The sequence below is a fragment of the Stegostoma tigrinum genome, chromosome 43, assembly GCF_030684315.1.
Source record: "Stegostoma tigrinum isolate sSteTig4 chromosome 43, sSteTig4.hap1, whole genome shotgun sequence".
In the NCBI taxonomy this organism is placed as follows: Eukaryota; Metazoa; Chordata; class Chondrichthyes; order Orectolobiformes; family Stegostomatidae; genus Stegostoma; species Stegostoma tigrinum.
This window is the reverse complement of record NC_081396.1, coordinates 1847822-1919910: the sequence shown is the minus strand read 5'-3', so window position 1 is coordinate 1919910 and position 72089 is coordinate 1847822. Positions and strand designations below refer to the sequence as shown.

Genomic DNA, 72089 nt, shown 5'->3' with positions numbered 1-72089 from the left:
GCTTCAATTTCTCAAAATAATCAGCTTGCCCTGGCAGAACCTGAAATATAACTAATAATTGCTGTGTTAAAACAGACGAAATATTCTGAATATAAAACACAATTTACCATAATCCAACAATTTGTTTTTGTATTCGCAAACTCGGCAATTTGACAATGTTTACGACTTTAACTCATTTCGATCAGCAGCTGACGCACGTTATGGTTTATTCCTACGACTGAAATGGAAAATTGCAATTAAATATACCCTCCAACACGTGCACCAACTGCTTTATGAATCAGGGTTTCTTTCTCTAAAGTTAGTCAAAACAGGGTCCAGAAGGATTGCCACAAAATAATTCTGTCGAAATTCTGTGATTTATTTTATGTTAAATTATGAGAAACGAAATGTCTGTTTTCAGACGTAGAGTAGTCCTCTGAGCCACCCACACCATCCGATTTCAGTTGGAAAAGCTTTGGCAGTTTCTGATAGTCGAACACAGTTGCGATCACGTGGAGATGTCAATGGTGGACTGTGCGGACAATGTCAGGAGCCACAGGACAATAGGTTACAGTATGTTGAAGATATTAATTCAGTTACAAACTGCTGCTTTAGACTTTGAGCTAAAGAGAATTTATTACTGATATCACAGGGAGCCAAAGCTGACAAAAGGTCAGATCCGTAGTCTCTGGAGATTACATAGATAGAGTAGTTTATATACATGAAGACACAACTTATGAACATTCAAGCGAGCACGTGCACATTATCATAACTCCTTACGATGGGCTATCTGTCATGATCTTATAACTTGCATTTGCTGAGCTGTCATTGTTAAGAGGAACTAACTTAAGCACAAGGCAACATTGACCTACATGATCTAATGTTTTCTGCGGTCTTGCAACAATTAATCATTTGTATCTTACTCGACCTTCTTTCCCATCATTTCATCCTCTAATTCTAAATTTTAGTTCTATTCACTCTTTATGCTTTAACTATTCTTCCACAATTCATTACAACAGTTTAATTTGGAACAACACAAGAGTTGTCAGCATAGCCTCTTCGTCAGTTGTAGTAGCCACAATGCCTTGTCGGGGAGTAGCCTAAATTCAGCCTTGCAGCACTTAGAGGCAATTTGTTTTAATCCAAGTAACATCAATAATAGACTCGCAGTCATTTATGAGCTTGCCGCTACCACACTAAATGTGGTGGCTGAGTACATGCTTTCCCACACTGGAGCAGTTGAACCGTCATCCTCCAGTGTAGGCACATCACAGCAGCAAACTTGTGTTTAAAGCTCTGCAGTCAAAGCAGTTGTAATGTGTTTTAACGGTTGATGCTCACTCAGGCATATTAACTGATAGTACCCTTCCTCTCACTTGGAGCCGGTGACTCCTTGCTCCACAATATGGATTAGTTCATTTGTCAACAAGTGGCTTGCATATGTGAATGCTTTTCTATATTCAGATCATGTCAACAACCTCAACACTTTGTAATATATTCTTAGGTTTCAATAGTTTCAATGAACTACCAAACCCTTTCCACAATCAGATCAAGTGAGTGGTCTCTCTCAATGGCATGTACGTTGGTGCATCAGAAGTGTGGTTGATCAAGAGAAATTCTTGCACAAACAGAGGAGATAAATGCTCGGTCCCCAGCGTGACTGTATCAGTGGTTTGCCAGCAGGGAATGGGCATTTGAATGCCTTCTCAGATTCATTCGATTTCTACACTTAGCGCTTTAGTTTCATCGCACTTTGAAATTGGTGCAAAATTGTTTCTGCTGTCAGAGCCCTACACATCTTCGCTTAGGTGTGTGTATCTCCGTGTATCTTCCATTCACATGGATCAGCAGAACATAGTTAGTTGACCTGCACAGAGAAATTTCGGACTTTTTTTTTAAGAAGTAAGACTTTAGTTACGATAAATATGTTAACTAGTCAAAGAACAATGCACAACTCTTGATAATTGAGGAGACTTCACTGATGAGACAGGAAGAACGGGAAAACATTTTATTAAAGTGGAAAAGGCTGTCCAGCGGAAGTGTTATGAATTGCTAGCCATTAACCTTCCTCAATCATTTCATGTTTGTCTTTAATTTGAAGATTACAGCTCCTTTGCATGAATTGCTACCTGCAATAACTGCCTGACAACAACTCCCTTATAATATGGCATAGTCATAATGTTTGGCAATCACCCATTTAAATGCTTATAGTCAAATCTAAAGAGAATTCAAACCGTCAGTGCACACTTCACCAAAGCCATTTAAAGCTTAACTTTCATTCCTCTTGCAAGAAAAACTCATATATTACTAAACATATTCCTGTTAAGATAGGGCATGTTGTGCCATATAGTCCATTTGACATCAACTCTGTTGAAATATAAGATCTTGGCCATCATTTTAGAAATATTTATGAACTTCCTTTTGCCTGTATTTATTTTGAATGTGTGAGCAGTGGTGAACCCTATGTACTTATGTCCAATGCATTCATCATGGAATTTGCTACCAGCAAATTTGCAGGAAAACAACAGCTCCATATTTGTTTGAACACGATTCCAATTGCAACAATGAAATTCAGAAGCTGTCAATCTCAGGCAGCAAACTCAAAGTGAAAGTTCGTTATGGAAACAATAGCAAGCGAGATATTGGAGAAATCCTTCATTCTTGAAAACCAGGGACATTCCACACTGAAATCTAGGTTTGATATGGATGCATTTCTAGAATATGACACAAGTATTTTATGATTAGATTGTAGATGCACAGTCTCGGGGAGGGAGCAGACGGGGGTATAAGTCTGATGAGAATAAGTGGACAGATGAAAATGCTTATGGATCGTTCAATGTTATGTAACAAACAAGGAAGGGCGCAGAAATTTTGCATCAATGTATTCTTCAGCTAATCTCGAAACTTGGTCTGCGTTCTCTGTAGAAGAAGATGTTACTGCAGCATCAGAACAGTTGGATTACTTTGGTCATCTCCTGAAGAATGTACTGTGGGTCATCAAATTCCAGACTGGGGAAGACGGCCTCACTTGTCATCTTCACATAAAGGAAATATCCAACATAGGTCACCCACTGTAGGAGGAAGCTGAGAGAAATGACAAACAGCAGGACAATTGACACCTTGTGATTGGCCATCTCTGGATCTCATCTGGATTCTCAGTGGCCCGGATATTTTTGCAGGCTCCACTAGCCACTAAAAAAAACTTACAGTCAGGGCACTGAACAACAGAACAAGCAGGAAAGGAACAAAGTGGTTTAAGATGAGGCCTAGAGATAGTAGGGACTGCAGATGCTGGAGAATCTGAGATAACAACGTGTAGAGCTGGATGAACACAACATGCCAAGCAGCATCAGAGGAGCAGGAAAGCTGGCGTTTCCGGACCAGACCCTTCTTCAGAATACTTTTTCATGAAGAAGGTCTGAGCGCGAAACGTCAGCCTCCCTGCTTCTCTGATGCTGCTTGGCCTGTTGCATTCATCCAGCTCTCCACCATGTTATCTAAGATGTGGTCTAGCCAGACATTGTCCTGCCAAACTGGCCAATTATAATTGCTGGAATTAATGTCAGAGAAGCAGGCCAGCCCATCCACAATGCACAATAGCTGGTAAATGAAATAGAAAGGGACGTTCTTGATACAGGTTTGGGCCCATACATATCCTATGACTGGGAGCGTTGTTTTCTTGCTTGAGTACCTGATATTGACATTTTGATGGCTGATGGCCTCACAACCGTTAATCGTGAAGTCCACTGTCAGCTAGACCAAGACATGCTGAGCAGCTTGCACCAGCACAGTACTGCGTATAAACAAGGCATTGTGAACAAGATACTGTCATGTAAGTAGGTGCCAGCAAACTGGTTGAAGATGACACCCTTGATGATGAGTAGGAAATCAGCCACCGCCACCTGATAGTAGATGATGCACTGGGAAAGTTCACACCATTCATCAGTTAAGAATATGACTTCCACAAGTCAGCTGTGACAGAAAAGAAAGCCGTCCGACCAAAGGAATATAAACGTCAGATGTTGCCCAGTCGAATGTGGTACTGGAATCATCCTTGTGCACTCATTCTCCAAATTCGGATTCGAATTGTTCTAAAGCCGTGGCTACTCATTTAATATTCAGTCCCAAAGTGGCATGCATATGCTGCAGTTAAATGTTTATGCAGCACAAAATCTTGCTTACTTTTTCATTCAAAATTCCAGCCTCCAGAAACTGACTTTGTTATCGGAACCAGAGATCACTTAAAATGTTGGCCATTGTTTTGAACTTGACATGTTTTATAAAGCATTTTCTTCATCATTAAAATATCGTACAGGCGTTACATATTCCATAAAGTCAGAGAACCATACATCATAGAAACAAGCACTTCAGTCAACCATGTCTATACTGACCAACAAACACTAAACTACACTAAACTAATTTGCATGCAGTTGGTCAAATACCTCCTTTGACCTTACTGCCATGGGAAATCAATTCTCAATATCTGTCTGTGTCTCTTTGAATTTTGTGTATCTCACTAATACCCTCCCTCAGCATACTCTTCTCCAAAGAAAACAAATGAAACCTGTGCAGTCTCTCCTCATAACAGGAACGTTGCATTCAAAGCCACAGCCTGATGAATTCCTGGCACCCTGTCCCGTGCAATTACGTCTTTACGATAGTGTAATGAACGTAACTGCATGCATTGTACCATCTATGGCCAAACCATTGTTTTATAAATTCATAGCATTGACGTCATTGTGTCTATATTCTATACCCGTGTTCATCAAGTTAATTTTCTGTCTGCCTTGTTCCCCAGTCTGTCGACCTATACTGTCGTTGCCACTGATCTAATAACAGTTCACCAAGACCCCTATATTACTGAATAGTACCCAAAGGATCTAGCCCAAATTTTTCACATCCTTCTCTTATTATATTTCACAATGCATTCCCTCGCACTTACGAGGGTAAAATTCCATTTAATATTGCTCTGCACAGGTGATCAATGTCAAACTCTAGCCTGAAACTATAACATCTCGACCAACAACACAAAGTTTCGTGCCATCTGCAAAGTGACTGATTGTACATTCTGCATTCACATTCAGTTTATTAGTGTGAATTAGACAGAGCAAAGGTCTGAGCACTGATCCTGTTTGCACACGCATGGTTTAAGGATTCCAATCACCAAAACATCCCTCCACCATCATTCTTTGCATTCTCATTGCAAGCCAATTTTTGATACAGTTTTCTAAATGTCCTTGGATAAATTGGGCTTGTAAAGTTTCGAGCAGTCTCCCATGTAGGACCATGTGAAAGTACTTACTGAAGTCCATGTGAACAGCATCAATGGTGCTGCACCATGAAATATATTAAATCACATTTTTCAATAAACTCGGATAAATTAAATTCGTCAGGCAAGATACCCCTCCATATCCTGAATGCCTGACGTTTACAACCATCCATTTATAACAAATGTGACATTTGTAATGTTGTCCTGAACTTCTGCCCACTTTTATGTTCGATCTTCAGCTCACCTAAAACATTTGTTACCTGTGTTCCTACTCGAGCCTGTGAAATGTTGTTTTCTTTTCATTACAGACAAAACGAGTACTATTCCAAGTCAGTGTTACATTCGAGTGTTTAAGACGCTCCCTTTAGGACTCTGTCAAGTCTCTGTCAGCAAATCAAATCTTATCACCTGTGTGAGTTTCTATCATTGACTTTAACGATGGTCTGGCAGGATCACCCAGAATTTGTGGGCATAGAGGGAGCAAAAACTTCGCCAGATACGGGCACCCGTCACCTCCACTTTTCCAATATATATCAGACGTTTCACACTCTCGGAATATTTCGATATGTTTTCATTTTCCTCTGTCAAGAGCATTCCAGAACGCATTCTGACAAACCTATACTTTAACGTGGAGTTTCAAGTTAAAAACCTGAAGAGAAAATAAAGAAGAAGACCGATGAAACCCATCTGATTTTTTTTTTGTTTTGGACAGTTAAAAGGATTTCCCTTGACTCCATTCTCTTGGCTTCCTAAGCGTTCAGTGCAATGCCTTCATCTGTGATATGAAACCTGTACTGATATTTGCAGAGCTCCTCTGTCTTTGTTTTCTGTTAAGTGAGGAATTCACTTTAAGAGGTGGAAGAAGAAAAAATCCCAGTTTCCTGAAAATGAATCAAAGCGAAGTCATGATTGTAAAAGAGCAACCTCATCACTACGACCACAGGCGAGTTATTGGTAAAGACTGTAACATTTCTCGATGACAACGACTCTGTCATGGCGGAAACCCCCAGATGGGACTCATTGATTTGAGTCCCGGTATGAAGACAGGAGCTGGACACAGAAAACAGGGAGATTTGAGGGAAGGAGGGAAAAATATTAACAATGGCGAATATGAATGTGATTCTAGATTTAAAATTCATCTCAGAGATCAGGGAGTGCGTCAGACACAACGATTTACTGATTTGGGGAGACATGCGATGACAAGACGTGAATCATGTGAGGTTAAATGAAAGACAAATTATTCTCCTCATACCATATTAATAATAGCAAAAAATTTTCTGAGCTGCTGGGCCTACAAAGCTAGGCTGATGCAATCAGCCTTGGTAAGTTATTTTCCGGTGTATGGAGTTTCCTAAATTAAAGAACAAAATTAGGAGAATTGACAGGAGAAAATGAAACATATGAATCAACATACAATCTTTTACACATTTAATGTTGTTATAATGTAGAATTTCTAGTGTCAGTGGAAGTAGATTCAAGAGATAACTTACAGATAATTATTGTTTCAACACTTAGAAATGAATACAATTTGCTTACCTACAGACTGTGGAAAGAGATTGGGCACTGAAACTAATTACATGAATGTTTGAAAGAAGAGACGTTAACACAACTGAAGAGACTCCATCTGCTTTGTTTCACTGTTGATCTTTTGACCCATCTCACTTTAATTGTTGTTCAGTGGCTCTGCTGATCAGGAGGCAGGTTTGTCGGAGATTTCTCAACATCTATCCGATCCAGATGCAGCTACATTTCGTCGTGCAATTTCTGTTCTCCCATGGACAGTGAATTCACTCAAAGCCGAGTCTGCATCAGTTCCACCCTTAGTTTGCGTTTCCTCCTCTGGCTCTGACGGCCTTCACTTGCCTGTGACACTTGGCACATAGCTTCACCAGTAACTGTTATTCAGCATGTGGAAAAACTTTGAACAGGGGTCTCAGACAGACACTTTTCTAGAATTCAGAATTACAAGCATGGAATTCACCAAGATTAATCTTCTCGCAGCGCACCTCATCGTTATTACAATCTTCAGTAAGTGACTTTTTTCCCAGCAACATTCCATTTTCCCCTGACACAGATGATTGTAACCAAGATGTCATTATTAATAAAGAGATAATGGTAATAGAAAGAATAGAGTCAGCAAGACACGGTAGATCAACCAACTCCTCAGATGACGGCTAAGGAGGGAGGCAATGTCACAAGAATCTGCAGCTTGAAAGTAAGCAATTCCAGCCCTTATTTTAAATGGTTCAATCATCTCCCAGGGCAGACTCCAAAGTACATGGTCTATCTGTTTTCAGCAAAAAATCATAAACAGGAATCCTGATTTTCCTGACAGATTACTTTTCACATTTACTAAAGCCATGATGATTAATGATTTGGCAATCACCAAGGCTATTGTCTCTTACTCCACCATGTACTTCTGTGCTATGGAGCCCACACTGATGCAGAGTTATGGCATAGCTCCTCCATAAATTCAGTCTCACAGTGTCTGTTAGAGCCGACCAGAAGGCTTTTTCACACGAGAAAAAAAAAATCAGCTCTCGAGGAACAGCTGTATACTGAAAGAGAGAAAGACAGTTCATTGTTTTAAGAAGTTTTCTTTTACCCCATAAAGTATTCCAATATTGTCGCTTCTCATCTCTCCACTGAGTAACCCTTATCCGTTTTGACAGAAATTTTATTCCACCGGTGAAGTTTTAAAAATGTAATTATGTCACATTTGCAGGCCAGTCTATTAATTCTGAAATACTGGCTTCCCATGAAAAGAAATGGAAGACTGAATATCAAAAATAAGTAAAATGCCTCACTCCTCCATCCATAGATTTCAGAGAAATCAGAACAAGAACGAGTGACAATTAGCTCACACACTTCTGCCTTCACATCTGTTCCGAGGCAATGAATTGAATGCTTCACCAACACTTGTTGAAACGTTGAATGAATGGAAATTTCACATTTGAAATCTACTATAGCCTCTGTTGGAAATCCAAACATGGACATTAAACTGAATCAGATAGGTAAGAGAAAAGTGGACTGGGTTTCCAAAACATTGAACAGGCTGCGTTGAGAGAAATTTTATTATCTCTGTATCATTCACGTCGAAATTGGCCACCATGCACATTTACAAATATCATGATTAAGCACATGTTTTAGGAAAAAAATGCAACCGGCATGACATTATGCCCTGTGCAGGAGGACAATACATCATCTGATTGATTCAAATTGTTTAATTAACTTCCCGCGCTTTCCAATGGAATTTGGTCTTCACCAGCACTTTTTGCAGTCAGGTCGAGGAACAGCTGTCATTAGTAAGTTAATGAGAGTGGTGTCTTTTAAATTAAGAATTGAAACCAGAGTGCTAGGCTCATGCTGGAATGTTATGCCTAAATGTTCGCCAGACATATGTTTTCATTTACCGAAAAGGATCTGGTCCAACTTTAAAACAAAACTCATCAACATTAGCTCAGAGTGCATCCAAACACTTTCGCTCCCTTCAAATCAATATTATGACATTTCAGACTTGTGATAAAACAATATATTCGACAACTTAATTTTGGTATTTACCAAATGACATAGCCGAGGTGCTGACGATGAAAATAAAATGAATCACAACATTATATGGTGGAAAACACAGCAGATCCGACAACATTCGTGAAGAGAGGGCAAGCAAGCGTTTCATGTCGAAGCGATTCTTCATCAAAGCTGACAAGAACTAAAAGGTGTGTCCCGACATGTTTACTCAGACAGGTTTGAAGAAAAACACGTTCTACCTGAAATAGTTATTCGGCAAGAGAAAGGAAGATGAAACTAAGACCCATGTTTCTGCAGGCAGTATGTTCTGGACAGTGACACAAAGCAATATCCAACCAGGTGACTGTTTCCTTGTTGTACAGTTAAACACATCAGCAAAGGACATTGAGAAATAGAGTGAAATTGAAATCCTGAATCTCCTGTTGTTGAAATTGACAGTGAACTTGAAATTGAGCCTGATTGTGTCTTTTCGTTCATGTCAGATGGAAAAGATCGACACTGTCTTTTCAGAGCAGAGCCTACATTATTGTTTCACTACGAGAACCTGATGCCATTGAAACGGATTTCGTTCGAGAATGTGGAGCTGCCAATGCATGAGATTCGCATTTATATTGATACTTTCACTGCAGCGAGTTGCAGCAAGACATATAAAATGCCTTCACTGCAGGTTCAATAAAGAATATATCTTGAAATTATAAATTAAAAAAAATGAATTGAAGATTCTGACGGTATATCTGCCACATGGAAGAATGCATTTTATTACTCTCTTGCTCGATATATTCTTGGCAGATGCTTCTGGTACTGCAGAAGGCTCCCTTCGTCATTGATTGCTACCAAAATGAAAACAAAAACACTTTTGAGCTTGTCCACCAGAACAGTTAAGTATACTCTGATTCATTAACATTTGGCTCAGTGTAAGGGATCTCATCTTACAAAGGTAACATCTCTGACCCGGATGCATGGAGCTTGCATTCTAGTCTCATCTACTTGAAACGTGTGTGAAAAGGCCTCTGAGACGATTGTTGAGAAAATGACTGCAATGAATATAGCGCCCAATGAGCAGTACAAGTGATCAACGACGAATGGTAGGTCTGTTCAGTTCAGCTGAAAAGTTGCCCTATTGTCGACTTTCTGACTGTCGGCGACAGCAGAGGATAGGGTATTGTCAAATTGCACCTGTGCCCTTGAGACAGTGTGTCCTAGATTCGTAGCCACTTCGCAAATTAAAGAAAGGTGTTGTTTGGGCCGTTTGCAGCATGCACAAACATCTGAACATTAGGAATCATTTCAAATTGAGCAGTGAACTAGTATTACCATCTCCCAGTCAGAGATGCATGTCCCTGTTCTGGATTACAATTTAATATCAGTCCACTGTGAATGTACCTGCGAAATATTTTTGAGGACTTGTGATTCAGACATGTTGCCGTCCTGGGTTATCGTGTTTTATTTTAATCCACACAACACAGTAATAGACCACCATAACTTCCACACTCAGGCAGATTATACTTACATAACCTTGCTTATTGTAGATATTAGTAGGTGCTATATACATTGTCCGGAAACTTTTTCGTCCTCTGATAGTACTACTTTGATTAAATTCGCTGTTGGATGGTGTATTGGTTCCTGCAAATATCACTGCATGTAACTTGCATTTAAGTTTCTCTTGTTGTAATCCAAATTCACAGATAAACTTCAACCACGACTGTGATCTCCAAAGTCTGCTTTACGCGATCTGCACATAGTACAATCATGGGTCCAGAGGAGTAAAGTATCAAATAGTTTGCATTATCCACTCAAGCATTTTTGTACTACAGCAATTATGTGGAGTCTTTCGTCTTCTGAGCTATTCTGCATTTGGGAAAAAAATCCTCTGTAATTGTATAAAATACAATATCAAACGTTGAAGAATTAATGTAAAACGTATTGAATACAACCCAATGCAGACTCTCAGAAATAAGGACACAAATGTTCAAAAAGAAAACATTTCGGAGTTCATCTCTGTCAGCAAATTAAAATTGGATGGGAACGAATTTCTAAGAACAGTATGAACCCGGACTCTGTTTAACGGATTCATTATGGTTATGAGCTCATCAAGACAGTGCAGGGGCCATACTCAATGTCATCGAACATCCTGCAGGATAAACGTCCATTGTGACCTCAATAGCTTAAGGATGCCTGGCCTATTGTGATCTCAAACACAGCATAGGGGGAGATCAGTTATGGCCTCACTTTCTGCAGCTGTACAGGTCCATTAGTCAGTGACTCAGTGAAGATAGACAGTGAGGAATGACCTCACTCATTTATGAACACTGGGCTTTGTGAACTTCACTCAACTCGACACGCCTGTGATTGTGGTGCTCCGGTCACATCAGACACTGGTGAGGCTATCTTCATGGATGCATCTAATTGAATAAAGTTTACTTACATCAATGAATGTGTTCAGCATTTATTGATGATCACAACAAGGTGGAAACATGACAAAAAGGCTTTCCCTTAAATTTCGAGCGTTTACTGAAAGTTTATTACTGTTGATGTTTGTGTCTGATTGTGATTACATTACAAATTAAAACATTGATTTTCAGCTAACGGGAATTTCACAACCCCAAGCAATGTGGAATGTGATCTCAGAGTAGTATTATTGCTGGGTGGTTAATCCAGAGACATACAAAAATGATTCAAAACCCAACCATTTGAATCCAATGTAAATCTGGATTTTAGAATCCAATTCATACCATGAATCCACTGCTGATGATCAGAAAATACATCTGGTTCAAGCACATTTTTTAGGGAAGGAAACTGTCCTTCTTGCCTTGTCTGGTCAGCATGTGACCACAGGCCTACAGCAATATGGTTGACTTTCAACTCTCCTTTTGGAAAATAGAGAAGGGCAATAAATGTTGTTCTCGCTAGTGATGCTCACTTACCATGCATATAAAGAACTAACAGCAGAGGAGAATAAGTGCTTGGTGTTCGGGGAAAGCATGATGAGGACAGAAGGCCGGCGTTCAAGTTCGGTTGTGAGGAATAACTTTGGGAATGTTGTTTGAAACATAATGGTTACGGCTATAACAGTAAACTGGTCGCGTCTGGATCCGTGAGGCAGGAAATCTCACCTGGTCAACAGAGGTTAAATCGCATAGCTCAAGCTTGTTGAGAAAATATGGAGACACAAATTGCAGCTGGCACAACCACATTGACTCAGAGAAGAAAATGAGGTTACCATCGTTTTTATTTTAGCAAAAATAATGTCAGAGTAAGTCTGTGTGTTCAAAGCTGTGCCCTTTTGATTGGCAGATTTCACGTGATGGGGTTGATCAAAATCAATCATATTTTCGACAAGTATCATTGTATTGAAAGTCAAATTTTATTTATGACAATATATAATTTAAATAATCTGAAACAGAGAGTCTAAAATAAAAGGGAAATAGTTTTCATGCTAAACTGCGAAAGGAAACTGCCATCAGTATAACAATAAACGGGCTACAGAAAATGTGGAAGTCAAAAACGTTGGAAATATGTCTTTCAAGAAGGTGCAGGGAAGACAATTGAAATGCTTATAGAACTCGCTGATTTTGTATTACTCGAGTCACTTTATACCTGCTGTTCACCTGTGCTCCTGTTTCAGTTGGTCTTCGGCAGTTAACAGCACATAAGTGCAAATTGTAGACAGGATTCTCAAGATCCAAGTGTCACTATTTGGGCTCCTTAAACGTTGCTGCAATCGACAGCCATCGCAACACCTTCTTCTTTCTTTCAATATTGCAGTTGACAGCACATTGTTCTCTTTTGTTGTGTGCAATCTGTTCTGAATCCTTCAACTGAGAGATTACTTCTGCCAGTCCATTCCTATCATTGTTAGATCAGAAACAAAATTGAATCAGGGACCTCTAATTCTTCTACAGCCGAATGTTGCCTGCTCTAAAGATGTAAACCTGGAACCCGGGCGGAATCTCTTGATTCTGCAATTGGCCAATGAACACACGCAGTCGGTCTTGCTCTTCAAAGCCTGGCTCTTTAGTTTCTTCTCAAGGCGGGGTACAGATTATCCGGATTCACAGAAGTTGAGCATGCCCGTACCTCTTGGAGGAACTGCACACCACAGGTTAATACAAAGACATTTTATATTTTTTCTTAAAGCAGGGTACATGGCGTGATCGCATAGTGTGTTCAATCAATACATGATGTTACGTCATTGACAGTTATTAATCCAATAGTATTAACTGGTTAAAAAACTAATGTCACAATGCTCAGGTTACTTTTTTTTGTCTCACCATACAGTGCCATAACATTTGCTACTGAAGGTCAGCTAGAATGGCTGGTACTGCATTAGCTTATCATTACAACGTTATTTATGATGCAGCCCTAGCATAATTCAAAGTTCCTAGGCGAAAAGAGCCGATTATGCAGAATTTACAGTTCCCGGGCTGGAAGCCATTGAGTTGCTAACTTGCACCAGCGGCCATCTTCTGCCTGTTGCTAAATTACAGATTCACAAAGACAGATAGGCTCAAGAAGTATCAAACAAGATCGTCTCTAAACCAATCCACATCATTAACTCACGACAGAGAGGATACTTTTTCACTGTAAAACTCTACTCTCCCCACACCTCGTGCAAAATCTGTAAGAATGGTAAAGATGATTATATGGATCGAAATGAACCTCGTCCTAATTGTTGATATCACTAATATATTTGGTTACTGGTGCTGGAGGAAATAACGTAATATCCAATTTTTGGTATGATTGTTGAAGAGGAAGTCGATGAAACAATGCAATAAACCTTGAAAACACAAATATTCATATTCGTTCTGATATAATCTGCATCCATGTAGGTTGGATGGAGTGAACGGGAACATGAATTTCTGAATTTCTAAGTGGCTTTCCCTCCATGTTTAATAGTACTGTAAATAAAACACAATAACAATCGGCATGCCCCTGAGCTCTGATACTGATATTAAGAGAAGTAAGGCATGCCACAAAGATCTTGGCCAAAATTCCACAATGCGACGTCCATGTATTTCTTTACAAACAGCGCGAATTTGCCGTAAAACAAGTGAAATTGCTCAAAAGCCATGCGTTAAGATAAAGGAGCGTCTCCATAAACTTTAATGTGATGTTCGACATCATCTGATCACTGGTTCCCATTGATGCCTTCAAGATGAGGCCATTGTTTACTCCGATTGCCTTACACATTGCCAAGCCTCTCCTGTTCGACTTCACAACAAGCTTTTAAAATAGATGATATTGGGAAAAAAATCTATGAGCTCATCTTGTACTATCCTTGACTGACTGACACCATATAAATGTGGAATAAGATATCTCGTGATCGTGTCGCACTTCTGAAAAGTGAACATTATTTCTAACTTTATGCTGCACCTACTTCCTGTCGAGAGGTGGGGGATGGGTTTGACATAACGCCCACATTTTTTTTTCTTTTATAATTCCAAATATCCACCCAATCGTGTTGTACATTTTAGGTTGATTTAATTAGGTCATTCCGTCTATTGCTCTAAAAGGTACATTTAAATAATTAGCTATCCTCCATTATGTTCCTGTCCTCAGAAATCTGCTCTAACCTTTCACGTTCTGGTATCGTTCCATATATCTCTTTATTAGAGGTTTCTCTGTAAAAGCTAAGAGATTGTGCATATTAATTATTTTTATTGGCCCATTTAGTTTACCAGCTCCACTGTGAATATAATGGGCATTCAGATTCAGGGACACTGAACACCTTATAGATTTTGTTCATCCTTTTGTCTTGCCCCTTTTTTCTTAAAATTGTGCTCTCGACACCCTTATGCCAAGATCAAATCGACATTTTGTAATATTAAAATGGTTTTCCGACTCTTTGATTTGCCATGTTTTCTATAAAAAAAATACTTACCCTACTTCATTAATTTGAAATTTCTGTACACGCTAGTTATGTCATTTGCATTTGCAAAAGTCTTGACGTCATTTAGATTGATGTTGTCTCATCGTGAAAATTAGACATTCCCCTGTGCTGGTGCTGTTGCTTGACTTCTCCCACATCACCCATTCAGCAAAGCACGCATTTCTACAAACTGTCTTTTTTTTTAACGTTTTTCCATTCCATGCAGCCCAGGACTAAGCAAAAGATTCAGTATGATCATTGACATTCTGCGTCATAATCTTCTGCCTGGCACTCCGATAGATTCTGTAAAACATCTTTCTTTAATCCAAGCGTGCTGCTTGTACATTTGTGGCCAATCAAGATGGGATCCTCTCTCTCTCTATTCTCTTGATTACACTTCAAATACCTCTGCCTCAGACGATATATGAAAATTTGGTTCGAGACTGACAGCATGTAAGATTCTGGGAGGGATTGATCATGCAAATACTGAGCAGGCAATCGATCCTTGCTGAATAATCTAGAATGAGTTGGGGGAGTATTTCAAAAGACGTAGTCTCAATTAGTATGTATTTGTGCAAGAATTTACTTTTTTTTCAGATCATAATTAATTGGGAATCTCTTTCACTAATGACTAATACTTCCAATTCACAATGTCTAGTTAAAGAGAAAATGAGACTGAATATCCGAAAATATGAGATAGAACAAGATGTTATCTTTATTATTCATTTGTGGGATGTAGGTGTAGCTGGCTGACCAGCATTTCTTGCCCATCACTCGTTGTCCTTCATAAGCTGGTTGCGAGCTGTCATTTTGAGCCACTGCAGACCTCCTGCTGTGGGTTGCCCCACAATGCTGTTAGGGAGGGAAATCCAGATTCTTGACTCAGCGACAGTGAAGGAACTGTGATATATTTCCAAGAGAGAATGGTGAGTGACTTGGAGAGGAACTTGGAGTTGATGGCCTTCCCAAACATCTGCTGGCCTTGTCCTTCCAGATGGAAGTGGTCATGGGTTTGGAAGATGCTATCTGAGGATTTTTGGTGAATTTCTGCAGTGCATCTAATAGACAGTATACACCGCTGCTACTGAGCATCGAATCTGGAGAGAGTGAATATTTGTGGATGTAGTACCAATCGAGCAGGGCGCTTTGTCCTGGATGGTTCCATCTTCTTAAGTGTTTCTGGGGCTGCACTCATCCAGGCAAGTAGGGAGTATTGTTGAGGAAGACTCAGAAACAAGCAGATTGCAGAGAACCACTTGTGTTAATTATTTCACCAACGGTGGTTGGTCCATAGTTAACATCACATCGGCAGAACCAGACTGTTGTGGCTTGGAGCAATGCCGCTGATTTTCTCAGTGTGTAAAGCCTGCCGCTAATCTGGTCTCAGTCAATGATATAAGACTGTAAGATCCAACTTTTTAAATCATGCTTTGTTTACAGTCGATCAGTGCATTCACTGCGTGATTTCCCGATAACAGTGCTCATGCTACCCAGTGAGTGGGAGCTGAATTTGCCATTATGTGTTTTGTTGGTCTTTTTTGTTTATTTTTACACATGTATTGATTATACGTTATAATGTTTGTTACAGAAACGGGTGGCCAAAGATAAGCTTCCCAAGGCCTTCTTCGATTGAAAACTCATGATGGACAGTCCCCAAGATTGAATAGCATCAAGACAACAAAGTGTGGTGGGCTCTCTGGTAAATCCTCAATCCTAGAGCAACTTTAACACATTTGCTGAAAAGATTCAGGAAGGGAAACATACGCTCGTTTCTAGGGTTTTCTGGCCAGTCTTCCGTTAATCTGGACCACGATAAGAACGCAGTTCCATAAAAAACAGCCAGCACACTTGTTATTCACTCTACCGCGCATTGATACCCACATCGTCAGAGAGGCAAATTCAGTCCGTTAAAAAAAAAACATGAAAATCTTAACACACGACCTCCCTGGCTCGGACCAGTGATCTAACTTTGTCAAAAGTTAGAACAGACAGCTTTTACACAGATCTTTTTCCATGAGTAACATTCCCGATAGAATCCTTCTCTGTCGTCTCGTTTGTTTATGATACAACGCTTTTAACGCAGTCTGTGGCAATCAAACGACAACAACTTTCATTGATTCCTATCACTGGCCAAACTCAAGTGTTGACACTTTTGAGAACCTGCGTGGGCGTTGATTCCCATTTCGTCGTTCTGTTATATCAGAGGAAAGCAGTATTTTTCGTTTATATCAGAGCGTGATAACAGTGTTGTGATCTTAAGGGAAAGGGGTTCCGAGGTTATGCGGGAGGGTGGATGCTTTACAAGTTGCAAATTATCCTATGAAATGTCAGAGCAGGCTGAAAGGACCAAATGCTTTACTGAACTAAGGATTACGTGTTTCTGTGACCAATTCTCTGACGCTATTGACTTCCGAACAGAAGCATTGTGAGTTGATTGGGTGTTGCGTGGTGCACCCCCCCCCCCCAGAAACGAACCAATCAGCAGTGATTTCGAATGTGACTCAACTTCTTCCAAAATCTCAGCTGAAACAATTTAGCTTAACGCCGTCATCAGCGCTCAGGGGAGAATATTCAACCTTACCTCCCATTTTCAAGCCCACCATTCGCTTTCTAAACAAGTCGGATTTTACCATCTACTCATTCCTAACTGTTACAGTTTTCCTAACTGGTGATTTTCTGAGCAGCAAAATATTCTCGTGCATGGAATATGGGTGGAGCAAACTTTTTTTTTGCCAGTGGCGCCGAGCACTGCAATATATGAACTGAATCAGACAACATTGATTTTTATTATGCTTTTATTCGTTGTCATTTTTAATTTTCTCAGGTGTTAGTGTTGCAGTCTCGATCTCACTAGAGCCGGTTACAGTGATACCGAAGGAAAAAAAAATGCAGCGAACATTCATTTCCACTGTTCAAACAGAACGGATTCATTTACATTTCAACTGCATTCTCGGTACCCAGGTCAATCTACAACAATCTCAATCTACATCACGAAATATGAAAAGATCACCAGAGCAAAAGGCATTGGATTTTGCTGTTCGGCATGTTTGGAGGCTTGGGCAACTGAGGGGAATTTCACCATTGATGAGCTGCTGCTGCCGACAATGCAATGTATTACTGCGGGCTGAGAGACACATTGATTGGAAACAGAAGTGACCCCGTGTTAAAACATTGTTCCTGTCAGAGTCAGTAGGAACATTCTCTTCCGAAATTTATACCAGAATGCGCTGAATCCAATTAAGCCAAAGTAGTTGCCAAAGAGAGAAACACAGGTGCAGCACTGGGCAAAGTTTTCTCTCCTCACATACGTTGAATAGATTATGATATCAAGTATGTTGCTAGTAAATGTATACCATATAAATTAAAGCCATTGTTATCCAGTTACTTTCGAGTCTACAATTTCTAACGTTGTGCTTTATCCGGTAAAAAAAGTTTTACAAAGCAACATCTACAGATACCTGCAGGTTGCATTCTAAAATAACAACAGCGCTAACAGCTTTATCTGATTCCTGTAGATTTCCAAAAAAAAAAATTCAATCTTTCTGGTATGATTTCAGTTCGGCTTTTGACCTCAGTCTATTTCTTGTTCACCCAACAACAGTTCGAGAACATGAAGCTCACCAGACCTGTATCACAAGTCACATCTGTTTTCATCCCTGTGATTCGCTTCTCACTCTATCATGATTAAATGCCCGTTACACCAGCTAATACCATCTGTACTTGGAATTAACATGTGTAAGTTATTTTAACATTGGGAGATCTGTAATCAGTGTATGTGAATTATTAGAACATTCACTGGGCAGGCTTCAGTGCCGACACTAAACTGAACTTTCAAATAAAACTGTTTGTTCCTTTGCAGAGAGTTGTATTTTTCTTTCTCTCTCTGAAAGTGCTAGGCCAGTACAGGCATTGATCCACCTGTAGCATTTGCTTTCTACCTGGCAGATGCGAATTCTTGGAGTTCCCTGAATAGACAACAGTCGTTTGTTCCTTTATCCAGTCGTTGCCAACGTCAGATACAATCGTTCATGTAAATGATTTGAAATTATGTGTGTGAGTTATGCTCGTAGTTTTGCCTCACTGGAAATGCACAACAGCGTTGCTGTGGGAAATCCCACTGTAAGCAGATTACAGCAGGCAGCAGGTGTAGCCCAGAAACCAGCAGCAGTTATTGTACGAGTCTTTCACTCTTTCCCATCATCGTGTCTCTCGCTGCACAGAAGTAGAGGGCGGAGTCAGACAGCAACAGCTCTGAGATCGTCAATCGGTATAACTTTTCTGACCGCTGGACTCTGCTGGAAAACCGATTTTGAGCAAAATCTGACTTATATGCAGAACCACTGCTCTCCACCATCCAGACTGCGAACTCGGGCTTTCTGCCAGGGTACTGGCGGTACCAGTACAATTCATAAACATTACCCGTATAGGCGCAGGTTAAATAGGCATCCTCTCCTTGTATTTCCGTGAGTGATGAATCCCATTGCGTGACAGAAATTCCATTGGTCAAATCTGGAAGGCATGGTTGGAGAAAGCAAGAATAATTGAATAAATGTTCCACACAAAGTTCGAACTGACAGTTAAAAAAAGCTCACATTTGCTGCAAAATGAAATTAGGCATGAATTTGAACGCAAAATGAGAAAACAGAACACAAACAACTCCGTTTGCCAGCAAACTCAATTCTGAAGATAACTTAAAGGATCAGAATTTGATTTAATTCTGTTCTGTCCTTGATGCTGCCAGCCATGTGGAGTTTTCCCAGTATTTTGTTTTATTTTGTTGTTCTTGTTTTCTATTTAACGCCACACCTTATTCAGGAAAGAAACTGGCCAATGTCTGTGTAGGCAATCCACACGATAATCCATGTTCACCCATATTCTAATTTTCACTGCATGTCCAGCTTTCCATCTCTTCATCATCTGTTCAGCTGATGTCCCCTTCATGATGTTATCGTTTAATTCACACACTCCTTAAGCCACCGACTTCCATATTCTAAAGGGAAAATACGATTCACTTAGGTTTCCTATTGGATCACTATTATGACTTTGCTGAAGCATCACAGGGTAGATCGCCCGTTCCGAAAGCGATTATACTGTTAGACTGGGATCATCACTCTAATTGCTCTTTTAAACACTGTGTGTCCCTTTCTTCTTCATGATAGGTATAGAGTAAACCGGTTCAAAATAGCCTGAGTGTAATGCAATCAATGTCTCATACGTTGTTTAAAAAATACTCGTTTGGCTCACGCTTATTGTTGGAGAAATTGAACCCTTTCCATCAGTGTAAAACTTCTTACCGACAATGAATGCCAACGAGATCAGCATGAAAGCGGGGAACTGCATGGCTGCTGCTCTGATTCCATGGGTTTTCATTGTGTCATACAAATCTGCAACTGCATATGATCAAATAAGAGAGAGAAAAAAGAAGTCATGAGATCATTGGCTGACGGCGCCTGATGTCACTCCCTTCACAGCAAGCAGCTGCTGCACCGCATAAGTCTGTTTACGTGTCGCGTTCGCCTCAAAGGTCGATGTTTCAGGCATAAACCGCACAGTCTAGTGGTCAGTCAAAAAAAATAATTAATATCGACCGGCTTGTATTTAACAAAGCTGACAGTGCGTTCCTTAATCTGAAACATGTCTCTCAAAGAAGTAAAGGCGTAATGCCAGTGGAGATCCTCAGTCACATTCTACACAATGACTAATCAGACCGAATTTTTGATGGATTATGCTTTGGCTGACTTCCCACCAGAGATGCACAGATGATCTTTGTTAACTTTTGTAGAGACACACGGCTGTGGAATTATTTTCTCCATTCTCTTCCTCAGTGAACGTTTATGTCATTCAGTTCATTTTATCAAACTCATTGTCTTTCATTGCCCGTACACCTATCTTCCATCCATTCCAGCTTTTCATGAAGCTGTGCATTCTGGTGGGAAGAAAATCATCCAAGCAAACAAAGAACAATAACAAGAGTTTTACTCTATTGATAAACAACACAGCATCAGGTTAAGGTAAAGCAAAGAAGTGCGCATTTTGTGTATCTGAAACAAAGCAGAAATTGCTGCAGAAACTCAAGAAGTCTGGCTTCGCCTGTGGAGGGAAAGCAGATCCAACATTTCGAGTGCAGTGTCCCTTCATGAGAAGCAAAAAGGGAACACACCTGGAACAAGCAGAGTTTTCAGTATAAGATGGCGGCACAGTAGTTCGCTCCAGGCAGATCACCTCTGTTTCACCAACTCCTTTTCATTTTTGCCGTTCTTTTCTCTTCACTTTTCTGTAGTTTTTTTCCACCCTCTCCCAACAACTTTTAACTTCTTAACCTTGCCTTCAGGGAATACAGAAAGGAGGAAGTGAACGTCAGTCCAGACCAGTACGGGAGACGTGACAGAGACCATGCCAGTGCGGAAAAAGAGTTCTGGAGTCGAGTTTCCGACACAGCTTTGGGTGTGAGGGGGCCCGATGCCAAGCCAGACTTAGAGACAAGTTCGACTGGTGAGAACGGCGAGCATTCTGACTCCAACTCCCCTGGAAGGTGAATCCTGGAGACAAGTCGAGCGTCGGAGCCCAGTGCAGGAGTTTATGTGAGCCTAGAATAGCCTTGAACGTACTTCCAAGAAGCAACTCTTGTTTGAAAAATCGCGGGCTGGAAACTGGGGACAGAGGGAGTCCTAATCGAATCCAATAGGGCAGGCAGCATCAGTGGAATGTGAAAGTTGATATTTCACGTTGAGACCCTTCCTCAGAAAAGAAAAACCCCGACCGGAAACGTCATCATTCATGCTCCTCTGATACCGCCTGGACTGCCATGTTCTTCCAGCTCCACACTGTCATCTGCAGTTATTTTTACCTGTGAGGTCTAAACGTGTTTTTTTGTAAGTAAGCCTGCCAATAAGGGTGGTGCTGATGTAGTCTGGTATACTGATATTTACGTTGCAGAGCCTTGGCGTCAGCTTTCAGAAACCTCCTCCTCCATTCCCTGAGCCATGATCACACCTTGAAATATCCGACCTCTGCATCAACTATGGTAACTGATCTCATTTATTCTGGTCACCTCCCCGGCACAACCCCTAAGCTGAAACTTGCCCAGTCGCACACAGCTAGCTTCCATCTCCTCCTTTAAATACACAAACAGGTCTGAGCCGGCAGAACCTTTGTTTCAAACTGCTCCTGCCCCACAGAACTGATCTCTTCCTACCTTCACTAAGTCTTCTCTCCACGTATGTCCATGATTCCTCTGACACTTTACGCTGTGTCAAAATTTTCAATTTACAGGCTTCAGACTTCTAGTTTTTACCATGGACGTGCAATTACTTTACATGTACATTCACCACCAGAGGGGTTCTAGGTTTCTCTGCTTCTTTTTGGAGCAAAGGCATGAAACGATCCCACCCACTACCATTCTGCTCCGCTTTGCGAGCTCGTCCTTCTTCTCAATAACTTCAATTTAGCTCGTTGCATTTTTTTCAGGTCAGATTATTGGAAATGCATAACTGCGTTCACTATAGCCAACACTATTTCTATGAAGATTATTTAACACGTTTCTTATTCCAGTCCCATTCCGGCCCTCACCTATGACTCTTTCTCTGATACATCGATGATATAATCGGTGCTGCTTCTGTCTCCTGTCTAGAATTGGAAAAAAAAATCTTCAATTTCGCTTCCAATTTCTACCCTACCCTCACTTAAAACTGGTCAGTATTTGACTCCTCCCGTCCTATCGTCGAATTTCTGCTTCCACTTCTGGGGATACAATGCACTCTAATATCCAAACGAGTTGCTGTAATATGCACCTTCTTCCTCAACTTCGGATTCTCCAACACCATTACCACCAGGGCCCTCATCTGGGTCAGAACCATCTTCCACAAGTCTGCCCTCAAATCCTCCCTTCCATTCCGCAACAGTGATATTGTTCCCCCTGTCCTTATCTACCATCTCGCCAGAGTCCACATCCAGGAGGTCATCAGACGCAACTTCCACAGTCTCCAGCGAGATGACACCACAAGACACATAATCCCCTCCCCTCCCTGATCTGCGTTCCAAACGTGACATTGCCTCCGGGACTACATGGTCCACTTTTTCTTCACTCCCAATTACCCCCACAGCGCGATGGCGATTGTGCAACATCTGCCAAATTATCCCTTCTTTCCCCATGATCCAAGAGGTAAATCTAACTTCCAGGTGAAGTGTAACTTCACCTGCACTTTGCAGAATACAGTCTGCAGTATTCGCTGCTCACAATGCAATCTCATCTATATTTACAAAATGAAGAGTTGATTGGGTGAATGCATCGCCGACCCTCTAATTTCAGCATCCAAAAATAAAAGGATCCAGAGCTTTCAGTTGTCAGAATTTAGGACTGAATTGAGAAGGAACGTCTTCGCTAGGAGAGTTGTTAATCTTTGGATTTCCTTGCCCAGTGAAATAGTTGACGCTACTTCAGTAAACGTTTTTAAAGCTAAGTAGTTTTTTTTTGAACGATAAAGGAATCAAGGGATATGGTGAGAACGTGGTTAAATGGATCTGAGTCCATGATAAGATCAGACATGATCTTATTGAATGACGGAGCATTCAAGGCCAAACAGCCTACTCGTGCTCCTAGTTCTTAGATCTTATGTTGTCTGCTACTTTAATGCACCCTCCTGTTTCCTGACCAATGTCTCTGTTTCCAACTTGCTAGAGTATTCCATCGAAGCTCAACTCAAGTTGGAAAACAACACCTTATTTTATGCTTGTCGACCCTGCAGCCCATTAGACACAGCATTGAGTTCAATAGTTTTAGCGTTTATGCTCTCCCAAGTCAAAAATCCGTCGCCCACACACCAGACCTTGTTAACACGTAGCCTGCAATTATGTACTATCTATTGTTAGACACTAATAGTCAGAATGACAGCTTTCACCCTCCCAGCCAGATCGTTATCAACTCCTTCATCTATCCAACTGCTCTTCTCTCTCTTCAGTCTCTATACTTGATTCTGTCCTTTATTAATTACCCAATCTCTCTCCCTATTTTCTGCTTATATACTGATGGCTTCCACAACTACCATCAGTTCTGAGGAAGGGTCATCGGACGCGTCTGATTTTCTTTGTCTTCACAGATGCTGCCAGACCTGCTGAGCTTTTCCAGCAACTTCTGCTTTTGTTCTCCATTTCCACATACTTGTCTATTTGATTCTTCGTCCAAGTTGAATCTATTAAATTTAAACTGAATCATTTCTGCTCTGCCAAGCTGCTACTTTCACAGAGAACAGAAACAGCACGGAAAAAGTGACCCTAAGAAGCAGCTTTAATTCCCCATGGCGAATCAACTGGTACTGGCAGAGGCTGAAAGGCAACTAATGATTATTGTGGTAAAATAAAAGAAAGATTCTGAATATAAAACATATTGTGCGAAATTCCATCATTCTCTTTTTGTTTTTACAAACTTGGCGATTTGTCAATGTCAGCTTTAAAATTAGGATACCTTTCACTGAAGTCATTCCTAACTGACTCCAGAAGGACCACCATAAATTAATGTTGTCGAAATTTTGTAAGTTGTTATGTGTTAAATTATAAAAAAAATGAAATATCTGCCTTCATACAGACTACAATTCGCTGATCAGCCCACATCATCCGAACTCGGTTAGAAAAGCTTTGGAAACTTTCGAAACTAGAGGGCAACCACAACAACGTGGAGGTGCCTGTGTTGGATTGGGAGGACAATGTCAGAAATCACACAGTGCCAGAATCTAATCCAAACAGTTTGTTTGGAATTCCAACAGCTTTCTTAGCATAGGCCTTTCGTCAGCAGCAGTAGCCACACTGACTTAATCAGGGAGGCGGAATAAATTAAGGCTTTCTACGCTTAGAATCAATTTGCTTCAATCCTGGTTGCGAGTAACAGTAACAATAGTCTTGTGGTCATTTGTGATATCACTGGTATCCCTGAAATGGGATGACTGAGTACACACTGGCACACAGAGGAGCAGTTGAACAGTCAGCCTTCAACCAAAATATGAAATAATTTCACAATTGCATACCAGTCTTTGAAGCTGTGCTACAGGCAGAACAATTGAAACGTCTTTTAATAGTTGGCATGCTTTCAGGCAGGTTGACTAATAGGACGCTTCCTCTCGTTTGAAGCAGGTCACTCCTCGCTCCAAAATATGGATTAGTTGGTGTGCTGTCAAGTGGCAAGCCTCAGTGAACGCTTTTCCATACGCAGAGCGCATCAACAGTCTCTCCCCATTGTATTTTTTGTTATGTTTCAGTCGTTCGAACGAACTACTGACCCCTTTTTACACTCATATCAAGTGAGTGCTCTCTCTCGTCACTTCATGTCGGGTGGTGTCTCAGAAGGTTGGATTACCAAGTGATTTTCTTTGCATAAATGGATGAGATAAACAGTCTTCACCAATTTGACTGTGTCAGTCGTTTGCATTTCCAAAAGTTTGCAAAGGGTTTCCGGCCGAAGTATAATGGATTGCTAACATTTAGCATTCCTCAATCTTTTCTCGTTCATATTTCATGTGAACATAACAGCACATTTACATGAATTGGTATCTGCAGTAACTGCCTGATGACTCATCCCTTATGATATGCCATATTCATAATATTTGTCAATCACATATTTACATCCTTATAACCAAAGTTAAACCGAATTCAAGCCAGTTGTGCACACTTCACCATGCTCATGTGAAGCTTACGTTTCATTCCTTTTGTGAGCAAGACTGATACCTTCCTAAAACCACGATTTTTAACAGGTGACATATTGCACCAAATCGTTTTTGACAACAACTCTATTTAAATCTGAGACCTTGTCAATCCTGTTAGAAAATATGCTTTTTTTTAATGTCAATCTTTCTTGGGACTTTCCTTTTTTCTGTATTTATGACAATGTGTCAGCCGGAGGAGTGCTAGGTATTTGAGTAGAATACAATTATCATGGAATTTGGGTCCCACGAAATATTGGAGCAAACAATGGGGCAGTATTTATGGGGCCACGAATTCATTTGCAACACTGTCGTTCAGCAGCGTTCAGAGTCAGAAGGCGAACTCAGCATGAAATTTAGTTTGTCACATGAGTACAACAGCAAGCAAGATATAGCTGGAATCCTTCATTCTAGGAAATCAGGGACATTCACCACTGAAATACTGGGCTACGTTGGCTGTATATCTGCGACATGACAAAAATACTTTCTGATTCTATTGGAGTTAAACTATGTTGGGAGATGTGGCAGATGGAATTATACGTCTGGTGAGAATAAATGGACAGATGAACATGTTTAGAGCTCTTTCATTTTTATAAAGCAAAGAACGTGAATGCTGAAGGGTTGTATCAGTGTGTTCTTTATTTCATCTCTAAACTTGATCTGTGCTAATGCGTAGGTGAAGGTTTTATTGCGGGAAATGGGCAAATGGAGCAAGTTTGTCGACTTTTAAAGCATGTGCTGTGGATCTTTAAAATCCAGGACAACGAAGCAGGCCTCACCTGTAAACTTCACATAAAGGAAATGTCCAACTTTGGTCATCCACAGTAAGACGCGGCTGAGAGAGATGCCAAACAGCAGGACAATGGACTTATTGCGATTGGCCATCTCTGGACCTTGTCGATTCTAAGTGGCACAGGCTCTTTTGCGGGCTCTTCTAGCGACTAGAATGTGCCTTACAATCAGGGCATTTATCAACACAATAGGGAGGAAAACAAAAAAAAAGTGTAAAGATGCGGTCCAAACAATCATAGGCCTGCTAGACTGCCCAATTTCAATAGCTGAAATTAATGTCACAGAACCAGGGCATCCCATCCGAGACGTACAGTAGCTAGTAGATGAGATAGAAAAGCATGTTCTTGGCACACCTCGAGGGACAGATAATCCCCATGAATAGTGATGCAATTTACTTGGTGCCATACGTGGTGTTCAACCGTTGACAGCTGATGGCCACAAAACGGTCAATAGCGAAGGCTACTGTTAGCCAGACTGAGCCGTCACGAGCAGCATACTCAACGTAGTACTGAGTGTACAAGAATGCTTTGAGGACAAAATACTGTCACGAAAGTAGATACAAGCATTCCGTTTGGGTACCACAGCCGTTATGATGACAAGAACCCCAGTCACCTCTGTCACCACCAGGTGGACAGTTCTGGGATAAGGTTATGGTTGTCACCAACGGAGCTGTGTCATTAAAAAAAGGTATCTTACTAGGTGAATTCAAATACCAGATATTGCCCAATCGAATCTGTTGCTGAAATTAATATTCACTCCCAAAGAAGCAAACATGTGCTGCGGGTAATCGTTTGTGCATCAGAAAATCTTGCCTTCTTTTCTTTTCAGAATTCTAAACTCCAAAAAACAGTCTTTATTGCCTGAATCAGAGACGTTTCACAACATTGGCCATTGACTGAGCTTCTGGTGGTTTTAGCAACGCGCTCATCTGCATTAAAATGTAGAGTCATAGAGTCATACAGCATGAAAGAAGCGTTTTATCACACCATGTCAATGATGAACAACAAACACGAAACGAAACTATACTAATTTACATGCTGTTAGCCTGTAACCTCCTATTCCAGTACGTTTTAGTGCTTATACAGCTGCAGCTTAAATGTTGAGAGTGCACCTGCTTAATTACTTTCTGAGGCTGCTTGTTCCATATTTTCATGACTCTTTGGTTAAAAAAATCTCAGATGTCAAAACCGCTTCCTTCTCTACATCAATGCATGCATCCTGGCCTTTGGCATTTCTGTCCTGGGAAAGAAATTCTCACCATCTGCTTATTCCTGTCAGACTTTGGCATATCTCAATCTAATCCCATGCAGGATGCTCTGTTCCAAGGAAACAAATGCAGCTAATCAAGTCTACCCTCAGTACCTATACTTTTCATCCAAAGCAAAGTTCTGATGAGTTTCTTGCACCCTCTCCAGTGCAATCGCGTCCTCCTGAAAGTATGGTGAACACAAATGCACACATTATATCATTTGTGGCCGAACTAATGTAATATAAAGGTGCTCCATGGACTTCCTTGCATCCGTATTGGACACCCGCTTTCATGAAGGCAATTTTTTGTCTGTCTCATTCACCAAACTGCCTACCTGTACTGACGTCGCCAGTAATATCTTGAAGTGTACAACAGTGTACCTTTGTTTTTCAGTAACACTGAGCGATCTTCCACACATTTTGCAAATCCTTCTCTTATGAGGCCGCCTAATGCATTGCATTACACAGATCAGGATCCAATTCTATCTGCCATTGCTCTACGTAGTTGATTAATATCAATCTGTCGCCTGATATCTCCTATCTGACAACAACTAATGTTTCGTATTCCCTCCAAACTTATTGCTTATGACTTCTGACCTCACATTCAATGTATCAATGTGGATAACATCCAGCAAGTGTCCTTGTACACATCCTTGCAGTTTCCAGGATTCGAATCACGAAATTATCCCTTCACTATCACTGTTTTACTGCTAATTAGAAGCCATGTTTTATACAGTTTTCTAAATTTCCTTGGGTCATATGGGCTCGAATTCTTCATAGCTGTCTTACACGTAGGGCCATGGCAAATGACTTGCTGAAGTCCATGTGAACAACGTCGGTTGTGCTACCCCATGAAATATATTGTTTCAAATTTTCAGAAAACTCAATTCATTCAAATTAGTCAAATAAGATCTCCCTCCTTATTCTGAATGCCACACAATTACAACCATCCATTTGTAACAATGGTGACCATTGGAACAGTCTCTTGAAACCTCACTCATTGTTACCGTTAGTGAGCTTCAGCTCACCTGAAGCATGTGCTACCAATGTTCTTATACAAGCCTGTAAAATGTTTTTCATCGTACAGTCAATAAAGAACGTTAGCACAAGCACCCAAGTCAGTGAAATGTTCGCATTGTTGAGACACTCTGTTTAGGTCTCACTGAAGTTGCTGTCAGCATGTCAAATCCTGTCACCTATGTTAGTTTCCATCACTGACTTTAATACCGGTCCAGAACAATCATCCAGAGTTTACATAGACATAAAATTAGATTCGTTTTCTCTTTTCAAATCGTTCTGAATAATTCAGAAATTTGTTTGCGTAAAGGGAGCACAATCATAGCCAGATTGGAAACATCGTTCCTCTCTGAGTATTTGTTAGTTCTCAGACTTTCCAAACTCTCGAAGTGTTTCTCTGTTTTACTTTTCGGCCGTCAAGATGGTACTAATGCACAGTAGACCAAACCTGTACTTTAACGTGGAGTTTGATTTTAAAGATGAAAGAGAAAATATACCTGAACAATTATGAATGAAATGTGATTCTTCTGGACAGATGCGTTTTAAAATAGAAGATAAATATAAATAGCAGTAATTTAAATAGAATAAATAAAGACTATTAAAATTAAATTATCAAATTCATTAAATACAATATATGTGACAATTTAGTTTTGGAATTTGCCAAATTATATAACTGAACTGTTGACGAATAAACAAAACGTAATGAAAAATATAATGGTGGAAGTCACAGCATCAGGCACATTCAAATGGAAACTAATGTTTCATATCAAGATGACTCTACATCAGTGTTGGTAAGAAATAAAATGTACATGCCGACATGGTTACACAGGCAGCTTTGAAGAGAAGCTGGTTTGACCTGAAAGACTAATTCAGTAAGAGAAATGAAGGTATCATTGATATCCATGTTTCCGCTGGCAGTGTGTTCTGGACAGAGACAAAAAAAACCACCCAATCAGGGAACATCTTCCTTATTCGAAGATTCAACAAGTCAGAAAGTGTGGTGATAAATAGATTGAAATTGAAATATGGACTCTCCTGCAGTTGATACTGAAATTGAAATTTGGTTTTATTATACCAGTCCTCTTTCATGTAAGGAAGAATACATCAACAATGCCATTTCAGAGCGTAGCGTGAAATATTCTTTCATAGTGGTAAATTGATGCCATTGAATCGGATCCCTTTGACAATTTGGAGCTGTCAATGTCTGAGATTGATTTTTATATTGCTGCTTGCATTGCTGCAAGTGGCAGGAAGAGATATAAAATATCTTCACTGTATGTTTAACAAGGAATATGTTTCGTAATTATCAATAAAAAAAGAAAATGAGCTGAAGATCTTGAGAGTACGTTTGCCATATGGAAGAATGAATTTCATTGGACTCTTGCTCTTGATACGCTTGGCGGATACTGCTGATAGTGCACAAGGTTCCCATTCATCCAAATCAGTGAATGTTACCCCAATGGAGAGACCGCACCTTTGAGATTTTCCACTGGGGTAGTTAAATGTACTCTGATTCATTAATACAAGGTACAGTGTCAGTGGTCTTATCACACACGGGCAACATCTCTGAACCGGATGCAGGGAGCTTGCATTCAGGTCACACCTCCTTTAAGCATGTATGACAAGGTCTCTGTAAAGGTTGTGTAGAAAATGTACAAAATATAGGGCCCAACGAGCAGTACCTGCGATCAGGGATGAACTGTTGGTCTGTTCGTTTCAGTAGAGAAGCTGTCGTAACATTGACTCTCATTGTCAGCGACAGTCGAGAAAAAGGCATTGCCACGTTGCAATTACGTGCTTTGACAGTGTGCTGTAAATTCGTAGCGACTTTGCGATTTAAAACAAAATGTTGTTCGGGCTATTTGTAGCTTATACAAACACGTGGACATTCGAAATATTATCAAACTGAGCATAGGATTAATGTCGACATATTGCCAGCCAATGAAGCGCGTTCCTGTTCTGGATTATTATTTAATATCAGTCAATTCCGAACACACGTGTAAAATAGTTTTGAGTTGTGGTGATTCAGAGAGGTTGTTGTCCCAGGTTTCAGTTTTCGTATATGCTGCGTCTCCCAGAACAGGATTAGACTACCATAACTTCCACACTCAGAAGCCTTGTACTGAGATAAACACACTTATTAAAATTGTCAGCAACTGCTCTATACGTCGTCCTGACGCTTTCTTTTCCTCTAATTTTACTAATTCTCTATTAGATAGTGTACCAGTTTCTGCAGATGTCAATGCTTGTACCTTGCGTCTAGGTTGCTCTTTTCGTAATCCAAATTCACAGACACACTTCAGCCAAAAATTCGATCTCAAGAGCCTGCATTGATCGATGTGAACATATTCCAATTGTGGGTACAGAGAAGTAAAATATCAAACAGTCAGCAATACCCATCCAAGCATGATTGTACAATAGCAAATATGTAGAGTCTGTAGTCTTCGCCCTTTATATGAAAATGTCTCTGCAATTATGTAAAACACCATATCATACGTTGAAGAATTAATTTAAAATGCATCTTTATGAACATAGGCTACGACAGACTCTCGTAAATTAAAAACAAGAACGATCAAAAATCTTTCAGAGTACATCTCTGTGAGTAAACTAAAATGGAATGAGAACAGGTTGCTAAAACGAAACCGAATACCACTCAGCTCAAGTCGTTTTTCACAGTGATCTGCTCACCAAGACATTGCAGGGGACATGCCCGTTGTCGAAGAACATGCTGCAGCGACACAGGTTCATTGTGGCCTCATTCACTGCAGGATGCCTGGTCCTTTGTGGCCTCAAACACTTCATAGGGACAGGTCAGCTGTGACCTCACTTCCTGCGGCTGTACAGCCCCTTTGAGAGCTCATTCATTGAAGGGAAACAACCTCATTGTGAACTCATTCATGTCGGGATATCAGGGCTGTTGTGACCTCATTCGACTCAAGATGCCTCTTGATTGTGGCACTCCCACCACAGTAGATACTGGTGAGGCAATCTTTTTGGTTCTATTAAGTTAAATTAGGTTTCGATACAAGAAACGAAAGTGTCATGTTTTTTTGGTGGTCGTAGCAAGACGGAAGCATGACAAAATAGCATTCACATATATTTAATTTTGCAGCTGTGTAGACTGAGAGTTTATTCCTCTTGATATTTATGTCTGATTGTCATTACTTTACTTTTTAAATCATTGACTTTCAGCTAACGGTCAGTTCCCAATCCGGAGAAATAGAAAATGTGATTGCCAAGTTGTATTATCTCTAGAGTGTTCGCCCAGAGAGCCAACTAAATAATTCAAATCACGCAATTTGAATCCAATTAAATCTTCAATGGCGCAGGGAGTGTGGAAATGATTACCATGAATCCATTGCCACCTGATGGTTTTTTAGAAAATGTGTAGACCAGCATTGGGCCTGACGTGAACGATTTCTAGCGATTAAAGAAAATGAGATTTCCCACTTTGCTCTTTTTTTCCCCACAGGGAAGTTTGGAATCAGACTCTGTACGTTCACAGCTATGTTCTTTCGATCGGTCAATGAGAAAAATGTACCTGGTTCACTCATGTTATTTAGAAAAGGAAACTGCCTGCCTTGCTTGATCTGGTCGACATGTGACTCCAGAGCCACATGTGGATGACTTTAAATTGCTCTCAGGTCAGTTAGATAATTGGCAATGAATAGCAGTCCGACTCTCGACTTGCGACTCCCATATTCTCTGAATGTAGAAAAATAACAACAAAGGTGGACATGTGGATGAAGAAAGCGTGATTAGGTCAGAAGACCCTGGTTCAAGACTACAAATGAGTAATAAGTCTGGGAAGGTATTTTAGAAAATAACGAGAAAGCTATAACAGTGGAATGTTCGTGCCTCGACCTGAAACCCAGGAAAACTCACCTGCCTAAAGAAATTAAATTCAACACCTGATGGTTTTTTAGAAAATGTGTAGACCAGCATTGCGCCTGACGTGAACGATTTTTAGCTATTAAAGAAAATGAGATTCCCCACTTTGCTCTTTTTTCCCCCACAGGGAAGTTTGGAATCAGACTCTGTACGTTCAAAGCTATGTTCTTTCGATCGGTCAATTGCGCCTGTTGGAGTCTGACAAAATCAACAATATTTTACACAAGGATTATTGCAGTGAAAGGTCTTTTATTTATAACTTAACACATCATAAAATTTATATATCTGAAATAAAATGTCTAAAATAAGAGGTAAAAAGATTCCAGGCTAAATCCGGAAATTAAACTGTGATCAGTTGAAAAGAAAATGGGCTGTAAAAATGTGAGAGTGAAAAAGGATTGGAACAGGTGTTTTAAGTTAGGACAGGCAAAATGATTTAAATGAATACTCTGCTTGCTGATGTTGCATTGCTCTAGTAATTTGATGCCTCCTCTTCACTAGTACTCCTGCTTCAGTTGGCCTTTAGCAGGTAACAACACAGACGTGCAAATTGTAGGTAGACTTCTCGGAATCCAGGCGTCACGATTTCCCATCAATAATTGTGGCTGCAATAGACATACATCACACACCTTCTGTCTTTCAACACTGCATTTGGCCAGGACACTGTTCTCATTTACTTTGTGCAATCTGATCTAAATTCTTCAATCGAGAGGTTGCTGCTGTTGTTCCATTCCTGTCATTGGTTAGATCAGCAACAAAATGAAACATGGATCTGTAATTCTGTTCTGACTGAATGTTTCCTGCTTTAAAGACTGATAGTCTAAAGAAATATCAACACAGCCATCGCCTAAACCCTCCTCATCATTAACTCACGACTTAGTTGGTGTTACATTCCTGAAAAAATATCATTCTCCCCATTCCTGATGAAAAACCTGTAAGAATAGCAAGGATGGTAATATACATCTATGTGCAGCTAGTCCTAATTGCTGATGGCACCATTATGTTTGGTTACTGGAACTACAGGAAATATTGTAACATCCAATTATTGGCATGAATGTTGAAGAGGAAATTGATGAAACAATACAATATGAAACAATACCTTGAACACAAATATTCACACTGATTCTGACATAGTCCGCATCCATGCGGTTAGGATATAGTGAATGTGAACAGGAATTTCTGAATTGTGAAGTAGTTTTCCCTCCGTGTTTAATAGAAACGACAAAACGTTATCAAAGTTCCTTGAATTCTGACGCTGATATCATGGGAAGTGCCGAATGCCTCAAAGATCTTGGTCCAGGAATGAGAAGCTTAACATATGAGGAACGTTTAAGGACTCTGGGATTACATTCATTGGACTTTAGAAGATGTGGGGGGATCTAATTTAAACTTACAGAATACTGAAGGCCCTGGACAGTGTACATGTTGGGAAGACGCTTGGGAAGAGATGTTGATGTTGGGAAGAGAGAATAGGAATGGGGGCAGAGCCTCAGAGTAAATAGAACACAATTTAGAACAGAGGTGAAGAAGAACTTCTTCACCAGAGAGTGGTAAATCTATGAAATTCACTACCACTGAAGGCTGTAGAGTCCAGGTCATTGAGCATATTTAAGCCTGAAATAGATAGGCTCTTGACTGTCAAGAGAATCTAGGGTTACGGGGGGAAAGCAGGAGAATGGGTTGAAGAACTTAGCAGTCATGATTGAGTGGTGGAGCAGACTCGATGGGCCGAATGACCTAATTTTTGCTCCTTTGTCTTCTGGTCTAATGGATGAAAACTCCATAATAAAATGTTGCTTGGCATTGAACGCGATGTTGCCATAAAACAAGTGAAACAGCTCAAAATTCATTATTTGAAGTCAATGGGCGTCTCCCTCAAATTTAATGTGGTGTTCAACATCATATGATCACTGATTCCCATTTGTGTCTTCATTACGAGGCCATTGTTTAGACTGATAGCATTGCACATTGCCAAGTGGACTGATGCCTCTGTCTGGTCGACTCCACAGCAAGCTTTTCAACTAAACCAGATTGAAAAACATATCAATGAGCTCCTTATCTTGGCTATCTTTGGCCGATGGCACCGTAAATGTGTGGATTAAAATATCTCGCAATCACCTTGCATTTCTGAAAATTGAACTGGATTTCTTACTTTATGCTGCACCTACTTCCTGTCGAGAGAAATACCCAATTTTTTCGTTTAGAACTCCATTTCATCACCGAATCGTGTCCCCATCTTAGTTTGTTTTAATTAGATCTTCCCTTTTTTTGTTGTTGTGGTATAATTAAATAACATAGCTCCCCTCCACCACTGGTTATGTTCTTTTCCTCGGAAGTCAGATGTAACCTTTTGCATTCGGATATCATTCCACCCATTTGTTTTTCAGCGATATCCCTGTATTGGTTATAAGATTGTGTTCATTCATTTTTATTTGCTCATTTTATTTACCTGCTCTATTGGGAAAATAATAGGCACTCGGATTCAGGGTCACTGAACATTTTATAGTTTTTCTTATCTTCTACTCTTATTTCTTGATTTGCTTTCTTAAATGTGTAATCTCTACACCCCTATGCAAGGACCAGATAGTCATTTTGTTATATTAAACTTCTAAACGACTCTTTGATTTGCCACATTGTCGTTACTTGTCCGACTTTGTTAAATTGCCAAATTGTCTCCTTAACTAGTTGTGTCGTTTCCACTTGCAAACGTTTCAGCATTGTTCAGATTAATGTTGGCTCCACGTGAAAATCCGACATTACCCAATGCCAGTGCTGGTGATTGACTTCTCCCAGAGCAATCGTTCAGTGAAACAGGCATCAATCCAAACAGATGTTTCCCTATTCTATGAAGTTGAGGAATAATCGAAAGAATTACATATGGCCAATGGCATAGCTACCATCCCACATTATAATTGCCGGTCTCGTACCTCGGATAGATCCCATAAAACCTCTTGCTTTATACACCTGTGCCTATTTTGTTGCCCACGAAATTCGGATCCTCTCTCTGTCGATTCTTTCCATTCCACTTTAAACACCTCCACCTTCGAAGATGTACGAAAACCTGGAGTCAGACTGGCAGCATATAAGATTCTGAAAGGGATTGACAATGCAGATACTGAGCAGGCCGTCTATTCTTGTTGAGTAATCTAAAAAGGGTGGGTCATATTAAGAAAGACATAATCTCATTCAACAGGGATTTGTGGAACAATGTATTTTCTTTTAACTCCTCATAATTGTTTGGAATTCTCTTTCACCGATGACATTTTTTCCAGTTCATAATGTCCAGATAAAGGGAGAATAAAATTGAAATCCGAAAACATGAGATTGAGCAAAATAATTAGGAAGACTCACAAACTACCAGAGGATAGCTTACTAGAAGCTAAATATGTTGATTCTTGATCTAACGGGGATTGACACACAGTTAACGTCAAAAGCAGCCCATTGTGACTTGGAGAAATGCTGCTGAGTTTCTCCGTAATTAAAACCTGCATCTCATATGATCTCAGTCACTGATATAAGACTGTAAGATACAACATTTGAAACCATGTGTTTTTGACAGTCGATCTATATTTTCAACGAATGGGTTCCAGGTAACAAGGGTCATGCTGCCCAGTGAGTGTGAGCTGAATCAGTCATTGTGTTTCATTGTTTTTTTTGACACACACATTTTGTTTACACATTGCAATGTTTGTGACAGGAACGAGTCGCCAAGTTTCAGTTTCCCAAGATTCATGATGGACAGTACACAACATTGAAACTTCGCAATTCAAAAATGTGCAGAGGGCTCGCTAGTAAATCCTGTATCATGGGTTATTTCTGCTGAAAAGTTTCGGCAAGGGGAAGGGAATTACGTTTCGAGGTTTATCTGGCCAGTTTTCCTTTCAATTGGAACAAGACAGGAAAAATTACTCCATTAAAAAAAAGCCACTGGTGCTCTTGACATTGGCATTGCCACGTATTACCACGCATTGATGCCCACACCATGATAGAGGCACAGTCAGTCCGTTAAAAAAAAGAAAGTCTTAGCACACCACCTCACTGGTTCGGATCCGTATTCCCTATTGTGAAGTATTCATATTGTCAAAAGTTAGGGCAGCTTTTCATCAGCGATAACACGGTGTGAAGCTGGATGAACACAGCAGGTCAAGCAGCATCGGGGGATCACGAAAGATGGACGTTTGGCGTCGAGACCCTTCTTCTGAAGATGAATTTATCTCAGATTCTCCAGCATCGGCAGTTCCTACTATCTCTGTAACAGCTTTGCATAAGATTTTTTCTTCTGAGTTGCATTCTGTATAGAATGCTTACCTAATGTCTATTTTTTTTTTATACAACTCTTTTCACGCAGTCTCTGACAACTAAACGACAAAACGGGTCATCGATTCCTATCACTGGCCAAAGTCGATTTGATTCTGACGCTTCTATGAACCTGTATTGGCATGAATTCCCATTTTGTCATTCAGTTCTAGCACAGACGGCAGTAATTTTCAGTTCATTTCAGACCATGTCTGCGGATTTGTGATCCTAAGGGGAAGGGGATTCAAAGGCCATACAGAAAATTGGTTGCATCAAAAATTACAATGTGTCCCATTTAATGTTAGACTAGATTTAACAGGCCAAATGTCTTTCTGAACCGCGGAGTCTGTGTTTCTGAGACGAGTGCTCTAAAGTCATTGACTTCAGAACAGAGTCATTGTGAGCTGATTGGGTGTTGCATTTTGTCGCTGCTAGAAACAAACAAATATGGCTCAACATCATCCCAAAACTGAGCAATTCAGCCTAACGACAACGTCAGCCGTCAACTGAGCCTATTCATCTTTAACTACCTCTCTTTAAATACACCATTCACTTTCTAAACATGCCAGCTGTTACCATCTACTCATTTCTAAATGTTCTATGTTTCTTTTCAGGTAAGTTTCTGAGTCTCAAAATGTTCACTTGCATGCAATATGGTGAGAGAAAACGTTTCTTTTTTTCTTTTTTGCCTGTGGTGCTCCGGATTAAAATATAAACACCACAGTTGGTAACATGGATTATAATTATTCTTTTGAACTCATTGTCTTTTAAATTTCCTGCAGGTGTTAGGTGTGCAGTCGCGGTCTCACAAGAGCCAGTCAAAGTGATAGAGAGGGAATAAAATGCATTCACCATTCATTTCAGCTGTTCAACCAGAGACAATTCATTTAGTTTGCAACTGGACTGTCAGCACTTGGGTCAAACTTCGATATTCTTGATCTACATCCCTAAATACGGAAAGGTCATCACAGAAAATGGATTTCCTGCATCTGTGGAGGCTTGGAAAACTTCGGGAAATTTCACCATTGATGAGTTGTAGCTGTCTGACAACGCGGTGCATTACTGCAGGCTGACAGAAACATTGAATTGGAACCATAAGACACCCCGAAAATAAAATTAGAACAGTATGAGCTAAATTCAGATAAACCAAAGTAATTACCAAAGAGAGGCGCAAGTGCAGTATTGGCAAGATTTCGTCTTCTCACTTACTTTAAAACATTATGAAAAGTTACAAATATGTGTTTAGAGAATGTACATTGTACAGAATAAAGGCATTGCTATCCGATTACTGTCGATTCTGTGGTATCTGACGTTGTGTTTTACCCAGTAAAGAGGTTGTACAAAGCAACAGCTACAGATCCATGCGAGAAGCATTCTATAATGACGGCAACACGAACAGCCTTATCTGGTTCATGTAGATTTCCAAGAACAATTCCTTCAATCGTTCTGATATGTTTTCAGTTCGGCTTTTGACGTCGGCCTAGTTTCTGGTCATCTGGTAACCATTCGAGAATCTAGAGGCCCTCAGGCCTGTATCACCGATCACATCTGCATTAATCTCTGTTGATTACCTACTTGCTCTATCATGCTACATTTTTGTTTCTCGTGATAATAGTATCTATACTTGGAATTAATATGTGTAAGCTATTTTCACGATGAGAGACCTGCAAGGAGTGTATGAGGATGAATAGAACTTTCACTGGGCAGGCTTCACTGCCTATTGTAAATTGATTTTAAGAACTATTTGTTCCTTTGCAGAGAGGTTTTATTTTTATCAAACTGCTGTGCGAGGACACATCTCATTCCCAATGAAGCATTTGTTTTCTTTCTGGCAGTTGTAAATTCACGGAGTTCCCCAAATAAACTATAGGTGTTTGTTCATATACATTATCAGTGTGAAGGTCAAAATTAGTAATTCATGTGATCAATTTTAAATGATCTGTGTATGAATTATACTCGAAGTTTTCATTGTACAGCTTTGTAAAGAAACGTCCGTTTTGTGAAACCCAGTTATAAACGGCCTTCAACGGGTAACACCTGTGACCCAGAAGCCGTTGAGCAGTTACTGTACGAGTCTGTAGCTCGTTCCCATTACTGTGAGGCTCGCAGCACAGTAATAGAGAGCGGTGTCAGACAGCAGCAGCTTCGAGATCGTCAATCGATACGACTTGTACGACTGCTGTACTGTACTAGAAAATCGCTTCTGTGCAAAATCCGCCTTAAATTCAGCACCACTACTCTCGGAAGTCCGGACTGCGAATTCGGGCTTTCTGCCAGGGTACTGGCGGTACCAGAATAAGTCATACATATAAACGTTGTACGTGCAGTTTAAATTGACATTTTCTCCCTCCGTTTGCATGAGTGAGGGCTTCCGCTGTGTAACGGAAAATCCATGGTTAAGATCTGGAAGACAAGGGTAGAAATAGCAGTGATAATTGATGAAAGGTTCAGGTAAAAGTTTGAACCAACAGTTAGAAAACCTCATATTAGCTGCAACATGAAATGAGACAGGAATGTGAACATGAAAATGAAAAAAAAATCACACAAACAACTCTGTTTGCCAGCAAACTCTGTTCTGAGGATAGCTTATAGGACGGCAATTTGCTTTAATTCTGTTGCTGTCCACAATGTTAATAGACCGTGTGGAGTTTTCCTAGCATTTTTTTTGTTTCGCTTTGAACAAATAACTAATTCAGAAAACCAGGCCAACGTACGTTTTAGCAATTCCACAATAGAATGCATGTAACCCCGTGTTCTAATTTTCGCCACATATAAATCTTTTGATGTCTTCATCATCTGCTCAGCTCACATCCCATTTATGACTTTGGTCTGATTCACACACCCATTGAGCCACTGAGTTCCATGTTCTAAAACTGGATTCCCTTAAGTTTTCTTTTGGATCATTATTCTGACTCTTGTGAGCTGTCACAGGATGGATCATACTTTCTGAAAGAGATTCAATCTTAATCGTAGGGTCGTCACTCTAATTGCTCTTTTTACGCTTGCTGTCCCTTTCTTCCTCTTCTTCTTGCAAGATGTCGTGCAAATCGGTTCACAATAGCGCACGTGAAATACAACCAATGGCTAATACATTTTGAAAAGAATACTCGTTTGGTTCACACTTAGTAATAGAGAAATTCGACTCTTCCATTCAGTGTAAAACTTCTTACAGCCAACAAATGTCACCAAGAACAGCGAGAACAGGGAGAACTGCATCATTGTTGCTCTGCTTGTGTCACACGAATCTGCAAAGTATCAATTAATTGAGAGAGAGGGAGAGAGAGAGAGAGAGAGAGATCATTGGCTGAGAATGTCTTCTATTGCTGCCTTCAAAACCCGCAGTTGCTAACAACGTATGATTGTTTGTGTTTCACTTTTGTTTCAAAATTCGTTGTCTCTGACATGAAACCCACATTCTGGTGTTCTCAGAACAAAAAGGATAAATATAGGCTGGCTAGGATTTAATAAAGCTGACAGTCCGTTCCTTAATCTGAAATATGTAACTCAAACCAACAATGCCAATCAGGTAAATTCTACACAGTGACTATTCAGACAGACTTTTTTGATAGATTTGGCTTTGATTGACTTCCCACCAGAAACACACAAGTTGATTCTTGTCAAATTTGGCAGAGACACACGGCTGTGAAAGGGACAGCATTTGTGAACCTGAAGCACAAAATGGAGCTGACATCCTGAAGAGACGACAGCCAGTGCAGATTGTCCACTCGCAATGTATCAAGGTCCGTTTGGTGGGAGCTGAGAATGATTGTCCGGGACTCGTCCTGCGAACAGAACACTTGCTCGTGTTGAACCAAAATCCTGAAGGGCAACTGACGTTCGGATGGTCTATGTTTTCAAGATTAGTGTCAATCCTTTGAGAAATATAATCATAATGCGCCCACTGTGGATGAATTAGCAACACACTCCCATGAGTAAACAGATCATTGTGCAACGTTCCATGAAACTGACCGTGGAAATGTGCAAAGATTGATCAATATTGCACTAATGCAGAGAAAGTGCTCCAGAGTACAATAATAGTGATCTAATCTGCTGTTTAGTAATTCTGCCTTTGTAAGCATGGGTTTCCTTCAGTTGTGCCAGTTTCCTCCTGTAGTCCAATGATGTGCAGGTTAGGTGGATTGGTGATGCCATATTGCCCTGCAACGGCTTGGGATTCGGAGGACAGGTTGACTGACCCTGTAAAGTCCAGGGTGGATGTGATGGCATTGTTCATTGGTATGATGCTTTTTGGAGGGGCGATGAGGATGTGATGGACGGAATGACCAGGTTGAACACTGTAGGGAATCTATAGTTCTTATTCTATGAATAAATTTACAACTACTCGTTTCAGTGAACATATGAGTTGGAATAAAATAATATTAGACCATCAGAAAGCATCAAATGTCCTCGTTGTTTGCATTAGTCGATGTGCTTTTGGGTGGTACTGTAACACAATGCTCCCTCACAGCACTAAAAGGCCATGTATGGTTCCAGACGGGGTGGCCGTCTGTGTGGAGTTGGCCATTCTCATGTTTTCCTATGGGTACTACACGTTCTTTCCAAAGTCCAAAAATGTGCACGTTAGGTGGAATGTGAATGCAAAATTCCACATAGTGTCTGGGGACACAGAGGCTGTCTTTTTTCGGCTGGAAAAGATCGGGATAGGGTACATTTTAGTGGATACTGTTGAGACGGTTGGTGAGATCTCAATGGACTGAATGACCTGATTCCACGCTGTCAGGATTCTACGTATTTTTTGCAGAAGGCCTCCGCGGATCTGAAATTATTACTTCTGCTTTTTAGTGTGAGTGGATCCTCTGCTGCACCCTGATGGAACTCTCGGATTTTTGGGGTGGAGGCTGGAGGAATGTGTTGAGATCTGATTAACAAATCTATGCATTAAAGTGTGCTTCATGTCACAGAATTGCAACACTCATTCAGACCGAAGGATCCTGATGCTACATACAGGAACTGTTTTGTCTTTCTTGTTTGTTTACATCAGCAGAAAACCTATTTGCTACATCTGAAGACTTCTCTTCAAATCCAGTGACATACATCTTCAGGCAGTGTCTTAGAGGTTTCCCGGGCTGCTGAGTATACCAGAACAGTACCACAGGAAGAAAAGCTGTGTGTATTGACAGCAATTATCACGCTCTGAGTTTCCAGAATCACAAATTCCGATGGATCCTGAGACACCGGTTCGGGCCAGCCACTCCTGTACCACAAATTCAGAAATATCAGAAACTCGCACAGAACATCTAATTCCTGAATGGTATTCTAACTATTTTACCACCGACCCAGCAGACAGAAGGTGGGTAATATTTGGAAAAACACCAGGAGCACATGATGTTCGGCTGGGAGTATAGTACAAAAATAAGCTTGAATGCTTTGTATGTGTTTTACGCATTTCAGAGTCAGACATCGCTTATTGAGAATTTGAGTGGAGTTTTTCAGGAACAGGATTTACTGCTCTGTCACAACCAATGGCAGTTAAGCTCCAATCAATGACAATTGCACACAATAACTTGCTCCATTCTTTTTCTTGATGAACTTTAACAGCATCCGGGTCATTTGTGAAACTTAGTATCTTTCACTGCCTGGACATTGCTGTTGCAGGCCTTCCCAATTTTCATGACGGCATGAATTCTGGGGGAAAAGAAATCAACTTTATAGAAAACACACAAAAATAGCACGTGTTTCACACTTTTGATAAACAACACCAAGCAAGGTTCAAGTAAAACAAAGAACGGGTGTTTTGTGAATCTGTAACAAAGCAGAAATCGCTGTAGAAACTCATCAAGTCTGGCTATACCTATGGATGGAAAGCACAGTCAACTGTCAGAATCATTGGAAGCAACGAGGAAGCATATCTGGTGCAACAGGTGATTTCAGTGCAAGGTGGCAACACAGGAGGTCGCTCCAGCCTGAACTCCACTGCTTCACCAGTACGTTCACATTTTTCTTTCTTTCCTCTCCTCTTTAAACAATTTTTCTTCCCCTATCTCCCATCAACTTTTAACATTTAAGACTTATCCGATAGGATTGCAGAAAGGAGGAAGTGAAACTCAGTCCAGACCAACGTGGAAGATGAATCAGAGACCGTGCCAGTGCGGGCATAGTGTACTGGAGGTGGTCGCAGGCAGAGCCTGGTGCAGGAGGCAGTCCGATGCCAGGCCAGCACGAGACATTAGTTCCAATGACAAGTCAACGGTCGCTGCGAGGCACGGGAGAGATTCTCAGCGCTGTCAGCCAGACAGACGAGTTCTGGAGGCGATTCGAGGGTCGGAGGTCGGTGCATCTGACAGTGTGTGCCTGGAGCAGTCCGGAAGGCAACTTGGGAGGTGAGTCCTGGTTGCAAAATCGTGCACTGGAAACTGTCGCCAGCAGGAGTCCACACCGAATCCAACCGAAATAAATGAGTCCTAGTTGTGGATTTTTGGCTGGAGGCTAGCTCAAGAAGGCAGCAAGACTCCAAGCCTGAACGCTGCCTGGCATGGACAGAGACTAAAAAGCTATAATTTGATTTGATTTTGAAGATTCTTTTATTTCTTTGTCAGGACTTTGATTATTTTGGATACTATTCATTTTTTTGTTTCCTCTGCTCGATTTTTGCATACTAGTTCAATTCTGTAACAAACACCTATGTATCTGCATCTAGGATCCTCTACCTACGATGGTGCCACAGTGGTGACGTTACAAGCATTTTTTCTGAATTTATTCGCGTGGCACTAAAGTCTATTCTTTTCTATTGTGTCTCCTTCTATTACTGAATTTAGAATGGAAAGCCTCGAGTGCTTTGCAGGGAAGTGATGTAAGAGATACTGACACTGAAAGTGAGAAACTGCTCACTGGATGAATTTCGGCTTTCAGGACTCTCTTCGAAGGGAACGTGTGGATTTTATGTCCCAGTGAAAACCTACTGCACCTATAACTACTTTGATGAGCATTGTAAAATTCAGAGCACACAAGGCTATGTGGAAAAATGCTGGAAATTGAGATTAAAATAGATGGAAGCTGATGGTTGGCACTGAAAAGTTGGTATGAAGGGCCTATCCGTGCTGTAAAAACATGACAACAAAATTAGTCTGGAGGAGAAACCTATCTCCAGTGAAAATAAGAATTGAGATAAAGTGGTCAAAAGCTGTGTTATTTGGAAGGTATGAAAACTTGTGAGGTGTCTTCCAAGGGGGTCTCGTAGATAGATTAGATTAGATTCCCTCCAGGATGGAAACAGGCCCTTCGGCCCAACAAGCCCACACTCTCCCTTGAAACATCCCAGCCAGACCTATCCCCCTCTAACCCACACACCCCTGAACACTACGGGCAATTCAACATGGCCGTTCCACCTAGTCTGCACATCTTTAGACTGTGGGAGGAAACCCACCCAGACTTGAGGAGAATGAGCAAACCACACATACAGTCGCCTGAGGATGGAATCGATCCTGGGTTCCTGGTGATGTGAGGCAGCTTTTCTAACCACTGAGCCACCATGCTGCCCCTGAAGGTTTCATGAATTTCAGTACAGCAAACTCAGTGTGATTTCTGGCCAGAGAAGGGCAATTTGCTTTTCTTGCAAGAACCGTTAGCATGACTGGAAAATCCTAACAGTGAAAGCAGTGCAGCTGTGTCGTAATTGCTGATGGTTTTGTATTCAGTATGAAAGCGTCACACAGGATTGAAACTAAATCTCATCTTCCTCTGCAACTAAAACTGAAATTTCTGGAAAAAACACAGCAGATCTCGAAGTATCTCTGAAGAAAAGTCAGAATTAGTGCTTTGGCTTCAGTGTCGCTTCCTCAAAACTGATATTAGCGAGGATTTAATTGGTTTAGTGCAGAATTTATGAATAATCTAAATTCCAACATGGATACCAAAGAGAGGCAAAACCAGTTGGACTAAAAATGAATGGACAACTGTCAACATTTGAAAATAATTAGATGCTATTTAGAATGATTAGTGATAGCGTAAGTGATAGATGGTGAGTGATATGGGCAAAATTATGCCGTTTTAAAGGCACATAGAAAAATAAATTAACGAGGAGGCTTACAGGCTAGGAGCAGGTAGATGGGAGATGTGACGAGTTTACCTTGGGATTACGTACAACGTGGATGAGTCAAATCAAAGTGCTTGTTTCTGCGATGGATGATTCTTTCCTTCATTGATAACAAGGCCTAAGGTGTGGGGTTGATGGAAAGTGTGAGGAAGGAACTGAAGCCCAAAAAATGTTTCAGTAGGTATTGAGTCCACAAAGCTGCCGAGTTCTCAAACAGCAAACACATTCACAGTTTGCATTGAGCATTACTGGAGCACTGCCGCAAGCCTGAGACAGAAATGTTATCCGGGGAGCAAGATTGAAGTGGCAGACAAGGTTTCATTTTGTGGAGAGAACGTCGATATATTGTGAAGTAGTCTCTAAGTCTACACTTCGCCTCCGCAATATAGAGGAGAGCGAATGCAGTCGACTGTTTCAGCGAAATACAGGCAAAATGCTGCTTCACCCTGGAAGGTCTGTGTTGGCCCTTGGATATTGTTAAATTAGGAAGTAAACGGGCAGATATTACACCTGATGTAGTTGCATGGGATGGCGCAGTGGGGCTGTGGTAAGTGATTTCAACGAAGGAGAACTCGACGTTGTGCTCAACGTGAAACTGTTCTTGGAGAATGCTGACAATCGAGCGGAATAGTAAATGTCTCCAGCGGAGCCATCCCTCTGGATGTGGTGGAAATAACACCAGTATTGCTCAGAATGTGGATGCTGGTTGGATAGTCGGTAAGGAAAATGGGTAACACTTTTGCTTTTGCGGGAGTGGACCAAGGGTGCAGGAGCTGAAATGTCAGAGTTTGCTTAGAGCCAACTGCCTACCCTGCCAAGTCTGGTGCAAGGAAATCTTTTCTTTGTGAAGATGAAATGGATACTTTGTAGGCTTTATTATTGAGGTAGTCATTTTTTGTTTAGATCAAATGAAACAGAGACTGGGAGAATGGATTAGAATTTTTTTTCAGGAAGTAGGTTGTGAGGACGTAGAGTCAAGGCACTCTGGATGTTGATTGGTTTGTCATGAATGTCTGAAGGCAAGCTATCTCCAAAAATGGAAACAGAGATTTGCAGGAAGGAAAGCGAGGTGTATGATATCACCTCGTTGAATGTGAGAGTGGAGTTGAAATAGGAAGGAAATTGATAAAACTTTTCCAAATTTGGATGATTAAGGGAGGCAGCAGTGATGACATTATCGACATATCAGAGGAAGAGCTGTGGGTGGCAGATGATTAAGACAGTAGCGAGAATTTTTCCACGTAACCCGCAAAGAGACTGGCATACAATAGCCCCATGCGTGTACGTATGGCCATGTATTTTACCTGAAGAAAGTCAGAGAATTTCAAACAGAAGTTGGTCAAAATTGATGTCCAGTTGCGCCAAGCAGAGGAGGGTGACAGCTGATGGTTGGACATCGCTCACTGGAAATTCTGGATTGGCATAAAACATTGAAGGAATGGAAGATGTAGTTGGGAAGGCACTGGACAAGGGGAGAGAAAAAACGAGCCCAAGTAGGAAGAAATACCTTCTGTCGGGCAGGAGCAGGCAGAAACGAAAGGCCGTCCCAGGCAGTCTGCTTGAGAATTTTATTGAGTAGGTAGAAACGAGCTGCATTTGGTTGGGATAGTATAATTCTGGAAGCAGTGGTGGGAATGTCATCAGATGAAATGAAATTAGTGTCAGTAGCATGATTTTGCATTGCCAGAACATCTTCCTCGAGGGAAAAGGAGAAAGCACTGAGACCAAGTGTTTGGTCTGTGCAATGTAGAGGTTAGTCGACCAGAAAAAAAAAGAAAAAAGTATGAGCACCAACTTTGTCAGCAGGCTTGAATGCAAATTCAGAAAACAGGTCGACTCCCTGTAAAAGGCCAAGGCATGTTCCCCTGTTCTGGAGTAGACAGTTAATACTAAATACTGGATGCAGCACTACATAAAGTATAAGGTCGCAAATTTATGACAGAGAGGTGGAGGAATTTCGTTTCTTTTAGACTTTTGAATATGTGCAGTTCTTTGCAGCAGAGATCTCTCGATATATAAACATTGATATACCTATATATCTGTGTCAGGATCAAATTCTATGTGTTATTACTCCACCCAGTTGATGAGTATCAAGCTTTAGACTGAGACCTTGTCCTCTCTGTCCAAAACACTACCTTTCGGGTCACCTGCAAGCTTAATACCTTCCGTGTTCACATTCAATTTATTACAGCGCAATTGTCCCTACTTCAATCGCCGCACATTCCAGGATACCAATCACAAGAATATACCTCCAACATCCCACTTTTGCCTTCGAATTACTAGTCAATTTTTATACACTTTTCTAAGTTTCCTTGGATCACATGGGCTCATACATTTTATACCAGTCTCACGTGGAGAACGACGTGAAATAACTGACTCAAGCACATGTAAACATCATCAATAGTGCTGCCCAATGAAATATATTGACTCAGACTTTCAAAAAATCCGATTCAACTAACTTAGTTAAACAACACTCTCATCCTTATTTTGAATGCCATTCATTTCCAACCATCTATTTGTAATAACGGCGAACATTGGAACATCGTCTTGAAACCTCACTCACTTCTGTCGTTATCTGAAACAGTTGTTAATAATGTTCTTGCTCAAGCCTGTGAAATGCTTTCCATCGTAAAGTGAAGAAATAACGTTTGCACAATTTTCCAAGACAGCATAGCGTTTGCATGATTAAGACACTCTGTTTAGGTCTCAGTGATCATGTCCTATCTTGTCACATTTGTTAGTTTCTGTCACTGGCTTTAAACGCCGACCAGAAGAATCACCCAGAGTTGACAAAGGCATAAAATTAAATTCGTTTTCGCGTTTCAGATCGTTCTGCACAGTTCAGAAATTTGTGTGCGCAAAGGGTACACGGTCTTAACCAAATCGTGGACATTGTTACTCTCTGTGTATCTGTTGCTTCCGAAACATTTCTCACTGCACGTCTTATTATTTCACTTTTCAGCTGTTAAAAGGTACCAATGCACATTTTAACAAACTCGTACTTTTGAGTGGAATTTCATTTTAAAGACTGAATAGAAAATAAACAAAAAGCCTTCTGAATGCAAGTTCGTTCTTCTGAACAGGTAGAAAGTTTTTCTTTAACTCACTTCTGCTTGCTTCCTCCTGGCTCAGTGCGATGACTTCATCTGTAATATGAAGCTTTTCCTGATTTTTGCAGAGCTACTCTATCTTTGATGTTTTCAAAGACAGGAAATCACTTTAAGATATTGTAAAGAAGAATAAATCCTCACTTCCTGAACAAGAACCAAATTCAGGCAATGGTGGTGAAAGTTCAAATTCATCATTACGGCAGCAGGGGTGCTTAATGGTTAGGTTTGTATTTTGTTTTCTTCATGACAATGACTATATGGAGGCCCATAACACCAGATTGCTCTCATTCATTTGTTTCACAATATGCAGACAGCAGCTGGGAAAGTGAATACAGGCACAGGGGAGGGAGGGATGGAGTAAATGAGAAGGAGGGGAAAGGAATTTGAATCTGGCTTTGAAGGTCTGCCCAGAACTCAGACAGCGTGTGTTAAACGGGATTTACTGAGTTGGGGAAAGAAGAGATGATAAGACACATGAATCATATGATTTTTAGATCAGGCAATATCGTTATCGTCGTGCCGAATTATGTTTAAAGAAAAATTACTGAGTTGCTGCGCCCGAAATGCTGGCCAGATGGAATCAATCATAACCAATTATTTTCACATATATGGAGTTCGGCAACTGAAGGAAAGAAATCAGGAGAATTGACAAAATAAAAAGCGAAATATACAGTATCTTACACATTAAATCTTGTTATAATATAGGATTTCCCATTTTAAGTAGAAGTAGATTCAACGTTAACTTTCAGAATATTATTCACAAGATACTCAGAAATGAATAACACTTGTGTAGCTACAGAATGCAGAAAGTGATTTGGCAAAGTAACAAATCACACTGATGTTTCACAAAGCATGCATTAGCACAATTGACATAATAGTTTCAGTCTATTTTATGGAATTCTTGATTATTTATACCCTCCCAATCTATTTATTCCTCGGTGATTCTGTTGCTCAGGCAGCAGAATTGTAACCAATGTCTCGACATCAATGACGTCAGAATTCAGCAGAATGGTTGATCACAATTTCTGTTCTCATTCGAGGAGCAAGTTCACTCAGAGTGGTGTATGCGGAACTTCCGCCCTCAGCTGCTGTTTGCTGCTCTCACACTGACACACTTACTATTTCTTGTGAAACTTGAGATCGCTGCATCAGTCACTGTTAGTCTTTGCTTGGAACAGATTTGAACAGGGATCTCGGACAGAATTTTGTCCAGCCTGCAGATGTTTGACGACTGCACCATGAGAAATCTTCTCGAATAGCTTCTCACTGTTATCACAATCTTCAGTAGGTGTTTATTTCCCAGTGACATTCCATTTTCCCCATTCACAGCTGTTTGCAACACAAATGTCATGATTAGTAAAGCAACAATTGTAATGTCGTGATTTTGAAGTTTTTTTTAAGACAACGGAGTCAAGAAGACACGGTGGAGCAGCCAGGTCCTGAAATGGTGAGTAAGCAGGGAGACAATACCACACTAAACTGCAGCTTAAAAACAAGTCTTCCAAACCTTACGTTGACTGGTGCACTCAACTTCCTGGAAAGCCTCTACAGTACATGGTTTTGTACGATAGCAGCAGAGATTATAAACTGGAATCCTGAGTTTTTTGGACAGGTTTTCTATCACAGTTACAAAATCCACGAAGTTTACTGAATTAAAAATCAACAAGGCAATCTTCTCTGACTGTGCCATGTATATTTGTGCTATGCAGCCCACACTGAAGCAGAGTTATGGCAAAGCCCTTACAAACACTCAGTCTGCCAGTGTCAGTAACAACACACCAGAGGCGCTTTCACACTTGAAAGAGCAGTTCAGCAGTGGAGGAACAGTCACCCACTTAAAGAGAGAAAATTAGTTCATTTTTCAAAAAAATGCATAATCCTTTTTACACCATTACCTACTCCAATATTTTCTCTTCCCATCCCTCCAGACAGTGTCCTTCATCCCTAGCCATGGAAATTTTATTTCACTGGTGAACGTCTAACAACGTAATATTGTAAAACTTGTGGATTGGCACACTATTTTTGACATATTGTCTTCCCATTAACAGAAATGGCAGATTTTGTAGCAAAAATAAGTGAATTGTCAAACTTCTCTGACTGCATTTTGAGAGAATTCATTGGAATAAGCATCACAGACGACCAGCTCACAGATTTTGGCCTGAGCGTCTGTTCGTAGATGGTGATTTCTTTTTCATCCATAGCTGTGTGAAATGTTGAATGAATGGATGTCTCACATTTCGACTGAACAATTCTTTGTGTTAGCACATCCAGCAATCATCATAAAACAGAATCAAATAGGGAAGATGTAATTGTAAAGTGTGTCCTATTAGTAGAACATGCTGGGTAAAGACATGCTGAATATTATGACACACTGTATCTTTCAAGTCGAAATGTTTTGCTACCCAAATTTATAAATATCTTGATTAAACGTAATGTTTTGGGGGAAAAAAATGAAAGAGTTTCACTTTATGCACCAATAAACCAGGACAGTGTATCATAGCATCAATAAAAATGGTATAATGAGTTTTGCGTGCTTTCCAATGGAATTAGATCTTCACCCACACCTGCTGTTGTGAACAGGTTCACCTACAGATTGTCAGTAGGTAAATGAGTGCCTTTAAATTAAAACATTGAAACCAGTATTCTATGCCTGGGCTGGAACATTTTATTTTAACGTTCACAGGACGTATGCTTTCATTTAGCTGAAGGGTTGTGTTACTTATTGAAAACAAAAGTCATCAACATTAGGGCTGAAGGCATAAAATTAGTTCTCTTCATTTCAAATCAAGATGTTGATTTTGCAGAGTTCTGATTAATTGAATTATGCACGACAGTTTAATTTTGGAATTTACCAAATGATATTGCTGAAGTGTGGATGATAAAGTAAAACGTACTGAATAATATAAATGTGGAACTCAAACGATCAAACGCATTCATATAGATTCTCACGTTTCACGTCACGACTACTCTTCATCATAGCTGGTAAGAAGGGCAAAGTATACCCAGGCATTTGTCCTCAAACAGATTTGAGGAGAAATGGTTCTACATGAAAGAGTTATTCGGTAAGAGAAAGGAAGATGTCACTGATATCCGTGTTCCTGCTGGCAATATGCTCTGGACAGAGACAAAAAAAATCAAATCAGGAAAATTCTTCAATGTTCTATGATTCAAAACATCAGCAAAGGATGGTGAGAACTGCAATGAAATTAAAATCTGGAAGCTCCTGCAGTTGAAATTGAAACTGATCTTGAAATTTGATTTTATTGTGCCTGTCCTCTTTTATGGAAGACGGACAGCATCCACATTACCATTTCAGAGCAGATCGTATGTTGTGTTTATTTTTCACAACGGTAACATGATGCCATTGAAACGGATTTCCTTCGATAGTTTCAAGCTGTCAAATTCGGAATTTTTCTGCCATATGGAAGCATGCATTTTGTTGCACTCTTGCTCTATATAGTCTTGGCAGATGCTGCAAGTATTACAAATATGTCCCATTATCCTAAGTCAGTGACTGCTACTCCTTATGTTTAAAACACACATGAAAAATATTTTTGAGGTGTTGTGATCCAGACAGTTTGTTAGCCAGGGTTTTAGTCTTAATCTATGCTGCGCCTCACATCACAGGAATAGTCTATCATACATTCCACGTTCAGACTTTTTGTGCTAAGATAACGGGAGATCATTACTTTCATCAGCAACTACTATATACGTCTTCTAGAAGCTTACTTTTCCTCTAACATTACTACTTTGGTAGAATTCTGAATTGTGTAAAGAACCGGTTTCTTCAGATATCACTACACGTAGCTTGTGTCCAGGTTGTTCTTGTTGTAATCCAAATTCACAGACAACTTTCAGCCACTACTGTGATCGCAAGAAACTGTGTTAATCGATCTGCAAATAGTCCAATTGTGTGTACAGAGCAGGAAAGTATCAATTAGTTAGCAATGCCCATCCAAACATTGTTGTACAAGAGCAATTGCATGGAGACTGTTGCCTTCTGATCTGCCCTTTCTTGGAAATTATGTCTCGTTAATCATATAAAACACAATATCAAACGTTCAAGAATTAATTTGAAACGTGTCCTTATGAACATAACCTATGATTGAAACTCTTATAATAAAGATAAGAAAGAACAATAATCTTTAGGAATACATCTCTGTCAGTAAACTAAAATGGAATGAGATCTAGTTGCAAAGAAGAAACAGCACCCGACTCTGATGAACTCATTCTTTACGGTAATCTGTTCACCCAGACAGCATGCCCAGACACCAAGACACCAACGGTCATGCCCGTTGTCACACATCATTATTTGTCTGAAACAGGGTGTCCAACGCATGATATGAAAGCATTCCATTCTAAATCGCTGAAGGAAACTGTCATCAGTTGAAAAGTAAATGGGCTGTAGAAAATGCAGGAGTGAAAAAAGTTTGGAATACGCGTTTCAAATTGATGCAGTCAGAATGCTTTGAATGCTTAATGTTCTCGCTGATTGGGAATTACTCGAGTCATTTGATGCCACCTCTCCACAAGTACTGCTTATTCAGTTGGTCGTCAGCAATCAACAGCGCAAAAGTATAAATTGTAGGGAAACTTCTCAAGGTTCAGGCGCCACTTTTTCCTTTCCATAATTTTGGCTGCAATCGACAGCCATCGCACACCTTCTTCTGTCTTTCCATACTGCTGTTGGCCAGCCCACTGTTCTCATTTAATGTGTGCAAACTTTTTTGAGTTCTTCAGTCGAGAGATTGCTGTTGGTGGTCCATTTCTGCCATTATCACTGTCAGCCCCAAAAAGAAACAGAAATCTGTAATTCTGCTGCGACTAAATGCTTCCTGCTCTAAAGAAAGAAGGACATAAGGACGATCCAACAGAACCATTTCTATACACCACCACATCCGTTACTCACATCCCAATTGGCATTTCTTCCCTGTAAAACTCCAGTCTCCCCATGCCTGATGTAAAATCTCAAACTATGGTAAATATGAATATGTTGATCTGAATAAAACCAGTTGCAATTGTTTATGATCTGTAGGAAATACAGTAACATCGAATTATTTATATGACTACAGGATAGGATGTTGAAGACATGATAAAACTGGAATACAATTATACACACTCGATCTGATATAACCCATGTCCATGCAACTTGTATGGAATGAATGAGTACAGGAATTTTGGAATTAAAAGAAGGCTTTCCCCCCATGTTTAATAGCACCACAACAAATTACTAAAATACCAATGACTACGACCCTGAACTCTGACACTAATATCTTGAGAAGCACAAAATGCGACAAAGGTCATGACCAAAACACCACAATGATATTTCCATGTATTGCCTGGCAGACAGCCGTCAATCATGTGACAGAGCTCAAAACCCTTGGTTTCAGGTAAAGGGATATCTCCCTGAATTTGAATGCAATGTCCAACATCATATGGTCACTGGTTCCCATGGGAATCATCATTATGCGTTCATTATTTTGTTTTATAGTCTTGCAAACTGCCATGTCTACAGAAGCCTCTGTATGGTTGACTCCACAACATTTTTTTTTCTGTGAAACTATGCTGAAAATAAAAATCAGCTTCTTATTTAGACTATCTTTGGCTCTCTGACATACTACAAGTGCGTATGATTATCTCGAATTTCTCAAACGTGAACAGTATTTTTTCTTACTTTCTGCTGCACCTAATTCCTGTGGAGAGGAGGAGCAAAGGAACGACACAACACCCACATTTGCCTCTTTCTAATTCAATTTCCCCACCGAACTGTGCTCTACAACCTCGTTAAAAAAAAATCAGATCATTCCGTCTTGTGCTGACGGAATAATGAACTGATATGGATATCTACCACCACGTGCCATGTCCCTGTCCTTCTGAAGTCGCACACATCCTGCACAAACAGCAGCTGTTTGTTAATTTAGGCAGTCATTTCCAAAGTCAGATTCAGTAATTCATTTGAACGATTTTAAATCATGTTTACGTGGATTATTTTCGACACTTTCCAGCACATAAATGTGTAGAATCGTCAGTGTGTGAAACCCATTTATAAGCTGTCTTAAACAGGCAGCAGCTGTGACCCAGAAATCTGCAGCAGTTATTGTACGAGGCTTTCGTTCATTCCCATCGCTGTGTCTCGCTGCACAGTGATAATTCGCGGTGTCAGACAGCTGCAGCTCCGAGATGGTCAATCGATATGAGTTGTCTGACTGCTGGACGGAGTCGGAAAACCGCTTCTGAGCAAAATATGCCTTCAATTCCCCACCGCCGCTTTTGTACCTACGGACTGCGAACTCGGGCTTTCTGCCGGGGTATTGGCGGTACCAGAACAAGTAATCAACATCATCGGTGTACGTGCAGGTGAAAGTGACATCTTCCCTCTCTGTTTGCGTGAGAGAGGGCTCCCCCTGAGTCACAGAAACTGCATCGCTCAGATCTGAAAGACAAGGTCAGAGAAAGCAGGAATGAGTGGCTAAAAATTCTGTTGACATTTTGAATTGGCAATTAGAAACAAAACTCACATCAGCTGCGACATGAATTTGAACTTGAACATGGAAATGAAATATAAAAAAAATGAGAAATACGGTTTGCCATTGAACTCAGTTCCGAAGATGGCTTTTCGGACGAACATTTGCTTTCATCCTGTTTCTGACCATGATGCAACCAGACGTTTGGAATTCTACAAGCAATTTTTGTATTTTGCCTTTGAACATAAAACCTAATTCAGAAAAAAAAACTGATCAATGTCCATTTTGGCAACCACAGGAGAAGTCTGGTTACTCCGTGTTCGTATTTCAGCTGCATGTCCATCTTTTCATCTGTTCATCATCAATTTCCCTGACAACACAATCACGACATTATAGTCTGATTCAAACACTCCTTGAGTCAGTGAGTTCATTGGTGAAAACAGGATTCCCTTAAGTTTTCTTTTGTATCGCTATTCTAGTCTTATGAAGCATTTAGGATCGGTCATACGTTTCGATAATGATCATCTCTTAATACTGGGATCATTACTCTACTGACTCTTTTTTTACACTTAGTGATCATTTCTTGTTCTGCATGCAAGGCATAGAATCAATCGGTTCAAAGCAGGTTCAGTGTAGTGCACCCAACGTCTAAGTCGCATTGAAAAAATATTACCGGTTTAGTTCAGACTTAGCAATAGAGAAATTCAAACTTTTTCCATCAGCGAAAAACTTCTTACCAGCAACGAAAGTAACAAAGGTCACCGTGAAAATGGAGAACTGCATCACTGCTGCTAACCTTCCCGGGGATATGCTCGTGTCATATAAACCTGCAAAGTATCGAAGAAGAGAGTGAGAGATTGAAAATCTGACATCATTGGCTGAGTGATCTGACATCACTTCCGTCACAGCAAGCAGCTTCTGACACTGCTTCAGGCTGTTCGGATGTTGCTTTGCCTCGAAGGTTGATATTTCTGACTTCAACCGCACATTCTAGTGTTCTGAGAAAAATAAATGGATAAATATTGACTGGTTGTTACTTAGCGAAGCTGACAGTCTGATCTTCAATGTGAAGTATTTAACATAAAGAAGAAGCGGTGCAATGCTGATGTATATCCTCAGTTAAATTCTACACAGTGACTAATCAGACCAAATTGCTGGTGGATTTGGCTTTGATTGACTTCACACCAGAGATACACAAGATGATTTTTGTCACTTTCTGCAGTGACACATGGCTTTTGAACTGACGGAATTTGTGAATCTGAAGCCCAAAATGGAGACGTCAGCCTTAAGAGATCACAGACAGTGCAGATTGTCCACCCGCAGTGTATGGGTGTTGGGAGCTGGGAAGGAGTGCCCAGGATCCTGCCTGCGAGCAGTGCATATGCCATTATTAATGTTTAGCTTCCCTTTTGTGCTTGTTTTAATATTCTGTGTCAACCCTATGAGAACTATGCTCATTATACATCCACTGTGGATGACTTAGCAATACACTGATCAAATAAAACCAATAAACAGACTGCAGGAAAACGTTCCATGAAATTTACAGTGGAAATGTGGAAACGTTTACCAACATTACACTCATGCAGAGAAATGCTCCAAATGATAAAAGCAATGATCAATTATGTGTAGAGTTTAGATACTTAAAACTTGTCTGCGTGGGGTTCCTCCAGGTGTGCCGGTTTCCTCCTACAGTTGAACGATGTACAGGTTATTTGGATTAATCATGCCACGTTGCCCTGACATGTCCAGGGTATGGAGGTTGGGCAGACTAAGCGGGGGAAATGTAGCGTGACAAGGAACACATTGTTTCTTGGTGGGATGCTCTTCGGAGAGCTGATGTGGACACAGTGGACAGAATGACTTGATTCACCACTGCAGAGAATCTATGAATTCTATTATGTGAATAAATTTATTAATGTTGGTTTCAGTAAGCATACGAGTTGGAATAAAATAATATTAATCCATCAGTCAAGATCAACTTTCCTTGTGGACTGTATGAGCAGTAACGCCTTTTGTGAGGTGCAGCAACACTGCACTACCTGAAAGTGCCAGAAGGCGGGTATGACTCAGCCCAGGATGGCCTTCTAAGTGGAGATGGCCATTCACAGGGTTTCCAAAGGGTGATCCTGTTTCTTCTCAGTGTCCAAAGCCGTGCAGTTTAGGTGGATTTGGAATGCCAAATTTCCCAGAATGCCCAGGGATGTACTGGCTATCTGGATTTGACTGGAGAACACGGGGACAGGGTGTATGTTAGTGGGACACTAATCAGAGGGTTGGTGAGGACTCGATGGATTGAATGACCTGCCTCCACGCTGCAGGGATTCTGTCATTTTTCGCAGAATGTCTCTGCGGACGTGAAATTATTGCTTCTGTTTATTGAAGTGAGAGCACACTCTGCTGGGTACTACTGGAACTCTCACATTCCGGAGATGAAAGAATGTGTTTGGAAATTATCAGCATATCTCTGCACTAATGTATGCATCATGTCACATAAATGCAACACGCTCTCAGACAGAAGGTTCCCAAAGATACGTACCATAATGTGTAATCCCTGGATGATGTACTAACCACGTTATCACAGACTCAGCAGGCAAGAAGACCGCCAATATGAGAAACAAACATGGGGAGCACATGATGTTAGGATGAGAGCATAATTTAAATATAGCAGAAGGCTTTCTATATTTTAAACCATATCAAAATCAATAGCTCCATTCAATTTTACTCCAAATACTTCACGCAGCACATGATCCCAAAGTAAATGAGTAACATCTACCTGCTCCTGGCACATAAATCTCCTGGGTCAGTTACTTTTTTCATCGTCTTTTAAACGCCACAATTGCGCTCACATCTACGACTTCCATTGCGAGGCACTAACTGTTCTAATCAGCAACTCCTTACTCTCAATGGCTGACTATTTCCTATTCATTTTTCCTCCGAGTTATTCAGCAATAGGATTTGCTGCTCTTTAGAACTAATGACAGTTACGCTCCATTCAATGACTATTATATAAAATCATTTTCTCCTTAGTCTTTCTCAGTGAACTTTTATGGCATTTGATGCATCCTGGTGCATTTCACTGCCTGTCAGCCCATTTTCCGTTTATTCCAAATTTTCCTAAACGTTGTGGATTCTGGTGGGGGAAGAGGCTGAAATCACAATAAAAACCAAAAAAGAATTGTTTTACACTTTTGACAAATAATATCATGCCAGGCTGAAGTAAAGCAAACTTTGCATTTTGCGAATGTGAAACTACGCAGAAATTGCTGGAGATACTCAACAGGCCTGGCCGCACCTGTGATTGGCAATCAGAGCCAACGTTCAGCGTGCAACAGCCATCTTCAGATGCAAAGAGGAAACACATTTGGTGCAAGAGGGGATTTCAGTGCAAAATAGAGGTGCAGTAGATCACTCCAGTCATATCCCCTCTGGTTCGCCAGGTACGTTTCATTTTTTCTTTCTTTTCTGTTTGCTTTTCTGCAGTTTTTCTTCCCCACTCTCTCATCAGCTTGTGAAATCGCAGCCGAGAAACTGGCACGACGGGGAATCCGAATGAAGTCCAGCTTGAGGAGAGGAGCTCTGATGGTGGATATTGGGCCGAATGCCAGCGCAAGGAGATAGGGAGGCCCTGAGTTCTAAAGCCTGACAGGGACGGATTCAGACTAAAGGAACATAATTTGTATACATTTTGAAGATGCCTTTGTTCGCTGTCAGGGCTTTGAGTATTTCGAGTACTATGTGAAACTTTGCATTCCTATGCTCGATTTTTGTCTACACTTTCAATTCTTAAACACACGTGTCTGTTTCTGGGTATCCTCTACTTAAGATGGTACCACAGTGGTGACATTACTAGATCTTCACTACATTCATTCGCGTTCTCGTGACAGTAAAGTCACTATTCTATTTTGTTTCTTGCTATTTCTCTCCTGAAAAGACCATGGCATTTCTGTAATGAGTAGAATTCGAAACGGAATTCCCCAAGACTTTCGCAGGGACATTCTAGAAGATAGACTTGCACTAAAAGTGAGACACAGCTCCGTGAAACGCTTTAGGATTTCAGAACTGTCTCCAAAGGGGAAAGTGTGGATTTTATACCACAGTGAGCTCCGGTAGTTCATGCCGTTGGTTGAAGGAGCTTTTACGTTTCCTTTGAAGCCCTCAAGGCATGGAATAACTACTTAGACGAACACTTTATAAGTCAGAGCACGCAAGGAATGGGCCAAATGCTGGAAACTGACGTTCGAATAGATAGACATTCGAATACATAGACGTTAGAATAGATAGAAGTTGATGACTGGCACTTAGAAGATGTGCTGATGGCCTTGTCCGTTGTGTAAAAACACGACAACTAGATCATTCGAGAGGAGAAAACTATCTCCAGTGAAAATAATTTGAGATAACAAGGTCAAAAGCCGTGTCATGAAGAAAGGATGAAAACCTGAGAGGTGTCTTCCCTGGGGGTCTACTGTTTAAGATTCGAGACATTGAGCCCTGCAAACTCAATTTGATTTGAGGCCAGGGAAAGGCGATTTCATATGCTTGTAAGAACCGTTAACATGACTGAGACACCGTAACAGTGAGAACTGTAAAAATAGAGTTGCTATGTCGGAATTGCTGATTGTTTTGTATTAGATATTGTATTTGTATTATAGATGAATTCATTATATTTGATTGGGACCAAATCGCATATTCTTCTGCAACCAAAACAGAAATTGCTCGAAAATCACAGCAGATCGTGAAGTATCTGTGAGTAAAAACAAAATCCGAATTAATGATTTATCTTCAGTGATGCTTCTACAGAACTGATTGCAGTGAGGAAACAATTGTTTTTGACGCAGAAGATAGAAATAAACTGAAGGTTTATACGAACCCCAAAGAGCGATAGAAACAGTCAGAGGGGAAATGGGTAGTTAATGGTCAGGCATTGACAATAAATAGCTGCTGATTAGAGCAGTTAGTGCCTCGCAATGGAAGTCATAGGTGTGAGTGCAATTGTGACGTTTAAAACATGCTTAGAAAAGCAAATGAACCAGGATATTTATTTGCAACGAGCAGGTAGATGCTATTTGTTTGCTTTGGCATCATGTGCTGCCTTAAGTATTTTGAGTGAAGTGTTTGTTTCCGTGCCACATGATTCTTTTAATTATTGTAGCAAGGCAAGATGTGTGAGATTGCGGGAAAGTGTTGGGAACGAGCTGAAACCAAAAAATGGCCGAAGGCATTATGAATTGCACAAAGCTGTAGAGTTCGCAAAAGCAAATGAGCTGCTGTTCTCCCAGGCTGCACAGAGCATCAGTGGAGCACTGCAACAAGCCTCAGAAAGAGATGCTGGCTGGAGAAAAATGTGGCATAATGAAATGGCAGACAATGGCATTCTCAGTGTCTTTTTGCCGCGGATCTAGGTATACCATGAAGTGGTCACTCAGTCTTCACTTCATCTCCTCAATTTCGGGAAGAGTGAATGCAGTAGACTATTTTGAGTGAAAAAAAGGCAAAGTTCTGCTTCACCCTGGAAGAACTGTTTAGGTCCTTGGATGTTGAGAAATGATGAAATAAACGGATAGCTGCTATGCCTTCAACAGTTGCATGGGAAGGTGCAGTGGGACTGCAGTGAGCAATAACAATTGAAGGAGAAGTGGAACTTTGTGTTCCAGATGAAACAGTTCTTGGAGAAATTTGATAGAAGAGGAGAGAGCAAAATGTCGCTGGTGATGCCATCGCTCTGGATATAGAGGAAGTAACTGCTAATGGTTCCCTGAATTTGGATGATGGTTGAATGGTTAGGGCAAAGGGTAACGCTTTTGCTTTTGTGGGAGTGGACAGCGGGGTTGGAGCTGAAGTGTAGGGGATTACTCAGAGTCAACAGCATGCCCAACGAAGGACTTTGCGAGGTAAACTTGGTTTGAGAAGAAGGTGGATTGTTTGTAGGTGTTATTGTTGAGGTTGCCATTATCAGAACAGATGCAAAAGTGGCTTGGAGAATGGAGCAGATTTTCTCCTGGAAGTAGAGTGTGAGGATGCACAGTGAAGGCAACTTTGTGTGTGGATTCAATGATCGTGAATGCTGATGGGCAGCCTATCCCTAGAAATGGGAATCGAGATTCCAGTGAAGGGAACGGAGAAATAAAATATCAACCAGGTGAATGTGAGATTGGAGTGGAAATTGTAACTGGAATTGATAATCTTTTCCTATTCTGGACAAGAAAGGGAAGCAGCAGTGATGTCATCATCAATATACCAGAAGAAGAGCTGTGGGTGTCAGATGAATAAGACTGTAACATGACATATTTCTGGTATCCCCCAATCAAAAATACATAATTGAGCCACATCAGGGTCTGTGCCCCTGGTTTCACGGCCACATCTTTGACCTGAATAAAGTGGGAGAAGTTTAAATTAGAGGTTATTCAGAATTGAAGTCCAGCTCCTCCATACAGGGAAGGGTGATGGCTATTGTTGACGGTTCAGACCCTCTTCAAAGCAACATATAAAAGAGAGCTTTGAGACTGTCATAATGGGGAATTGACACATACAGCGATTGCAGTTCAGCGGTAAGGAGAAGGTTGTTGGACCCTGCTAACTGGAAGTTCTTAAACTGACATAAACTGTTGGGACAATAGCAAATGTAGGCGGGAAGAGATAGAACAAGGGGAGCGAAGAACAAGCGAATCCAGTGAGGAAGAGATATGTTCTGTTCTGCATTGCAGGTGGAAACGAAGGGTCTGCCCAGGCAGTCTGTTTGTGGACTTTCCTAAGGATGTACAAGCAAGCTGTGTTCATTTGGGAGGTTATGATGTTGGAAGCAGTGGTGGGAAGTTCATCAGATGAAATGAGTTTCGAGACGCTGACCTGTTGCTGCATTGTGGTGTTGCGTCCGGGAGGAAGTAGGAGAAGGCATCTGAGAGCCGATATTTGGTCTGTGCAATGCAAAGATCAGTCAGCCAGAAAACAGCAGCAGGTTTAAATGCAAATTCAGGGAACAGGTCGAGTACAGATAAAAGGCAAAAGGCATGCGTCTGCTCCTGAGTATTCAATTAATCCTAAATACTGGACGCAGTACTACATAAACCCCATTCCTCATTGAAACACACTCATTTCTTGGGGGTCTTGCTATATTTGAGTACCAAAGGTTGTTTCCTCTTCTGAGATAGTCTTAGACCAGTTGCAGATACTCAGTATAAGGTCACAAAGTTCTGACAGAGAGGAGGAGGAATTTCTGCTCATTCGGAGTTGTCACTCTGTGAACTCCTTTGCCACAGAAGCCTATCGATGTTCGGTCGTTAACTGTAAACAAGGATTCAAAAGTCGGACTTTTAATCAGTAATACCTGAATGGCTATGGGAAAAGGCAGGATAGTAGGGTTGAGTATTATTAGATCACCCACACTCACATTGAATGGTGGGGCAGGCTTGATGGGTGAACGGACTTCTTTTGCTCCCAAGTCTTGTCGTCTCAATATGAAGCTGCGTAACGAACCTGCAGCAGGTTACAGATATATTTCTCCCCGTAAAAAAAAACTGATCGAGAGGACATTACTTTGCCTGTACTAATCAGTGATTTGTGTGTCATAGTGAACACCAGTCTTCAGCACCCTTCTTGACAAAGGAAGTACTCGGTCTGAAGGCACCTCTCACAAACCACTGTTGCTTTTCACTTTTTCCTGCTATCTCGTCTTTTTCATTTTGCCTTTGTTTTACACTGATCATGCAACTGCCAGTTGCAGTTGATCTCCTGGAGGGGAACTGGCACACTTACTGAAAGCTTTTCTAATTCTAAGAAATAGGTTGTAATTATTTAAAATGATAATAACTGTAAATCAGGTTAACAATTAACAGAGTCACGTAAATTTCCCTTCTTTGAATGAGAGAACCCGGAATCTTACCACGAGACCACCAGGGAAGCCGACAGCAACGCTTCCAGGTATCCACATGTGCAATTTATTCACGTCAGCTCCCTGTTCCCAGATTCTTCTTTTTTTGGTCTGACGAAAGTCAAATTTAGGTGAAATGCAACATACTTCCCCAGAAAATGAGAACTGCTGCTGAGGGCTAAGACGTGAACCGGACAGTGAGCTGAAGTAAACTCACAAGCTGTGAGTTATGAAACATTGAAATCATTCTCGTTTCTCCACATTAGAAACTCAAACTTCATTATGGTTTCAGGGCAATGAGAAAACATAGCTTAGATGGATAGAAAAGCCGTGAAATGCAAGCGAGACAAGGAGGGATCAAAATTCCACTCTTCTGGTCATACACATTAACTGTGGCAATACTGACCACGCCCGTGCCTAATGCCGATGTTCTGTTGAGTTGTCGTGTGAGCAGCTACTTAAAGACTAAAAAAAAGTGAAATCCAAAAATGGCTGGGATGCAAGAATCACGAAGTGAATGATGGGCTGGTGCTCTGAGGTTCAGTGTTGGGGCTTATGGGGGAGGTGTTACTGCACGCTGTTGACACTTGGCTCACACATCACTTTTATCCAATTAGTTTAACAGGTCAAAATATCCCTTTTAATCCACCGCAAGAGCCTCTGTTGAGACTCTTCAGTTCTGAATTGTCTGTTTACTCAAATGCAGAAGGTTATTGGAATTCTTGCTGAGCAACATTGAAACAGGAAAAAGAAAAGTTGTTACTGTAATCAAACTGCTAAGGCAATGGGTAGCTTGCTAGGCTGAAGTAGCCCACCTGACGGGGCCTTGGCTTAGATAAGATTTCCTGCAGTATGGAAACAGGCCCTTCAGCCCAACAAGTCCTCACTGCCCCGTACAGCTTCCCACCCAGACCTATCCCTCTATAACCCACACACCCCTGAAAGCCACATACAATTTAGCATGGCCAATCCACCTAGCCTGCACTTCTTTGGACTGTGAGAGGAAACCCACACAGGCACGAGGAGAATGTACAAACTCCGCACAGGCAGTCGCCTGAGACTGGGATCGAACCTGCGTCCCTGGTGCCGTGAGATTTCAGTGCTAACCACTGAGCCACCTTGCCACTCATTACTTGGGGCTTGTCCAGGTGACAAGTGATTCTGGTTTCAAATCTCTCTTTCTCTGCTGTGATTATTACTTAATTTCACATCATCTGTAAAAATTAAATGATAAACCTCCAGTTATGATGGGATTATTTTGGAGAGGAATTAGATCCTCTACTTACACTGCTCAACTTCCTTTGCGGTACATAATGTCTCCCCACCTCAGTCGTCACCACGGATATATTATGGAGAGAATATAAGCTCAGTTCTAGACATAGCAGCCAGGGTCAGAACATTTCAGCAGCGCCACTATCAGACTTTCTCTGAATTTCAGAATTTTCAGAGCAGAATGTCAAATGAGACAGATGGACAGAGAGGGAACTGAAGGACTGAAAGGAGGGTAAGGTTGGTGCACAGAGACAAGAAGAAACAGATAGAGGCATACAGCAAGGTACATTGCAAAGGGACAAATTCTCCATTTGAAATGGCTGATCGCTGCGAGAAAGAATATATTGACAATCGTGTTGGCAGAGCTTTCCATCAGAGCAGGAAAGTGGGAGGAGCATTAGAGCTGACCTATTCATTTTAACATTGTAAAGTTGACCGTTGCAGTCTAACAAGACAAAGAGAGAATGATAAATATGCTGATTCAAAAAAAAACCCTGATATTTCCTTCCAGAGACGCTTTTTGACCTGCCAGGTTTCGCCAGCAATTTTTGTTTTCAGGCGCTTCATTTTCCAGACAGCTAAACGGGAAAGAAGGTGTATTGGGGGCCACGGATCATCACTCAGACAGGAGGACAGTGAATGTGATGTTCCTTTGAAACTGGGATCACTGATGTCCATCATTGACAAAACGGCACTGAAGTTCATTTTCCACATTCGCGTATGACGGTAAGGGGATGGGCTATCAGTAAAGGTGCCAGAGATGGTAACACAATACAAGAGTTTCAGAAACACATTTTCTAAGACAATCTATTAGTTTCCTTATGGACAAGTTTGTCGTCGAGTATGTGGAAGGGGAAGAGGGAAAAGCGAACAGCAGAAATGAAAGTTAAAGAATGGATGATAGAAAAGTTCAAAGGGGGCAAATGCACAAATCAATGATAAAGAGCAGCTCTGGTAATTCAGGGAAATGGAGCAAAGTGTTGAAACTGTGAGTGAATATCAAGAAATCAGGTTTTACAAATTTAATTTTCAACCGTGCGTCTCAATAACATGGGTAAGACTGTTGTTCACCGATCATTCTGTCACTACTTATGATAAAAACTGCGAACACATCGTGCAAATGGAAGATTGTGAAGAAGAATCATATCAACCCTAAAAGAGTTGACGATTTCCGTCACTCTCTCTACAAATGCTGTCACTTTTGCTGAAGTTTGCTAGCTGTTGCGAGCTTTACTTCATAGTTCCCCAACAACTTGATTACTTTATCATACATAGCGTGGAAGCCTTATCGGAATTGCCTCCACTGCTGATTTATGTTTTTGGGCGAAAACAAAGCTGCCTTCGCAGAAACCATCAAAAAGTGCTAGTCAGCACAGCAGTGCGTGAGGTAAAGTTTTCGATAAGCAATCCTCATAAGCGAAAATGCTGCCAACGTGCAAAGCTGTTGTCTTGCAACCCACACAGAGTGGTTCTACAATCATAGAAACCCTACAGTGGTGAAACAGGCCCCTTCGGCCCAGCAAGTCAACACCAACCCTTGGAGCGCCTCACCTAATCTACACCACCCTGAGCACTATAGGTAAATTACATAGAACATAGAATATAGAACATAGAACATTACAGCACAGTACAGGCCCTTCGGCCCTCGATGTTGTGCCGACCTGTCATACCGATCTCAAACCCATCTAACATACACTATTCCATGTACGTCCACATGCTTATCCAATGACGACTTAAATGTACCTAAAGTTGGCGAATCTACAAACATTGCAGGCAAAGCATTCCATTCCCTTACTACTCTCTGAGTAAAGAAACTACCTCTGACATCAGTCCTATATTTTTCGCCCCTCAATTTAAAGCTATGCCCCCTCGTGCTCTCTGTCACCATCCTAGGAAAAAGGCCCTCCCTATCTACCCTATCTAACCCTCTGATTATTTTATATGTTTCAATTAAGTCACCTCTCAAACTTCTTCTCTCTAATGAAAACAGCCTCAAGTCCCTCAGCCTTTCCTCGTATGACCTTCCCTCCATACCAGGCAACATCCTAGTAAATCTCCTCTGCACCCTTTCCAAAGCTTCCACATTCTTCTTATAATGTGGTGACCAGAACTGTACACAATACTCCAAGCACGGCCGCACTAGAGTTTTGTACAGCTGCAGCATAACCTCTTGGTTCCAGAACTCGATTCCTCTATTAATAAAAGCTAAAGCACTGTATGCCTTCTTAACAGCCCTGTCAACCTGGGTTTTAGTATGGCCAAACCACCTAACTGGCACATCAGTGGATTGTGCGAGGAAACTGAATTGTGTGAGGAAACTGAATTATGTGGTGGAAACCCATGCAGACGTGGTGAAAATGAGCAAATCTCTCACAGGCAGTTGCCCAAGATCTGATATCGAAGCCAGGTCTCTAGCGTGTGAGGCAGCCGTACTATCCACTGTGCCACTGTGCCACTACTGCTATCAGACTTCTACAATTCACACTTCTACTGAGGAAGATGCATTGGTATCCACTCATTTTGATTGATTATCTGCGGTAGATTTGATCAGTTGTTAATTTATGCTGAAATGTGGTGGGAGTCTTCAAACATTATTTCACAGACAGAATGTTGAAATGTAAGGTTTTTTTTCTGAGATATAAATATGGAAATATTACTTGGGCCACCGATGGAACGAATTGGTCGCAATATTCAATCGTGATGTTCATCAGCTCTAACGACCCTTACACTAGCGCTGCCCGATTATTGTCTTTTAATTCATAATTCTCCTTTGACACCCCTGACTTAAGAAACAGAACCACTGAAGAATTTCCACTGTTTCCACGGTTACTGCTGTGATTGTGAAACTGCATGTCAGCCAATGATATTGACAGTTTGACAATAAAATACTAAACAAAAGACGTTGTAAAAAAATTAAAAATACTTCGGAATCTGATTGCAGTCCAATTATTCTTAAAAAGAAAACCTTGAAGATGAGGCAACACATCCCAATTTTTACATGTAGACATTTGCAATCTCATTTCCGTTAATGTGCGAACGGATATGGAGTCTACTACAGGAAAAGAGGAAAGTTTGCTGCAGCGGTAAACATTTCTCATTAGTTCAATACCGGCAGGGCTGTTAAGTGTTCTTTGTGGCCTGCTGATGTTGAGTAACTTTGCAGGGCAATTTTTCACAACTCATCCTTGGATGCTTGAATCCCCTTCTATCGCTCTGTCCTCGGGGGCAGGGAACAGATACGTCGTAAATGGATGAAAAATATCGATTCTGCACTCTCTGTTTTCCTTCACTGCAGATTCAAAATCTGAAGATTAAAGTATTCCTGTCTGACAGAAAAGAACGGTAGAGCCCAGCAGGTAAAATTGAAACAACAATTTAGAAGCAAACCATGTTCGGATCTGTGCTCTAAATTTGGCTACAATCACAGGGAGAGTTGATTTTCTCTAATTCTTTGTTCAGTCACAACAGATTTCATCGCTACAAGATGAGGGATCAATGAATCACTGCGGCGAAATGCAGTATCAGTGCCAGTTCGTTAGCTCATTGACCGAGAAGGGTAACCTCCCTGGAGCCACGTGAAACAGCGTCTCAATGGTTAGACGATTCAAATTCAGTAGGTGATATTGATGTAGGAATAAGCCAAACCCCATGAAAAATCCCGAGCTTCAGGATTACAATATCAACTGTAGTTTTCCCTCTCAGTGAGTCACCGTGTTGTTTTTGAACAGTATATATTTCTTCAGTGTTACTGGGTCAAACTCCCAAGGCTCCCTTTCTAAGCGCACTGTGAGTGTCCCTGTACCCCCAAGGTGGTCAGCGGCTCAAGAGGTAAATGACCTTAGCCTTCTCCAAGGAAAATTGAGATCACGATAGGATTTGATTTCTTTCAAACGTCACGAGAGGGACTCGAGGAATCTGCTGGTCTTCATATAACTGATACACCCAGATGTAAATCACTGGCAAAGGCTTAATATACTTCCGTCGCAGATGAAGACATTTCATTTCCGGACAGCCCAGCAAGCAGAACCGATATGTGACTGAGGCTTACATTGATTATTTTGATTCACTAATGACCCGTTACTGAATCTGTTCATTTAGCTCGTGTTTTTCACATGTTTTAAAGGAAGCCTGCAATATTGTGGACCAGTGAACCTATCACTCGCCATTCTGGAACTGGTAATATGCAGCTGCATGGGTGGTATTCAATGCCCACAAAATGTTCGAAGTTATTCAGATTACTCCAATGTTTGATTATTACACTCAGGTCACAAGTTATTGTTTCTCGAACCAAGTGCTGAGGATTTTGGTGGATGTAACTGCTTGCTGCATTTTCTACGCCACCGTTTCACTGTAACAGTGAAGCAATTAGAGACATCTCAAAAGACATGAAAAAGAATTTGCTTTTCATTTACTGAACTGACAACGTTAGTTTATTTCAAAAATATATTTATGATGAATAAAGTTACATTTAAAAATGAAAAGCTGAGGATATCACCACGAATTTGGGAACCATTTCAGGCCCATTCCTGTGCTTACTGATGCCTGACAGGCTGTCGTGTTCAGAAATGTTCTGATAGTTTTTGTACAGAATCAGTCCGATTCTGAGTCTCGGTTGTTCTCAGTGCGCAGCAAGACATCACAGAATCTGTCAGTGAGGTTTACAGTACTTTCAACTGGACAGCCTTAAAAGGATGAAACGCTGAATAAAATTGGTTTCTCGGAAATTTCCCCGTGCTCCCAATATTTTGCTTTCTCTTCAGCAGAAACTTCATGAAACCACTGCAATGTTAACTGAAACAGAATATGTTCGGATTGCTGCTTTTCAAAGCTGTGTAATTACAAAACAAGTGGGCATCATCTCCCTCAATCACTGCGATTGAAGCCGATATCTGGGGGAACGGAATCTCTTCAACAAATTCCGATAAAGGATTTAAGATTAATAGTAAATTAAAGAATAACACGTCAATATCTTTTATCGTCCACATTCGGCCTGTTACCATGACCTGAGAAGTAAATCTGGGAATTTAATTTGTAATCCATTACATACAACACAATTAATGCACTGGAAAGGTCTTCAACAGATCAAATTAAAAGCCTTTGCAAATAGACCGCATCTACGAATGAGGTTATTTCCCATTTTATCAGGGAAACTGCAAACTACCATTGGGTTTAAAACTTCCTCTTCTGCCTCGTCATCGCAATTAACTCAGCCCTGCTTGTATTTCCAGTCTATCTCTTCCGCTGTCACCCACTCGTGAAACTTTACCTTTTTTCTCCCAAATTGTGCCCCGCTCTGGGGAAAGTTTGGATTTGAAAACATATTTTCATTGTTGGAGAGTGCATCGCTGCTTCGTTGTTCATTGAACCTCTCGAGTATAGATGTCAATCCTGACAAAGGATTAAGTACAAAAGTACACAATTTGTGAACCTAACGGGTTGAAGAGCTGCAGAAATAAATGCAGAGCTCCGGGCGACATGATTGCAGGGCAACTAAGCTGAATGTCAGCAGAATTGGCCAAAGTTGACGTTGCTTTCGTGAAGAGTTGAGAGGAGATTGAATACTTTCCTTGCCTATGTCCATTGGTTTATGGTAGGCGTAGATATCAGAGGACAGCCAATGTGCTTCGAGTTCACTTTTTCTTCAATTCGACCAATGCAATTCAAGCTTTTTTGAATTGTACTTCACGGGTAGGGACCGGGGTCGGGGGTGGGAATAACAAACTGAATCTGTTCAGCTGACAACAGCGCATTGGAGCAAAATTAATGTAAATGCGATGCTGGACAGGTGTGTGTGTGTGTGTGTGTGTGTGTGTGTGTGTGTGTGTGTGTGTATGTGTGTGTGTGTGTGTGCGCGCGCGCGCGCGCGCTTTCATGTCCAGAAGCGGATAACAGTTCGTGTTGTTCGTGTTCCCCAGTGAATAGAGCTATTCTCGATCAGAGCACCTTGCCGCTGACACATGGTGTCAGTGCATCTGAGGAATTTGGATAGACTAATGAGGTAAAGAAACAATCACATTTTCAAAGATTTAAAGTGTAAATGGGAAATATTATTTCTGTTGTGCGTGCAGGCATGATTACTAGCAACCGGACTGTTTACTTTGTGCCATATTCAACGTAACTCCTGCAGTTTTCCAGGAGACGCGGCACCTCGTAGTAGCAACGTCCTTGGTATCAACGGTGGCTGGATTATCTCCCTCCCACTCCAAGATCTCCGCTAATCCTGAGGTGATGTCCTCAGCCCGGTTACCTAACAGGCCACAACGCTTTCAATAATCCACTTTATGGCTGCAGTTATCAGTATATATACCCCTGCCTATGCTGTGTCCTATCACAGATTCAAGCTTATTTCCTACTCCCAGCTGACTTTCATTTTGCCATATTTGAATTAGCAAATTTTAGACGGAACAATATCTAATTATCAGTTTTAGAGGCAATTCATTTGTGCGACGTAGCAAAGAAATTGTTGAGGCTAAAGGAAAAGCCATTTTGCACTTTGCAAGATTCATTCAGTTGGGATTCAACCAGATCTTAATCTCTGCATCACGTTCGATATGCTACACTGTCTTCCATATTTCCTTCCTCATTTCTAAATATTCTGTACTCTGCGCCTTTAATTCCTGTACCTGTTCAGCTCCTCCTTTTTCCACGCTAACTCTAGCCCGTGAATTTGTTTTCTTATTTCTCTGTGCACATTTCCACTCTCTTCAGGCCTGTTGCTCTTAATGTTTTTTTTTTCCCAGTGATATATCTTCTCAATTTTTTGCACTAATTCCCCCTAACGTCGGATTGTGGAGATCTGACACGTGCTTCACTGTTTCTTGCAGTACAGCTTAGGTGTCTTCCACTCTACGTACGTTTATGTACGAGCTCGCCATATGTTTGTAGCGCTGTGCCGCCATGGCGCAGAAATACATGGCACTGTCGGTGATACTGGCGTGCCTCACAGTCAGGGCGCTGAATTTATTTCCTTCACCGACTGAAGCAGTGATCTTTTCATGTAGATCAGCTCTGGGTTTGGCCATCACCAGATGCTGGGGTGGCTGATTCGGGAGTTGTTTATTCCAGTGCACAATGGAAAAGGTACTGGTGCTGGTACAGTTCATGGATGCGATTCCCATTTCACTTACGACAGACCGTCCAGGGGATTGCTTCACCTCATCTTGTCCAGCAATCTCTGTACAGATCAGAGTGGAAAAAAGCAAAATTACTCCATGCGTATGCAACATTGTCAGAGTACATGAAACGCTGGTCAAAGCAAACGTCTACTGAGGACGAATTATAAACAGCAGAGAGATTAATTATCCGGATAGTAAACAATGGGCCAAGCACTCTATTTAGAGTTCGCTTCTTGTCTAAGTTCCAGAAGAAGTTGAGTCTCCAGTGTTTGTCTTGCACACTGACAGCTATTCTCACTCTCTGCGAGTTTGGTCCAACTCGTTCCCTCACGTTCAATATTTAGCACAGGTTTACACTACCCCCATATTGGCGTATAATGGTAATTGCAATGTACACATTTTTCAACACAAATTGCGGTTGAATGGATAGCGCTCAATTGGAACAGATATGCCCTCCTTCCGGGTAAAATAGTTTCATGCGGAAATACTGGGCACTTCAGCTTCATTTGCAGCGCCCAATACTTCATGCTGTTTTCCTTCTGCTGTAGCTGAAACTTCCACAGTGTAATCGTTCGCAGTATAACAGGGGAATTATCTCAACTGTAATCGTATAATTTCAATTTTCGCTTTCAATGCATGTTTCATCATATTGTTGTGATGCATTTTTTACTTTATCTAAATATATCAACAGGAAAAACAACATTAAAATCTCATTACAGTAATTCAATTTTGCATAGAACTTGCCCTCAGTATTAAAATAATGTCTTATTCCCATATTTATTACTTCCGGGCTGGCTCAGAGACTACCCTTTGTTGATATGGAACACGGTATAGAACTTCCCAGCGCTCCTGGAAAATTTTGAAAGACGGTTGAGCGCAACAATTCTCTACTCATGTTTCAGACATTCCTGTCCCATCCGTCTTTATTTTTGGATTTAGGTCGGCATCTGATAAGAATTAATGTGTTCTTCGTGAGGACAACTTCGCTACTTCAGGAGAGAACTGCGGATGCTGTAAATCGGGAACAAAAACGAAAGGCTTAGGAAGAGCTGAGCAGGTCTGGAAGCATCTGGGAAATAAAAATCAGAATAAACGTCTCAGGTGCCGTGATCCTTCCTCAGAACTGCTGGCAGCTGGGATAACGTCGGGTAAGAAAGGGGGAGGTATCTGAGAGCGGTTACTAACCCACTGCAAAGTGGAGGTCAGTACGCAAGACTACAACAGCACCACCCTTATTGAAAGCCTTAATAGAAAACTCAGGGTTAGATCTAGCTGCTTTTCCTTTTCCTTTCAGGCATCAATGCCCAGAAGATGCAACAACTCAGACATACTCATGGTCCTCTGAAAGCTTCCTCTCTTGCCCTTCTATCTGAACTCATCTGCTCCGCAAGACCATTTTTGTTGGGTATTCAGCATCCTTCCTCACCTTTCGTTCTCCGATGTTCAACGTTCTCTACTCAGTAAAGGTCTCAGCTATGTTCCTCTGCATACCCACCTTAACACCATGACATTGAACTCTTCTTCTGCATGTTCATTGCTTCGGACAAGAGTCCTTTCCTCGTCCTACGTGCCCCTTCGCCCACTTTCCAACACTCTACCTCCAAATGAGCTCCTCCCTCATGCCTTTTAACTAT

The 72089-nt window shown here is 40.9% G+C and overlaps 2 gene segments (V, D, J or C); both read right to left on the bottom strand.

The window, feature by feature from the left end:
* Window positions 1-26516: 26516 nt before the first annotated feature.
* Window positions 26517-39793, bottom strand: LOC125448938 (T cell receptor delta variable 1-like). The segment is given in 5 exon segments: window positions 26517-26650; window positions 33381-33482; window positions 34731-34735; window positions 38644-38980; window positions 39748-39793. Coding segments are annotated over 5 exon segments (624 nt in total).
* A 13898-nt stretch (window positions 39794-53691) lies between these two features.
* LOC132206764 (T cell receptor alpha variable 38-2/delta variable 8-like) lies at window positions 53692-55011 on the bottom strand. The segment is given in 2 exon segments: window positions 53692-54173; window positions 54942-55011. Coding segments are annotated over 2 exon segments (528 nt in total).
* Window positions 55012-72089: the final 17078 nt, after the last annotated feature.